Source organism: Puma concolor, chromosome D1 (assembly GCF_028749965.1).
Source record: "Puma concolor isolate L17-30 chromosome D1, mPumCon1.1.hap2, whole genome shotgun sequence".
NCBI lineage: Eukaryota > Metazoa > Chordata > Mammalia > Carnivora > Felidae > Puma > Puma concolor.
This window is the reverse complement of record NC_141676.1, coordinates 14,718,238-14,790,326: the sequence shown is the minus strand read 5'-3', so window position 1 is coordinate 14,790,326 and position 72,089 is coordinate 14,718,238. Positions and strand designations below refer to the sequence as shown.

The following is a 72,089-nucleotide window of genomic DNA, read 5'->3' as shown; positions in this document are numbered from 1 at the left end:
AATTGACATGATATTCCTACTTTAACTCCTGGGATATAATAAATATCCTATAATCACCTATAATATCACCTTTAGAGGTGATGAACCGTGTGACTGGTAAGAGGTTGTATCCAGACTTTCTGAGTCTGAAGTTTCAAGTTTTTAAAACCTGTGCTCCTTGCCAGCCTATTAACAGCGGCAAAAGTTCTATTCTTAATCATTAAGTTAGTAAAAGAAACACCGATGCTTCCTGGTTGTCTCTCCAGCTGAAGGCAGGTGACAACATTGGTGATTTTCTCTGTGAGGGTAACTATGGTCTTGACTGGAACTTGTTTTCTGAGGAACAAGAGGGTACCCTGACTTTAATTTTTTCCTAGAAGGGAGGAAACACCTTGGAAGCCTTTTGATGGTCTTCTCCATTTGCTAAATATCCTCAAGGTCGGCCATTGGTCTCTTCATGCACGTGCAACATTTTCTGTTTGGATTCTCAAGCACTGTTAGCATATTATGCTCATCAGATGCTTTATCTACAATGTTTTACTTTCAGTAATATTATTTAGCTCTCCCCCACCAATATTTTAAACTCTATGGTAAATTTATGAAATAACGTGTATAGTGATTTGACCGTAGCTTTTACACTACATGTGTTTTACATAAATATATTTCTTGTTTTCCAAATGAAAAAGTTTTATTACTGTTTTAATACTGTCTTGAGAGCTCCTTCTTTGTTTCTAACTAATTCTTTGTCAAGCTGCATCTTAGTCCTTGTGCAAATATGCTTTCCATAAGCTCTTCCTTCAATCTATCCAAATAAGCAAGTTATACTTGAATTCACCTCTGAATCCAACTGGAGAGGTTTCAGGCAATAGTCACCAGGCCTAGTAGGCACTTGAGAGTCCAGAATGCCCGCCCTGTCCAGTTTTCTGAGGTTCCTACCCCACGTGTCTCATCCAAATGGGCACATGTTGTAAGAAGTCTGGCCTCAGAGCTCTTGGTTTCTGACTCTGAAACAGCTCTATAATCTCACTTTTAATGACAAGTATGATTTATTTTTCCATAATTGAGCTTAATTTGGTCGTTGGCTCTTTGAAATGCATGACAAGCAAGGTCTGGTGCTTTATATGTGAGCTAGATGCTCATGCAATATATTGCTTCCAAAGACCAGGTATGAATCCATTTCTAATGAAGTTCCATCTATATCTGACGATAACTTGGTGCTAGTCATGCAGTGTTATGGTATATTACACAAATATCTAGAGGCGGAATTGCTGGAGAGTAGCTTATAATTCGCTTGAGTAGATATCGTCAACATGTATTTCAAAGATTTTGTACAAATTAACCCTAATTTTCAGCAATGTCCCATTCTTCATATTAGTAATCTGCGTTTTCTCTTTCTCTTTGCTCTTAATTGATCTTGATGGCATTTTCTGAATTTTATTCATTCTTTTAGAGAACTAACCTTCAGCAGTTTTTTGCTATTCTCCATATGAGTTAGTCAGAATTTTAGCAATGTCACTGATTTCTTCCCTTAGTGTATTATATCATGATTTCTATTTAGTTTGGATTTAATTTGTTGTTAGTTTCCTGGATCTCAATTCCTGAGATATTTATAATGCTTAGTGGTTACCACACAGTTTTTCTTAAAGTTTTTATTCAAGTTCCAGTTAGCTAACATACGGTGTAATGTAAGTTTCTGATATACAGCCGAGTGGTTCAACATTTCCATAAAATAGCCAGTGCTCAACACAAGTGCACTCCTTGATCCGCCCCCCCCGCCCCCCACCCCATCCACGTCTCCTCTGGTAACCATCAGTTTGTTCTCTATAGTTAAGAGTCTATTTCTTATTTTGCCTCTATCTCTCTCTAGAATATTACACTAAGTGAAAGAAGTCAGAGAAAGACAAGTACCGTATCATTTCACTCATATGTGGAATTTAAGAAACGAAACAAGAAGCGCACATAGTTGTTTTCAATAAGAGAGGTGATATCAGTACACATTCTCCAGGTTTTTTGTTTTATTTTATGTTATTTTTTGTTTTTTAAAATTTACATCCAAACATATTCTATAGGTTTTTAAAGGGATAATAAAAGGTACGGTGATCATAATAAGGCCAATAAGTTCAACACTTTAGATTGAAGGAAAACATTCTTGAAATGATATAAACTACCCAGGGTCTTTAAAAAAATAAAGATACATATGCTCAATAGTTCATTTGCATCTCAAAGTAGTTGAATTTATTGTATTATCTTCATACACCCATCCAGAAAACTTTGGTGGTGAATTCTACTTAACATTAAAGAAAAATAATTCTTATTCTCCACAAACTCTTTTCATAAAAGTATTTTTCACAAAAGTAAAACAGAATTGAATATATCTAAACTAATTCCATCTGTCCAGCATTTCTCTGATACTGCTGAATTATGATAGCTTTTCTTTTTTTTTTTTTTTTAATTTTTTTTTCAACGTTTATTTATTTTTTTGGGACAGAGAGAGACAGAGCATGAACGGGGGAGGAGCAGAGAGAGAGGGAGACACAGAATCGGAAACAGGCTCCAGGCTCTGAGCCATCAGCCCAGAGCCTGACGTGGGGCTCGAACTCATGGACCGCGAGATCGTGACCCGGCTGAAGTCGGACGCTTAACCGACTGCGCCACCCAGGCGCCCCAATGATAGCTTTTCTATGCATTCCTTACAATTTTTTTTAAATTTTTTAAAATGTTTATTAATTTTTGAGAGAAAGAGAGAGAGAGAGAGAGACAGAGCTTGAGTGGGGGAGGGGCAGAGAGAGAGGGAGACACAGAATCCGAAGCAGGCTCCAGGCTCTGAGGTGTCAGCACAGAGCCGGATGTGGGGCTCAAACCCACGAACGGTGAGATCACGACCTGAGCAAAAGTCAGACGCTTAACCAACTGAGCCACCCAGGTGCTCCGTTTCTCAGAATTTTCGATATATACAATTGTTTCATGATGAAAACTGTCAGTTCCACCGCTCTTATGCAACATGAGAGACTTTCTTTTTAATGTGAGCTTAGCCTGGTTGTGACATATAAGATCGATATATAACATCAGTTGCACGGTTTGTACTGGAAACTACCAAACAGAAATTGGATTTTTAAAATTCCTTCTCCAACAGCCTCAAATATACAATGTACCTAAGGAAGAATGTGACAAGAGAGGGGCAAGACACATACCGAAAACTAAAAACTATGTTGAGAATATACGAAGAACTTAATAAATAGAAAGAAATATTGTGTTCATGGGCCAGACAACTCAATACCATTTAGATGTGAATTATCTCCAAATAGATCTTTAGATTCCAGCAACCCCATATAAAATGTGAACGGGAATGTATTCATTCTTTTTCCAAGGTGGTCTAAAATGTATATAGAAATGTAACGAAGATGAACTCACACAACTGCAAAAAGAACAAATCTGGAGCACTTACACTATCTCATTTCGAGGTGTATTATAGAGCTGCTGTGTTCAAAACGGCATGTTGTTTTCACGAAGATAGACCATCCTGTCAACGGGCTGGACCAGAGAGTCTGAAATAGACATGCACATACTGGTCAGCTAATTCTCATTGGAGGTCTGTAGGCAATTTCGTGGAGAAAACATAGTCTTCACCACAAATGGAAGTGAAGTGTTGGACATTCATATGTGCCAACAGCAACACTCTCACAAAAAACATGTATCACAGCTCGTAAAAATTTATTTCCAAATGAATCATAGACCAAGACGTAGAATGTGAATGCATAAAATACTTAGAGTAAAACATGAGGCAAGGTCTTTGTGATCTTTGCTTAGAAAAATAATTTTAAAAAATTTTATGCTTATTTTTGAGAGACAGAGAGGGGCAGAGTAGGAGCAGGGGAGGGGCAGAGAGAGGGGGAGACACAGAATCTGAAGCAGCTCCAGGCTCCGAGCTGTCGGCGCAGAGCCCCACATGGGGCTTGAATTCATAAACCGTGAGATCATGATCTGAGCCTAAGTCGGACACTTAACCAACTGAGCCACCCAGGCGCCCCAGAAAAAAAAAATTTTAAATATAGCATCAATAGAGACACCAGAGCAGTTGAGTCGATGGAGCATCAGACTCTTGATTTTGGCTCAGGTCATGATCTAACGGTTTGTGGGTTTGAACCCCATGTCTGTCAGTGCACAGCCTGCTTGGGATTCTCTCTCCCTCCTTCTCTCTCTGCCCCTTCCTCGCTTGCACACACTGCCTCAAAATAAATATAAATAAACTTTAATAAATAAATAAAGAAACAAAAAAATAAAGTGTCAACAGTGTGGTCCGCATTAAATAAAGATAAAATGCACCTCATCATGATTAAAACTTTTTCAGCATGGGTGAATTTATGACCGGGGGGCGAATTCAAGATTTGAGGATGTTAATGGAACACCTGTATATGTCTCCAACCGGAGTCCTTGTGCGTGTCTCTTAGGGGAGGGTATTAGAGATGTGACCAGCTATCTTCTCTGGGGACTGATACAGGCCAGCTTGAGTAAAGCTTGGTCAACATGGGGCTTAATGTTGGAGTGGGCGATCCGTAAGTCATCTGGCTTTGATAACCTCTGTGCTTGAGCACTACATAGGGGATAAAAAACTTCTCCCTTCTTCCCTTTTCCGTTCTCTGGCTGGTCTAACAATTAAATGGACACGAGACAAATTAACAGGAGAAAAACAAATTTTAATTTCATATGTATGGGAACCCCAAAGAAATGAGGTCCCTGATAGGTTTATATGCTATCCTAAGCTATGGAGAAGGGGGTAGGGATTTAATGGGCCACCGAGGGGAATTTGAACCAGGAGGCCCTGCAGAGTCCCCCTGTTTACCAAGCCCACCCCACACTCTTTGTAGTTATCTCCTTCATAGACCTTGTAGTTATCTCCTTCATAGACTCCTTGTAGTTAGCTCTCTTCATAGACCAGACCAGACCCTCTGTCTAAATTCTCCAGGGCAGTAAGTGGGGAAGAAAAAACTCCTCTTCAATCCTTTGGGCCTGATTCTTTTCAGCTCGAAACAATCCACATGTCAAAGGGGTACGCTCTGGGACACCTGTCCTGAAACCCTTCAGTTACAATCTTCATATCTCTCAGGATACTAAACTTTCAAGCCTGGAAGCAAGTGTTACATTTACACATATCCATTTTCTTGCTTCTGTTGCTGACTGGCTATTTGAACTAGGCATTTAACTGCTAGAATCGTCTGTGTTCTTATTTGCATAATAGAAGTAATAATACTTATGTCAAAATATGCATTAGTGGAAACATTAGATAATTTAATGAATTTAAGGTAAGTTGAACCAACCAAGGCTTTTTCGTTTTTTGTTTTTTGGTTTTTTTTTTATGTTTATTTAATTTTGAGAGAGAGAGAGAGAGGGTGAGAGTGAGCTGGGGAGGGGCAGAGAGAGAGGAAGACAGAGGATCCAAAGCAGCTCTGTGCTGACAGCAGAAAGTCTGATGCGGGGCTCAAACTCATGAACTGTGAGATCATGACCTGAGCTGAAGTCAGAGGCTTAACTGACTGAGCCACCCAGGCGCCTGATTTTTCCTGACATTTTCAATATAAGAGAAAACTTTAGGTGTAGATTTGTATATGGTAGAGAGGTAGAGACTAATTAAACTCAATATGGGCTGATGAAATGGAGTCTAAGCAACTACTGAATACTCAGTGACAGAAGAGAGAACTCTGGTGAAGAATGAATGCTTTGCTGTATTTGAATGCTTCCCTCCTCTGAATTTTTTTCTTTCTTTTTTCCTTTCCTTTCCTTTCCTTTCCTTTCCTTTCCTTTCCTTTCCTTTCCTTTCCTTTCCTTTCCTTTCCTTTCCTCCTTTCCTTTCTTCCCTTCCCTTCCCTTCCCTTCCCTTCCCTTCCCTTCCCTTCCCTCCCCTCCCCTCCCCTCCCTTTTTCTTTCTTTCTTTCTTTCTTTCTTTCTTTCTTTCTTTCTTTCTTTCTTCTTCTCCTACCTTCCAAGTTCATGGGGAAAGAAATATTTCTTGTTTTATCTTTCCTTCTTTTTGCCTCCCATCATCCAACCGTCTATTCCAACAATGTTAGTCCTGAACAAGAAATAGTTTTGCAGGGTGCCTGGATGGCTAAGTCAGCTAAGCATCTGAATCTTGACTTCGGCTCAGGTCATGATCTCACAGTTCATGAATTTGAGCCCTGCACTGGGCTCTATGCTGACCATTGGGAGCCTGCTTGGGATTCTCTCTCTCCCTCTCTCTGTCCCTCTCCTGCTCACTCATGCATGTGGTCTCTGTCTGTCAAAATAAATAAACTTAAAAGAAAAAGAAATAGTTTTTCACCAGTTCTGATATTGCTGGTCATTGATTTTATTGATCTGTCTATTCTATTCGCATAAGATCTTGATAATGGCTCGCATTTGGACTACAAATGCTTGCGTGTGATTCTCTTGGCTCTATTTCGTCTCACATTTTTCCTGGAAGCTAACCAAATACTGCTACAGGCTACCCTGGTTTCCCTCTGATTATTCAGAAAGCTGGATGAATACAGAACAGTTTCTTGAACTGCTCTATGGCCTTTTTGGGTCTCCAGAGAAATGGTGCCTGAGGCAAGTTAATGCAAAGATGGAAAAACACCCAGGAGAATCAGGGACATTACTCTGGACAGTGGTTTAGCAATACTTGGCCAGAATCTGTTTAGAAATGCCTTTGGGAATGTAATTATTTACAGCTTTCAAGGAATTATGAACTTCTGTGCTGTCACTTAGGTTTACATTCTATTTTTCCCAATGAAATTTTCTTCAGGAATAGGTATAAAATAGATGATTTTCAGGACCTAAACACTCTTGTTAGCTTTTGCAAGAATTAAAAAATACTTAAAAAGAATTTTTTTTTTAGTGAGCTAGCATTGAGATCTGAAATCATCCTTCAAAATTCCTAGCCTGCTTTCCTGGGACAAAGCAATACATTTCTTCATCATGGATAGTTTCAGTAAATGTTTGAAGTCTGTTGTAAACCTGTCGAAGGTTTAAGTCATATTGAGATTTCCAAAATATTTGCAAAGAATTAATCTGGATGTATTGAAATTACTGACTTATCATTCTCTTCATTTTATTCCAGATTTTGATACTAGGGATGATTTGGCAGATGGAGTATCTGGGGGTGGAATTCTTCCTAATGTAGCCTAAAACCAACCTGACAGCCACTCAGATCTGATGGTTAGGGAGTTACCCATGTCATGTGGGTTTGCTAGGGTCCCGTCAACCATGTGCTTAACTATTTATATGCTCGTATTCCATATAATTTCATTTTAAAGACTGTAACTTCTTTCACAGTGTGTGATAATTTGGTTACGATAAAAATGGTTTAGCATACGTTAGTTTTAGTTATGCACTAAAGCATAAGTTATTTATAAGCAAAGTTCTAGTTAAGGAAAATTAAAACATTTTCAAGTTGGCAGTGAATTTCCTTGTGCCCCATTCTTGGGCTTGTCTACAATCCTCTATATTGCGGTTAAGATACAGCCTTTTTTATGCTTGAACATCTACAATAATGAAGAATTTCCTGTATTTCAAAACACTTGCCATCCTAGAATAGACTAGTTTCATCCGAGTCAACGAAGGTAAGGTCATGCTACATTCTGTTACACTAAGAGAAAATATGAACTCAAGCCAGGAACTGTGCGATCATGACCTGAGCCGAAGTCAGACACTTAATAGACTGAGTCACCCAGATGCCCCTAACTATACTTTTATAGGGTAAAAAAATCAGGCTAAGGATTGGGGTTAAACATTCCCTAAGAGGACCAATCTTCCATTAAACTAACCTAAATGTTTTCCCTAGCAGATTGTTGAAATTCAGGTTTACCTCATCAGTTATTAAATCCGTGTTATGATTTTTTTTTTAAATTTTCCCACTGGCCTTGGTTGCATATGTGTGCCTGACACTTTCTGTGGTTCTAAACTAATCACTCAGAGAAGGAAGTTTGTAAAAGAAAGATGAATGTTTTGAACCACGTGTGTCATGGGCTATTTCGTATTGCCTCATTTATTCCTCATTAAAATTCTGAATTATGTCATGATATCTTAATTGTAAAATGAGTAAGATGAAGTTTAAAGAGATGAAGTGATTCTCTCAAGGATCTCCCTGGTCAGCTTATTGAAGGTGCCTCAATGTTTTTACCTCTTTCTCTGTAGTTACTGTTCTAACCGTTTGTACAATGGTTGGCTGAAGTTCTTTATTCATCAACTGTAACTTTAGTTTTTACATAAGAGGGGTCCTTAATATCTCTGTGATCAAAATGTTTTTATGACAATAACTCTCCTCTCCTGACGTTTCCCTTTTACATATTCTCACTGCAGCGACCATGTCTAATGTTGCATCAGATTACAGGATGAGATACATATTAAGAACTATTGTGGATTAAATGCCAATGATGATTTAGAAACAAAGAAGAATCCTAATTTAAGCAACTTACATGTTGTTAAAACTGAATGGAAATTGTTTCAAAATGATTAAAAATGAGAGAATTGCAAAAACATGTATATTAAATAGTCCATATATCTTTATTTACATAAATACTCAGAAAGACAGACTGGCTGTCTGTTAACCCATCTTGCATATTCTTTTCTACCCAGATAAGGATTCAAAATGGTCTTTTCACTGCTGCTCTTTATGACGTCCATCGCGTCCCTCTCAGTTGTCCCCATGAAATTAGCCCCAGATTGAGGGAGAGTCAGGATTTCTGTCTGCCCACATCTCCAGTGTATTACTTTCACATCCTGAGAAATGCTTAGATTCTCTTGATCTGAGTCTTTTCTATATAAATTCAGAGATTTGGATTGGTCAGGTGAATTCTGCCTTTAAACTGTTTGCAGTCTTGTTGTATAATATTTTTAAATCAAATCATTTCAGGTAAATAAATGTATCTGAAAAATTCACATTGTTTCCACTTCAGTATCAAAGAATCAACATCAATTGCCATGAGTAGATATAGGTCAATGAACTCTACCTTCCTAAAACTTGTCAATGCTCTTTAGGAAAGAAAGGTGAACTGCTGAATACTTTGTAACTGATAATTATTTTCAAAAAAAGTAGGAAAAAACTAAAAATTACTCTTTTGTGAAGTTAGAGTTTTGAATAACAATTTAAAACAGAATTGCTGCCCTACAGTAAGGACCATTTCCTAAATGTCTCTTTCTTAAAAAGAATATATACCTATATCATCTGTATCTAAATCTATATCTGTAGAGATATACTGCACATATATGTGTATATATGTATGTGTATATATAATAGTCTCCAAAACTATAAAATGCATAGATACAGATTTTGAGAATCCCTAGAGTTGATGGTTTCTATATAACTTTGCTACAAAAGCATTCTCTTGTTTTGTTTTGTTTTAAATAGACACTTGATGGCTCAGATATGACTGTTATATCAGGTCTGGAGAAATGTAGAAGGTGCACTAGCTGTCCAAACCCACTGGGGACAGAGAATTCCTCATCAATGAGGAAGATAACTCCTGGAAGTCCATTCTCTCTCAGTTCTTGACTAATTTTGTGCTGATTAAATAATGTCTTAAAATTATGTATCAGATACAAAAGATTCAAATATGAGAGCCATGATGTGTGCACCATTCAAATGTACTTGGGCAACTTATTTTATTTATTTATTTATTTCCTGAGAGAGAGAGAGAGAGAGAGAGAGAGAACAAGGGAGAGAGGCAGAGGGAGAAAGAGAGAATCTTAGCAGGCTCCACACTCAGCACAGAGCCCGATGCAAGGCTCGATCCCACAACCCTAGGGTCATGACATGAGCCCAAAGGACACTCAACTGAGCCACCCAGGCACCCCCATAATTGGGCAATTTAATGATTTTATCCAATCTTTAATGTTTGTTATCACAAACAGTATTTGTATCTTTAAAATTGTCTTTAACACATGAAATGTACATAGAAAAAGGAATGAAATTGCTAAATATTTTCCACAATTTTCAGCCATTAGTTGACATTCTTGTTTTCTTGTATACTTTTTCACTGTTCTTTGCTTTCTAAAATAACAGCATTCCATTGGTTTAGTATGACCCATTGGCAATGTTTGGTCACATAGCAAAAAAAGAGTGTGCTTTAAACAAATTAAGTTTAGCAATTTGGTCTGGTATATTGGCATTTCCTGAGGATTCAGTGCCAGATAAGTCAGGGAATTTGACCAAAAAATGATAAAAATAGGAAAGTGGACCTCAGTTATAAGCACACATTTAAAATACATGCAACAAAGCATTTTTTGACTTAAGCTCATTTTTAAAACTCTTCTTTGCTACATAATAATGTAATTAACAAGGATAAATAGTTTTTAATTTTTAAAATATTTAAATATTTAAAAATCATTACCAGTAAGATTGAGAAAAATACATCATTATTCCCATTATCCCCATTATAGAATTATTCTGCAATACTTTTATAGACTAAAAGACTTAATGAAAATGATAAGACAGCTTAATTTAACAAATTGAGAATAATTAATATTAATATTATATTCATGTCAAGCTACTTAGTAAATTTTATATCATTGTGTTCATACTGTGTCCAACAAATTTATGTTTTCTTTCCTTCAGATACCTAATTCATTTCAGTGTCACATACAGCAAACTCAAGTATATGGAGAGCCAGAGAAACACCTCAGAATTCGTTCTTCTAGGACTTTCGTATGACCAGAACGTGCAAATATTTTGCTTTGTGCTCTTCTTATTCTGTTATGTTGCCCTGTTGGCAGGAAACCTGCTGATCCTCGTCTCCATTCGATGCAGCCCTCTTTTCCACCAACCCATGTACTATTTCCTCAGCCACTTATCCTGTATGGACATCTGCTATACCTCTAGTGTTACACCCAAATTCATTGCTGACCTACGAGGGGGGACAAAAACGATCTCCTATGGTAATTGCATGTTCCAGGTCTTTGCTATGCACTTCTTTGGGAGTACTGAGGTCTTTGTCCTCATAGTCATGGCCTTTGATCGCTACGTGGCTATCTGTAAACCTCTCCACTACCTGCTTATAATGAACAGGACAAGATGCAATCTTCTAGTCTTGGCTGCTTGGGCTGGTGGGGCTCTCCATTCTCTTCCTCAATTATCGATGACCATCCAATTGCCATTTTGTGGACCTAATGAGATTGATCACTATTTTTGTGACATCTTGCCTTTGTTGAAAGTTGCCTGTACTGATACCTACATCACTGGTGTCCTTGTGGTTGCCAATTCAGGTCTGGTCGCTTTAGTGACCTTCGTTGTCTTATTTGTTTCTTATGTCATTATATTGTTTAGTCTAAGACATCGTTCGGCCGAGGGAAGACACAAAGCCCTTTCCACCTGTGGGTCTCATATCACTGTGGTCATCTTATTTTTTGGGCCTTCAATCTTTGCCTACCTTCGACCTCCGACCACGTTCCCCCAGGACAAAATATTCGCTCTGTTTTACACCATCATCGCTCCTATGTTCAATCCCTTAATCTACACCCTGAGAAATACAGAGATGAAAAGCGCGATGAGAAAAGTTTGGTGTCAAACATTATTTTCGAAGGAAGCACACAATTAATCTGAGGAAACATACAGCTAAGCATCTTTATAAACGAAAAGGGCCTGATGTGACAAGAAAAGCTAAGAAATATTTCTGGGTGGAGCCTGGGTGGCTGATTCGGTTAATCATCTGACTCTTGGTTTTGGCTCAGGTCATGACCCACAGTTCATGAGTTTGAGCCCCGCATCAGGCTCAGCATTGACAGCGTGGAGCCTGTTTGGGATTCTTGCCCCTCCCCCCCCACCCTGCTCTCTCTCTCTCTCTCTCTCTCTCTCTCTCTCTCTCAAATAAAATTTTATATATTGTTTTTTATTTTTAATGCTTTATTTATTTATTTATGGAGAGAGAGAGAGAGAGACAGACAGAGGGAGAGAGAGAGAGAGAGAGAATGCACAAGTAGTGGGGAGGGACAGAGAGAGAAACTGAAATAGAATCCGAAGCAGTCTCTGAGCTGTCAGCACAAAGCCCAGTGCGGGTCTTGAGCTCACAAGCTGTGGAATCATGACCTGAGTCAAAATAAGATGCTTAACCAACGGAACCACTCACGTGCTCCAAAATAATTTTCTTTTAAATGCTGAGATGGGGCGCGTGGGTGGCTTAATCGGTTGAGCATCCGACTTTGGCTCAGCTCTTGATCTCACAGTTCGTGGGTTACAGCCTGTGTCAGGCTCTGTGCTGACAGCTCAAAACCTGGAAACTGCTTTGGATTCTGTGCCTCCTTCTCTCTCTGCCCCTCCCCTGCTCGCACTCTCTCTCTGTCTCTCAGCAATGAATAAACATTTAAAAAAATTAAAAATTTAAATAAAATTTAAAAATGCTGAGAAATATTTCATAGACTTTATATAACATCATTATCATGAATAGAATGCATAAGAAAAAGAATTAGAAAGAAATTTAATGGAATAGCTAAATGAATATGAATTCCCACTTACCGGAATTTATTAAAAACTTAATCTTATGGAGTATTAAGGAGGTGTGGATAGAATCACCTGCAGAAAAAAACTGTCTGAGCCAAAGCAAATAAGGCAATGCTATTAAGTCAGTGAATTATAAAGGCAAAAAAAAATTTAATGATAATTATAGTAAATAAACTGGGCTTATACACCAGTCCTCAAAATGATACATGTTCTGCAGTAGTGAAGTTGAAATATACAATTAAAATAATGACTTTAACTCATCATGAATGTCTTTATTTCTCTTCTGGTGGCACCCAGAAATCATCTGTGTTACAAAGTAATCAATAGTAGAACCTGTTTTAAAGTGGTTCTTGGTGATCAGTTCTTCTGATTTATATTAAAAATAACAAAAGTATCTAGTTAAGACAGAACAAGAATCAATAATTTAAGATAGTCCAAACATAACTATTTCTTATTCCACCTACTGACTAGAATATAAAACATTTGCCATAAAACTTAAGGGACTGAATAATAAAATGTAAGTGCTGACTAACCTCTACCTGCCTAAAATTGATAAGTGGAAAGTTATTTGATCCAGAACCAAAGACCTTTTCTGTTATAAAGAGAAAAAAAAAAAGCCTAGAAAAAGACAAATTAAGATATAGTCTAACACCTAAAACAAACCAAAGTACATTTTGCAAGCACATTTTTGGCTGCATATGGATGTTTATAGCTGTTTTATTCATAACTGCCAAACCTTGGAAATAAGCAAGATGCCCTTCCATAGGTGACTAGATAAATAAATTGTCATCCGTATGGAGAATTATTATTATTATTATACTGAATATTATAATTATATACTGAATAATATAATTATATATTATAAAGTGAATGAAGACAATCTGGAAAGACTACATAGTTACATGATTTGAACTGCAGGAATCCTGGAAAAGGCAAAGCAATGGAGACATCAAGAACATCAGTGTTTGCCAAGGGTTAGCAGGGGGATCACAAAGCATTGTTAGGTATGTTACTACAGTTGTGGATACATAAAATGTACTACACCAAGGGTGAAGTCTAATGGAAACTATAAATTTAGGGAGATAACGATGTGTCAATGCAGATTCCTCTGATTGTAACTAAAGTGTCACTCTGGTGGTAGGGCTTGTCTGTGTGTGGGGACAGGGGGTATATGGAACTCTTTGTACTTTCTGCTCAATTTTGCTATGAAGTTAAAACAACTTTAAAAGATAAAGTTGGGGGGCCTGGGTGGTTCAGTCCGTTAAGCCTCTGACTTCAGCTCAAGGTCATGATCTCGCGGTTCGTGGGTTCGAGCCCCACATCAGGCTCTGGGCTGACGGCTCAGAGCCTGGAGCCTGTTTCAGATTCTGTATCTCCCTCTCTCTCTGCCCCTCCCCTGCTCACACTCTGTCTCTCTCTCTTTCTCAAAAATAAATAAATATCTTAAAAAAATGTAAAAAAAAAAAAAAGATAAAGTTTATTGGGGTAGCTAGGTGGCCCAGCGGTTAAACATCTGACTCTTGATTTCAGCTCAGGTCGTGATCTCATGGTTCCTGGGTCTGAGACCCACTTCCTGCTTTGCACTGACAGCATGCGGAGCCTGCTTGAAATTCTCTTTCTCCTCTCTCTCTGCCCCTCCCCCTGCCCACATGTATGCTCTCTCTCTCTCTCTCAAAAGGAACTTAAAGCAAATTTAAAAATATAAAGTTTATTAATTAAAATATACACTATGGAACAACAGATACATCAAATCATGTTGTAACTGGAATGAACAGACATCTGAAAAAGATTTTCTACAGAAACCAGAAAGAAAAATTATGAAAGACCTTTTTTGCGTGCTTAATAGGATTTAAATGAAGGTCACTTAAGAAACACAGCAAATATCATTGTAGAGAAGATGCCAGATAACAGAATTTTATTAAAAAGAAGATGGCTATAAAATGGAAAGTGTTTTAGAATATGTAAATAAAATGCAAGAGTTACAATGAGTCTGTAGACAGTGTATAAAGAGGCATAAAGAACAGAAAACACAATGAGGAAGGTAAAATTAACCAGAACTGTCACAGCAGAGAGGAAGTGGAAAGATGGTTTCAGGATTTATTCATAAAGAAATAAAACTATTGCCAGATTAAAACTCTTCTAGGCATGTTCTAGAATGTTTAATTACTTAGTTGGACCAAATACAATTGTCACTAAAAATGAAATAATGGTTCAGATAATTAAACAACAGATTCATTTTAATGGCCTCTTTTAAATGGTGGTTATTTATTTTCATGATCATGCTTTCTTAATAACATGACTTTCTCTTTTAAAACATGATTAGTGGTCAAAATTATTATTTGCAATCAATATTGATCTAGTGTTAATGACGTTTTCTGATACAAATCTAGACACACATTCCATGTTAATGAGGCTTTAGCGTTCTATAATACTAACAACTTTCATAGAAATCACTTTGGACTTCTTACAGTGAACGTTATGTTTAATAAGTTGAAAGCATTTTCTTTTTTTTTTAAATAGAGATATAAATGATGTATAGCATTATATTTGTTTCAGATGTACAACAAAATGATATGCTTTATTGCAAAATAATCACCACAATAAGTCTAGCTAACATCCATCCCCACAGATGTTTGCACATTATTTTCTTGTGATGAGAGCTTTTAGATTCTACACTTTCTCACTCATTTTTTTACACAAAATCTTGCCAGAGGATTTGAAATTGTAGAGTTTTTAATTATTCCATATCAGAATTTAAAATACATCTCGAGATTTCAATAGTAAATTCCAAGCATATTTTGCTATCATTTGAGGCTTAAACTATTTACAAAAATTATATCCACTTCTATGTTTATGGATGTGAATATATTGACAAAAATTACATGTTATAAACAGAAAGAAAACATAAATGGAAAAAAAAGAGAAAGACCTATTTTTGACATATAAACTCAAAGGTATTAAAGACTATCCTGTGAAACGTAGTTAAAGCCTTTTGCGGCAAATTCTTCTTGAGTTGTTAACAGCATTCAAATTCATGCTTGCAACTTTAGAATATCTCAATTTTTTAAAAGTCACACGCAGAAAATATGCTATTTTATATTCATGAATGAGCTTTGTACAGCTCATCAGCATAAACTGTCAAGGATTTCAGGGCATCAATATGTGACTTAAAAGAAGTACTTATATGATACATTTGTATAGAATTTTAAATAAAATATCTTAAACATTGTAATGGCATATTCTCATGAATAAGTTTTTACATGGATTTAATTTTTTAATTTTTTAATTAAAAACATTTTAATGTTTACTTTTTTTTTTAATTTTTTTTTTCAACGTTTATTTATTTTTGGGACAGAGAGAGACAGAGCATGAACGGGCGAGGGACAGAGAGAGAGGGAGACACAGAATCGGAAGCAGGCTCCAGGCTCTGAGCCATCAGCCCAGAGCCCGACGCGGGGCTCGAACTCACGGACCGCGAGATCGTGACCTGGCTGAAGTCGGACGCTTAACCGACTGCACCACCCAGGCGCCCTTTAATGTTTACTTTTATTTCTGAGAGAGAGAGACCCAGTGCGAGCAGGGGAGGGGCAGAGAGAGAGGGAGACACAAAATCGGAAACAGGCTCCAGGCTCCAAGCCATCAGCCCAGAGCCCGACGCGGGGCTCGAACTCACGGACCGCGAGATCGTGACCTGGCTGAAGTCGGACGCTTAACCGACTGCACCACCCAGGCGCCCTTTAATGTTTACTTTTATTTCTGAGAGAGAGAGACCCAGTGCGAGCAGAGGAGGGGCAGAGAGAGAGGGAGACACAGAATCGGAAGCAGGCGTCAGGTAGATTTTATTTTTTAACCGATTTAAGTTGGCAGAAACATTACGCAAAAAGTACAGTGATTTCCCATATAGAAGTTCAGCCCCCTCACAATTTCTATCTCCTAACATTTCATATTAGTGCGGTACATTTGTTACCACTGACAAACCAATATTGATGCTGTTTTCCTAAAGTCTGTAGCTTACTTTAGGATTTGCTCTTGTGTGGTCGGGTTTTGTGGATTTTGACCTATGCATTATATCATATATCCACCACCGTCCAAAACAGTTTCCTTTCCTGAAAAATGCACTGTGCTCCACCGATTTATCCTTTTTTCTCTCATCCTGAATCTCTATCACCCACTGATTTTCTTCTTTCTTTCTTTTTTTTTTTTTTTTTTTTTTTTTTTTTTACAATTTCCACAGTTTTTCTTTTTCCAGAAAGGGAATTCATAATTCATTTCTGTGATATCAATATTTCTGTTTCAAAGCCTAAATATCCTCCTTGGGATTATCTCATGTATTGCTTTAATAATTAATATTTTAAAATTCACTATTGTCTCTTGCTTGCACTCTCCCCTTCTGCCACATAAATATGTCAATCGTCCTTAATTTCGGTCATCTATGCTACAGTCCTAATAACTAATATTATAAACAAATTACTATAATTAGTATGATTCAAGGGGAACCTAACACCCTCAAAGTTAGGTGGAATCAATATGAAAGCATGTAGATTTTACCAAGAGGATACAATTATGATAATAAACCCAACCATCAAAGCCTTCCCAGTATCAGAGAACTACCTCAGAAACATGAATTTTCTCACCAACTCCTGTTACTGTTCTAGAAGGATGTCGGTAAACACATCATAAGATTTCAGAATATAACCCCAAGGACTGAAAGGGAGATTATTAGATTGCATACTATCCTTTACAACTTGAAGCTCCTATTATTACTTGAATAATTTCTGTAATAATTATTAATATTTAATAATTTAATAATTAATAATTTAAATTTATTAAATTAATAATTTAAATTTAATAATTAATATTCAAGTAATAATTATTACTTGAATAAAATTACTTGATACTTTCTGTCAAGTCAGGAAGAACAACTAAATTGAAGGTTAACGGTCAGATACGATGAGACGGAAATGCCTGATGAAGGACACTGGATGAGGGAAAGCCTGCCAGTCTGTGGTTGTGAGTCTATAGGGTGGTACAGAAGAACAGAAGACACCAGGAGTCGACATGAAGAGGGGCAGGGAAAGCACTAGATCAAAACCACAAATTTTTAGACGAGACAGGTGGAGACAGAACGGTGAAGGCTATCTAAGTTGTAGACCTTACATACCTGTTTGTACCTTATGCTATCTATTCCTCTACGTAAAACCGACTTAACACGAACCGGTCTGTGTTCAGATTGCTTATTTTCCTGAAAGAAGTGGTGTTCATGCCCCCAGGACAGGATTATATCAGCTCAACCATGAGAAGATTATATTCTTGTGGCATCCGGGTGGCTCAGTCGGTTAAGCGTCCGACTTGGGCTCAGGTCATGATCTCACGGTTCATGGGTTTGAGCCCTGTGTGGGGCTCTGTGCTGACACCTCGGAGCCTGGAGCCTGCTTCACATTCTGTGTCTCCCTCTCTCTCTCTCTCTGCCCCTCTCATGCTTGTGCTCACTCTCTCTCAAAACTAAATAAAATGAAAAAAATATTATATTTTTTATAGGCTTCTAGGTATGCCCAAACTATGAAGAAATACTTGAAGCTTCCATTCATGTTTAGCCATCTGAGATCGACTTCTTGTGCCATAATTTCCCATGGTACTTTTCAATGCTGCATTCTTCAGCATATAAATCAGAGGGTTGAGCAAACATTTCCCATTTGTATAAAACACAGCTATCATCTTTTTTTTTTAAGTTTATTTTTGAGAGAGTGACAGAGCGCAAGTGGGGGAGGGGCAGAGAGAGAGTGAGACCCAGAATCTGAAACAGGATCCAGGCTCCGAGTTGTCGGCACAGAGCCGGTGGCAGCCGGATGCTGCTGGTCGCAGCCGTACGGTGGGGCCTGACCATGGGGCCGGACCCTGGGGCTTGAACTCATGAGCCGCAAGATCATGACCTGAGCTGAAGTCGGACCCTTAACTGACTGAGCCACCCAGGCGCTCCAATCACAGCTGTTATCTTATCCATGGGGAAGGTGGTTGCAGGGCGTGTGTATATAAATATGCAAGGACCGAAGAACAAGATGACCACAATGATGTGGGAGACACAGGTGGAGAGGGCTTTTCTCCTCCCTTCAGCACTGTGGTTTCTCAGAGAATACAAGATATTAACATAGGAGCACATCAGCATGACAAAACTCAGGGTACAAATGACCCCGCTATTGGACCCCAAGAGTAGGTTGATTACGTAAGTGTCTGTACAGGCGAGTCTCAACAATGGCTGCAAGTCACAAAAATAGTGATCGATCACATTGGGACCACAGAAGGGTAAACTCAAGGCCAGAAAAACCTGAGCTAAAGAATGTACACAGGACCCCACCCAGGCCATAGCCACCAGCACAGCACAGACCCGTCACTCATGATGGTTGTGTAGTGCAGGGGCTTACAGATGGCCACATAGCGGTCAGTGGCCATGAGGATAAGAATGAAGATCTCCAGGCAGCCAAAGAAATGGAATGGGAAGACCTGTATCACGCACTCACTGAAAGAGATAGTGGTCTTTTTTAAAGGGCATCCACAATCATTCCAGGGGCTACGGAAGTACAGAAGCAGGTGTCAGATAAGGATCGGTGGGCTAGGAAGATACACACGGGACTCCTGAGTTCCCCGGGGGGCCTTGACAGTGGTAATGATCAGAACGTTACCCAGCAACATCCCCGAATAGAGAAGCAAGAAAATGACAAACACTGTTTTCCTCCTAACAGGATCCTCTGTCAACTGGAGCAGAAAAATTTAACATTATTCAGCTGCATGATCATGAGTGTGAAGGGGAAGTGTGAAAAGATTTGTTTGCGAAAAAAATAAAGAAATTGATTTACGGTGTGCTAGGAGACGTTATGGAATATTTTAAGCAAAATAATTCATGATACCGTGTGTGATTGTGGGATATTTTCAGCAAAAATAAATATTCCTCATCAGGTACATTTTGTGGGTTTTTTTTTTTCCATGTCACTACAGTATTTTGTTTTTAATTTTTAATGACCACTTCAATGGGCATTATGAGTCCCAAATTATCTTACTAGTGTGATACCTTTCTCAGCACTCCTCAATGTTTATTTACTTTGAGAGAGAGAGAGAGAGGGACAAAAGGGGCAGAGAAAGAGGGAAACACAAACCAAAGCAGGCTCCAGGCTCTGAGCTGTCAGCACAGAGCTGGACGCGAGGCTCCAACTCACAGACTGTGACATCATGACCTGAGCTGACGTCGGATGCTTAACCCACTGAGCCACCCGGGGAACCCCTAGCACTCTTCAAATATAACCCCCTGCTAGATTTGACATGATTCTGATTGATTTTGCCAATTCAGTGATTATAAAATTAAGTTATGTGGCCCCATACTATTATTTCCTTCTTTATTTATATTTTACATACATTTAATAAATACTGGGGTCCTGTTTTGCATCATATATCGCTCAACTTATAGGATTTGACTGTTCTTGGAGGTTCATGAAGATTCATGTGACCTCACATGCCACTCCCAATCTTATAAAGAATGTCCTTTTGATGCATATGTTTATATATCACGTATTTGTTACACATATTTTTATAAATGTATTATTTGTAAATCCAACATCTTCTGCTTCTCTGCATACCTTCTCACATATAGCAGCTTTAAAGGAGGAACAGGAAATACAGCATTTAAATAATATGCTGGAAATTTCAAGCATATTTGTGACATGTAGGACTTGATCAATACAAATGAACAGAAGTGAATATTCTTTCATATTTGAAAATATCTCACATATCCCTGTTTTTGTTTTTCTTTCTCCAATTTCTGAACGGCAACCTGAGAGCCCTCAGAGCCTCTGGATATACATTTGTAAGTGAAAGGAGAGAGATAAACTTCATCGTTCATATATTCACAAATCAACTTTTTAATGTAAGCGTCTCAGATCTTGGGTGGCTGTGTATGGGTATCACCTGGCATTTGATGTAGGACCAGATCATGATTGTAGCCCCTTAAGCTGCACATTCGCGGAATAGAGCAGAGAAGCAGAAATGGGAAGAAGATGTGATTTTAAAAAGGACGTAGCATATAGTCAGTAACTGATTGATCCCTAATTCTTTTCAGTCCTGGCAAAGTCAACGATCACTTTGAAATGTTGGGGTGGTTGAGTGACTCAGCTGATTGAGCATCCGACTTCGGCTCAGGTCATGATCTCGTGGTTCATGGGTTGGAGCCCCCCGTCGGGCTCTGTGCTGACAGCTCGGAGCCTGGAGCCTGCTTTGGATTCTGTGTCTCCCTCCCTCTCTGCCCCTCCCCCGTTTGTCTCTGTCTCTGTCTCTCTCTGTCAGAAATAAACATTAAAAAAAAATAATAAATGTTATTTCTTTCAATGAAGATATCTTTTTTTAAAAAATTTGAAATGTTTTCTTGACCAAAATTTCAAGAAAAGCCTTTCTTTAAGGTCTTGCTTATCAAGATGATGTTGGAAGGGGCACTATATGCAAATACCAATATAAACTGAAATGTGGTGTATTTAAATATAACTTGGAGGACTTCCTCTTCCTATTGTGTTCCTCCCCAATCTCATCCATACTTCCAATAAATTGTCTTACGATATTTTCATGACCATCATTTCAAGAACAAAACCCTTTTCTTTTTTTCAATTAATTATGTATGTGCTTGTGACAATTTTAGAGACTCTCGCTCAAAAAATAAAAAACAAATAAGAAGGAAACTAACACGTGTGGTTATGAACCACGTATGACACTGGGGTATTTCATACTATTTCTTGAATTCCTCATTGTATTTCTGAGTTATATGATATTACCTAATTCTATAATGCAGAAAATGAGGCTTAGAGAGTTTAGCAATTAGCCCAACATTCACAAAAGTTATGGAAGAGAGCAAGTTAATTCTGTTTCCCAAGCTCTTTTTAAGATTTAGCATCTAAGAAATAAATACATTTAATAAAATTGGTAAGACTAATGTTTGAATACTATCCTTGCTTATACTTGGTAGTAGATTTCTCTTACCACCTTGGAAAGATTGGTCAGGTTTTAAATTCTACATATCAACTCCAAATAATTACAATAAAATTAAAAAAAAAAAAGATAAATCCAAGGGGACATTTCGCTTAATATCAAACTTCTTAATATAAGAAATATTTGGGGAACTCGTTTCCTTTTTTAAATTATCTATCTATCTATCTATCTATCCGTTTTGGGGGAGAGAGAGAGAGAATGGGGGAGGGAGAGAATCCCAAGCAGAGTTTGTTTTGTCAACACAGAGCCTGATGTGGGGCTCCCTGCCCCAAATTATGAGATCACGACCTGAGCTGAAATGAAGAGTTGAACGTTTACCTCACTGAGACACCCAGGTGCCCTGGTTTTCTTTTTATATTCAGATGGTTACTGCTATAGAAATGTAGCACTAATAAATCAGATCAACTCACAAATCCTTTTATTTTCTACATCTCCACATTTTCACCTCTTTCTTGTGGCTATTGTCACCACTTTTGGAAAGGGATAGGGAAAAAGGATGAAGCAAAATATTAACATATTTCTCCTAATGTGCAAACTCATCTAGATGAAAATGTGGATAATCTTGGAAAACCTGTATAGGCACAGAAAGTTTTCTGTATAGATTTCTCCCTTAATTTCTTGTCAGGGTCCATTTACTGTGGAGCCAACCAGAACCTTGATTAAATAGTCATCATTTAGGGGCACCTGGGTGGCTCAGTCGGTTGAGCAACTGACTTCAACTCAGGTCATGATCTCATGGTGTGTGAGTTTGAGCCCCGCATCAGGGTCTGTGCTGACAGCTGGGAGCCTGCAGCCTGTTTCGGATTCTCTGCTGTGTCTCCCTCTCTCTCTGCTCCTCCCCTGCTTGCACTCTGTCTCTGTCTCTGACTATCTCTCTCAAAAATAAATAAACATTAAAATATTTAAAAAAAATAGTCATCATTTGATGTACTTTGAAAAATGATATAATACTATAGGGGGCTTACTTTGATGTTGGTTTTTACGTGAGTGAAAAGGTAAATTAGGAAAAGTAAGCTAATCAATGAGAGAAGCAGATGTCTAAGACACTACAGAGATTAGGTTTTCTCCTCAAGGTTGGCATTTATCCATGTGACACTCTTTGAGCAAATGCGTGTTGTGTGCCTAATGCCAAACACAGACATCAGTGCCATGATATTCAGTCTCTTGAAAATATGGGCAGTCTAGCAGAGGAGAAAGAGAGAGAGATGCAAAAGATCAAACGGAGGTCCTAAAAGGTGGTACAAGAGTATCTGTGATAATTAAGAGAACGTGCTCTTTTGGCCGAGAGGAATGAGAAGTCCTCATGCAGGAGGTGTGTTTGAGATCAGCTTTCAAAAAGGATAGGTCTGAAATAAGAGAGCATGCTCACTGGAAGGAAACCACAAGCAAGAACCAAAGGGAAAGAACTACCAGGCTTGAATGGGCAACAGTTGAGAAGGTCAGTTTGGTTGGGGGTTAAGGAACAATGCTGGGGAAAAAAGCTGAAAATCCAGATGTGACCTAATGTGCATTTTGCATGACGTTGGGGATAATAACAATAATAAGAATAATAATATCCTCCCAGAGTCTTTGGAGGCATTGGGCATAATAAAGGAAAAGTCCTTGTGCAGTCCCTGAGCACACGTGCAGTAACGTTACTATGACCGGCTTTAGGAGGGCAGGGGGAGGCTGTTCCCTGTATTTGAGCTGAGAAGTGCCACAGTTGAGGCTGTGTGGTGGCTAAAGCAGGAGCCCAAAGATATGGGCGGGTGGGGAGAGAAATGAGGCAGCTGAGAGACCAGCGAGGTAACAGGTATGCTCTTGGCCTGACAGAATCCATTTCTGGACTTGGCCCCTCTCTTGAGTTGGAACTCAGGGATAGACGATAATGAGAGAATTGGTGAGAGGGAAGAGGAAGAAGAACCGCCGAAGAACAGAGGAGGCAAAAAGCCCTCATCCTTCTTGACCTTTGATGAGAAAATCATTTTTTGTTTTCTTATTGACTCTCCATCCCCATTTGCATATTCCATCTCAGAATCTGGAAATGGCTTGCACACTGTCAGGGCTGGGGGCATGACTCAGGGCTGAAATTAGGTTTGCATCTTCTTTGTCTGGCAGAGGCATGAGGAGAACCCTGGTTTCCTGGGGACTCCTTTTCTCCCCGGAAATGGCTGCCTAGGCATTGTGGCCTCCTGTTCATACTGATCAAGCTGATCAAGTCCCTTTTACCTCCTCACATTCTCATGCCCATTTTGAAGCCTGAAGTTGTAAATGATACTGAGTTAACCACAAGGTAAGCTTGTCTTTCAGGGACGTAACAAAGTGGGGACCCTTCCTTGCAAGAATATTGATTCTATCATGTTCTTTCTGTCTGGTCCGGCTTTCCTGTGAACTTACTTACGTGGCTCCTCAAAATGTAGTTGAGTTGGAGGCTAATCCAGGCAAAAGGCTGACTGGATGCAAAGGAGTGTTTCCAAATGGTGCTTACTTCGGCATTTCTGTTACACTGGGATTCTCACTGGGGACGGGCAAGAATCTTACAGCTTCACAAACAGAGCTATTTGCAGACCTTCCCCAGGATGGAGAGCCACTAGCTCAGACATGGCTGTGCACCTTGCTGAAACCAGATGTCTTCTTTAGCTTCCTGGCATGACTTAGAGGGCTCACATGTCCTACAATGAAGGTTTATTCTTGTGAATAAATAAATATTTATATATTATATATATAAGTATATATAATATATATTAATATAATAAAATAATAAATAATAATTATATATATAAATAAATATTATTGTGGCTTATTTGGCTGGGAAGGTTAAGTGTAAGAGGCAGAAAGCAGATGTCTGCAGGTGTTTCTGTGTTGACGTTGCCTTTGTATAAACTGATGGAGATTCGGCATATTTACAATCAAAGGAACTCAGAAAAAAAAAAGATGTCATATGAGATTCTTGATAGGTAAATGTAAATGTAATTGCTTATATTTTTGAAGTACTTTGTGAGGCAATTTACATGAATTTCTCATCTCTTTTGTAAAGGTAAGGAGACTGAGTTTGGGAAGCTGGGTATTCAGTCCAAATGGACTCACCAGCACGCAGTGGAGCTAAGATTCAAACTCAAGTCTCATCATTGGTTTGCTGGAACTCTTTGTTTTTTAAGTTTGCTTATTTATTTATTTTGGCGGGTGGGGGGAAGGGCAGAGAGGGAGAGAGAAAATCCCAAGCAGGCTCCACACTGTTAGCACAGAGCCTGACAAGGGCCCCAACTCACAAACTGTGAGATCATGACCTGAGCCAAAAATCAAAGAGTCTGATGCTTAACTGAGTGAGCCACCCAGGTGCCCCAAGGTTGCTGAAATTCTTAAGTGTGATACTACACTACCTTGAAACATTGCATAATAAAAGAAAGAACAAAGTATACCATTACAGAATGCTTAATGAATTGTCATTTCTTTAATAAATAAAGAAAATAATATCGGTTAACACCTACTATGGGTAGCTTAATAGTGATTGGTGGTTTGCTTTAGGGGTACATGCTGTGTAATGCATGAGATTCTTATTTCTTGTTGTATCCTAATGGTAACTTTAAAAGGTAGATGTAATTATTTCCACTTTACAAAGTTGAAAGCTGAGCTCTGAAGAAGTAAAGTGACTTCCTTAAGATCACCCACAGTTTGTTGCAGAGCTCAGCTTTCACCCAGATCCACCTGCCTATCTTGCTCATTTCCGCTCTTTCCACTGTGTCATGATGCCTTGAGGTAGTAGGTTAATAGGAAAGCAGCACTCAGCATTAAACTTTTTCCATGGGGGAGGGGAAGGAAAGAAAACGTAAAAAAGAAAAAGAAAAAACAAACAAAAAAAAGAGGTTAGAGTGGGAGAGAGCCAAAGCATAAGAGACTCTTAAAAACTGAGAACAAACTGAGGGTTGATGGGGGGCAGGGGAGGAAGGTGGGTGATGGGTATAGAGGAGGGCACCTTTTGGGATGAGCACTGGGTGTTGTACGGAAACCAATTTGACAATAAATTTCATATATTGAAAAAAAACTTTTTCAATAAAAAATACAAATATAATGTATAATATATTTTTGATAACAACAGGATTCTATTTATGAAAAAGAATACAAGAAATGAAAATGAAAGACCATTATTTCTCTTGAACACAGACATGAAAAATTTTAACAAAACATTAGTAAATCAGATCCTGCAATAAAAACCAATACACCACAGTCTAGGGGGTTCATCCGAGCAATAAAAGCCTTGTTTGACAATTAAAAAACAATTAATGTAATTCATCATATTAACAGACCATATTAACAGAGAACCATAATATCATATCAGGAGATGTAGAAAAAGCTTTCAACAGAATTCAACGTCTTGTTGTGATTAAAATCCTTGACAATCTAGGAACAAAATGAACTTCATTAGCCAAATAAAAAATATCTAGGGATAACCAAGAGCTAATACAATATTTAATGGTAAGAGACTAACTTATTCTCCTCTGTGATCTAGAACATGGCAAAAATGTCCTTTTTCACCACCGACTACTCAACATTGTTCTGAAAGTTCTAGCTGATTTATTAGACCAAAAAAAAAAAAAAGTCATACAAAGTAAAAAAACAAGTAAAACTGTCTTTATTTCTATGCAAAACAAGTGCCCATGTTAAAATCTCAAGGAATCTACAAGTATCTCGTGAAACTAATAAGTGAGTTAGCAAGTTCATAGGATACACTATCAACATGCATAATTGATTGCCAACAATAGAAAAATAAAATCTAAAAATTTTAAAATTATAATAAAACTTGTTTGCATATAAATTTAATGAAATATGTTCAAGATCTGTATGCAGAAAATTATAAAACAATAATAAAAGGAATCGAGAAGATCTCAGCAAATGGAGAATATACACCATTCATAACTAGAAGACGCAGTAGTGTTAAGGTGTCAATCCTAGCAATTTTTATTTTTTTAGATATCAACAAGGTGATTCTCAAACTGATATGAAAAGGCAAAGCGACTAGAATAGCCAAAATAATTAAAAAAAAAACCCACAATGTTGCAGGACTCATATTACTATTAATTTAGAATTAATTACATATTATTAGAATTAATTACATATTAATTTAGAATTGCTATAAAGTTACAGTAATCCAGATAGTGTGCTATCAGTGGATGGTCTGGTATTAGTGAAAAGCGTATACACAAAGATCAATGGAACGAAAAGAAAAAGGTGATTTGGTGGAGAAAAGATAGTGTTTTTAACAAACAGTGCTAGAACAACTGGATGTCCACATACAGAAAATGAACTTACACCCATGACACAGTTTACACAAAATAGCTCAAAATGCATCATAGATATGAAAGTATTTTAAGGGACCCAGGACACTTAGATTCTTTTTCGAAGGGGAAGAGCATCCACGGAGCAGATGATTTTTTTGAGCAAACAAGTATGTAGCTAGAAGGAATGGGAGAGTGAAGGCAAAGGTATGTAAGAAAAGAGAAGAGGGATAGGGGATCCCATGGAGAAAATTCTGAGGTCTGAAGGAGATGTAAAAACATACTAAATCAAGTTTGAGAGAGACCTCTAACCACAAGAGAAAAAGATTGGAAAAAGAAAGGTTTAGTTGGATTGTAGGAAATAGACTGATCACGAGGAGATTCCCAGAATCCCTTGGTAATTTGTATTTCAGAAGCAAAACATACTAACAGCTTGTGCCAATTTTCAAAGGCTATGACCTCTGGCTAGTTTTATACTTTTTATAAATAAGACCCCCAAAGAACCATTAATGTAGAAAATAACAAATGATTATAAACCCATTAACTCTTAGGACAAAAGATAGCATTTCTGTCCTTCCACAGGTTCATGCTCTATCTTGTTGTGTCACCTCAGTTTTACAGGAATCTTATGTATTATTGTATTGTTATGCCCCAGTTCCTTCATATGTGAAATGAGGTTGGTAATAGTATTTATTGCGTAGAGTTGTTATAAAGTGAAATAGGCTCAACCCCACCAGTGATTCATGGCTGACATAAAGCACATGTTTACTAAGTGTTTCCTACAGTTAGTGGAGCTCAGAGGGCAAAGCAGAATCAAACATCAGTTTTGAACATAGATGTAAACAGAGGAAAGGTTATTGAAAATGACATAAGACTAGAGCAAAATTATAGAATGTTCACCTCCACTGTTGGCAAATTATTTCAGTGAGTCTTTCATAACCCTCAAAGTACATGAAAGAAAGTTCTATGCCTGTAAGTTTCCTTAAGGTTTGCCTAAATGGAAATTAATTTACCTTAAATGGAAATTTACCTTAATGGCAATACATCCTTAAAAAACTTACCTCAAATGGAAGTGTGTTAAAAAATACATGCATCTTCTTCCCCGAGAGAATGATAAAAACACTATATGCGAACGGATGGGTATCATTTCTTAACATAACGGCCAGATCTAGAGTTTGATCCCCAGATGATAGCAAAGGGAAAAAGAAAGTCAAATTGCATCAACAGCAGATCTCAGTCACCAAGGACCAAGGATCTCACGCTGCAGAGGTACCTTTTTTTGCAGGGCATTTGCCATCTGGTTGTAAATCTGCTGTAGTAACTTGGATCTAAGAGGATAATGACCAGTGAATTGATTACTTGGGGACATAAAATAATTAACTCAAACTAAATAAGAAATACCTTGGGAGGAAACACATGTACTTGGAGGATATAAACAATATTTGAAATTTTATTTAGCATTGGCTTCAAGGCTGAAGCCCTGAGCAATAATGCAGTGATACAAATACTGGGTCTATATAAACTAGGATTTGACTAGTTTTGGAAAACTAAGTACTCATCTTGCCTTCAAGCTTTTTTCTTTCCTGAGGTGTGACCTCCTATCATTTGTTTGAAATGAAGGTATGATAGGTGGCGGTAGTGAAAAAAAAATGCATGAATTTTCTAACTTTTTATGTGTGCATCGAAGGAAATTAGGCAGTGAAACTCACAGTAACACTCACTGAGCTGATTAAAATTCCAAATCTGAAACTTGAAAGATAGTCATGCAAATAGTTAAAGAATGCAATTTCAGTGAAGAGAGGACATTAAAAAAATATAAAAGGACAGACTCAAAGTCAGTGCAAAGAAAAAAAAAAAAACGGTGAGTAATTTTTTGCCATTATTCTGCATAAATCTGTAATACTTTTGAAAAAAATATTTTTAACTGTTATGTTAGGAAAACATTAATTAGCAGCTAATTTTAAAGTAGACTTTGCTGTGAATTCTATACTCTAAAACTTTTTGGTTTAAGAGAAGACTAAATTGAAAGATCTTGGTTGTCTACTGAGGGTAGCATGACACATTCTAGAAAACTGAGATCAAAGTCATGTGCGAATTCTGTCTTTTTTATTGGATGACTGCACATCAGAAGGACCAATTATTATAACTTTAGGGAGATGGTAAGTAAGACATTGACCACAAATAAAGTAATTTTATTTCTGGAAAAGACATATGATAGGATAATCGAGGCTAGTGCCTTCATTCTTCCTAAGAAACTTATTATCCAAGAGTGTATGGGGTCCCAAATGCAAGGTGTGGCAATATTAGGGCATGCAATCAAATATTTTTCTCCAACTATTTTTGTTACGTGGCCAATAGCTAAGCATGCAATATCACTACTCATGCTTGAGAGAATAAGAAATATATGGCTTCCCACAAAAGCACGTGAGCTGTACATTTGTTTCTTTCTAGAGTTGGCTTATTTATTCCAGAATCCTGAACTGATTTGGTGTGTGGTTTTTCATGAAGACTTGAGCCTATCTTATAGTTCTGTGTTTCCATTGATGCATTTTCCATTTAAATGTGAATGGCTAAAATGGGACCATGATCCATTCAGGAGAGATCCTGGTTTTGTCTGGAACACTCAGAAATGTATGCAAATTTCCGAGTTGGGCCAGCCAGGGTTCGTGTTAAATTTATGTTGTTGCTTCATTATTTCTCCCTTGAAAGGATGTAGAATGAGGTATTAAGAAACACAAGCACCGGAGTTGGAAAACTCAGGTTATAAACCCTTGTTTGCTATATACTAATGTGCTACTATGTACAAGTGCCTTAACCTCTGTAAACTAGAGTAATTCGAAGTTATTTTTCTTTGTGTACATTAATTTAAATACAATAATACTATCATATGTGCACTATTTTATTTTTTTAAAAGATGTTCTCATCTATAATCAAAGCTGAGTCTCAGAACCAGTCTGAATTATATAGAGCAGGGTATATTTTCCCAGGTTTCAAATGAAGAAAAACTTCTTAAAAGAAATTAACTGCCTTGCGAAGGTCCTATATGAAGTGTGGCTAAATTAAGGCATGTAACCAGGGATTTACCTCAAATTACAATGAATGATTTGATTATACACATAATATTTTTAAAGAGATTAAAATATGTGCCAGGCAATCATAGTACAGTAGCCGTATATCTGTGAAGAAGTTGAACTGATGTCAGGAAATTAAGCATAGCTCTAGCCTTCTGAACCGAGACAAATAGAGATTAAGTAATATTATTAGCGAAGTCCTAATAAATGCAGACGGACTGATGAAATGGCTTTGCTTGAGAACATCCTAAGCCTTTCTTTACTTATAGACTTAAAATTATGTAAAAAGCCTTTATGCTTGACCAAAGATAAGAAACATATTTCAAGTGTGTTTAATGAAGGATTCAAGCCAGTAATATATTCAGTATTATAATTTTATGCAAATTAAAATAGCCTCTTTAACTTATTGGCTAATCTCAGTATAATCTGATTTGGGGAATCATCCTGAAGTTATTTCTCTATCATTTTTTCTTAAACTCATTCAAGTTCTTAAAATTCCACTATGGAAATTAATGTCTTTGTTTTAAAATTCCGCCTGCCTTACAGCGGGATTATTCATTGTGTGGGTGACCATGTTAATTTGTTCAGTAATAGAAAAGGTTGAAGAAGAAACTTAAATAGGAGTTGATAGAGAAGCCAGGTACGGTATAAAGTTAGGGCTGAAAATACATAGGATGAAAATGCAGACCTCATGAAGATATCTGGTCAAGGTTGAGTATAAGATTATAAAAATACTTGGTGGCACACATTGCTAAACAGTCAGTGCCATGTTTTCAGGAGCATCTAAGATTTGATTGTGGATTGATCACAGGCAATCATGTTGACCAAGTTAGACATTGATCACAATTTGCTATTAGTTCGTGGAGTCTCCTTAGAGAGTCATTTTAATGGAATACTTGATTTTTTAAAATGTTTATTTATTTATTTATTTATTTATTTATTTATTTATTTATTTATTTTGGGGGGCTGGGGGGAGGGTCAGAGAGGGAAGGAGAGAATCCCAAGCTTACTCCACACTGTAAGTGTGAAGCCAGATGCAGGGCTTGATTTTATAAACCCTGAGATCATGACTTGAGCCAAAACCAAGAGTCAGTCACTTAACTGACTGAGCCACCCAGGCGGCCCTTTGAATACTTGATTTTTATTCTCTGACATATTTGAATGAGGCATATTAAAACTAGTAAATTCCTTGAATAGGATATGATTATGATTCTACCCACGAGATGCTTCAAATATGGCCTCATGAATTGTATATTTCAGGTGATTTCATGGATGCTATCTACGTTGGACCATGGATCAAAGCAATAATGTCACTGTATTTATTCTCTTGGGACTTTCCAAAAACAAGAACATTGAAACCCTTTGTTTTGTATTATTTTTATTTTGCTACATTGCTATTTGGATAGGAAACTCACTCGTAATAATTTCCATCATGGGCAGTCAGCTAATTGAGCAACCCATGTATTTTTTCCTTAATTACCTCTCACTCTCCGACCTTTGCTACACATCCACCGTGACACCCAAACTAATGACTGACTTGTTGGCAGAGAGGAAGACCATTTCCTACAGTAGCTGCATGACACAACTCTTTAGCACACATTTATTTGGAGGCATCGAGATCTTCATCCTCACGGGGATGGCCTATGACCGCTACGTGGCCATCTGCAGTCCCCTGCACTACACGGTCATCATGAGCAGACAGAGGTGTAACACAATCATCACAGCCTGCTGTACTGGGGGGTTTGTACATTCTGCCAGCCAGTTCCTTCTCACCATCTTCTTACCCTTCTGTGGCCCCAATGAGATAGATCACTACTTCTGCGACGTGTACCCTTTACTGAAACTAGCCTGTTCTAATACACATCTCATAGGTCTCCTAGTCATTGCCAATTCAGGCTTAATTGCTTTGGTGACCTTCGTCGTGCTGATGTTGTCTTACTTTTTTATACTGTGCAGTGTCAGGGCTTACTCCGCAGAGAGTCGCAGCAAGGCTCTTTCCACCTGCAGTGCTCACATCACAGTTGTGGCTTTGTTTTTTGCACCTGCACTGTTCATCTATATTAGACCAGCCACAACGTTTCCAGAAGACAAAGTGTTTGCTCTTTTCTATACCATCATTGCCCCCATGTTCAACCCTCTGATCTACACGTTGAGAAACACAGAGATGAAGAAAGCCATGAAGAAAGTGTGGTGTCGTCATATACTCTTGGAAGGAAAGTAGTTTTGCAGATGCTTTTCGGATTTTCAAGCCATGGTTCCTCGAAACCCAGGACTTGGATGAGATCCATTCTTATCAGCTCCTGGCCTTGCTGCTTGGAGAGATAAGTGGGCGAGCAGGAAGCACACCCTTCTAATGTTTTATGATCCTATGGTAACAGCTCACCAACAAACTGAGTATCATTCTTATTCAGATGTTCTTCCACTTGACATAGTCATTAAGAATTGTGTTTATGTGATATGAAATTGATGATATTTTAAAGACGAAAGATTATAGCACTATTTGGCTCTTGTGCCGGAAAAAAAAAAAAAGATAAAATGGAGCATGCGTGTTTTCACACCTTAAAATACTAAAGAGCTGAATAAAATATCACCTTCCACTTTTCAGCTTTTTACTCAACTCTAAATACAGAAAATTGCACTTATTGTTTTTGTATGGTTCACGCATTCCCACAAACTGAGCGGTATCCGGTAATCAGTAACCAGATGAAGGGTTAGAGATTACCAGTGCACCTGAAGTCCTCCTCATTTCTCTGCATAATTACTAACCTCCCAAAGGTGATTGCTATCTTTGTCTCTAAATCAACTGGTTTTACATACTCTTGTATTTTGTGGAAAAATAGTGATGCTGATCACACTCTTAGTGTCTGCTCATTACGTTTGTGAGATTCATTCGTCATGTTTTGTGTATTTTCTGAGTGTCTTCATTGATATATACTGTTTCATTGTATGAGTATGTAACAGTTAATTTATCCATTCCCTTGTTTCTAGACATTTGGGTAGTTTCCCATTAAGATCATTATGAGTAGCTTCTTTGAATATTCATGAACATTTCTTTTGGTGAATACCGGCCCTCTAATTGTTTCTTTAACAAGCTTTATATTGTAATTAAGACTTAACATTTTAAGGCAGTGGTTGTATGCTTGTGTTAATACTTTCCTAGTACATTACTGGCATAAAACTATATTAAATAAAAAAATTATCAATAGAAAACCACTAGAATGAATGCAATAAATGGTTTAGAAATATGTAAAACTTTTGGCACTTCTAGGACCCTCACAATAGGGTATGTAATATGTTAATTAATACAAACCAACCTGTCTATCATAGATACACAGCTCTTAGAAAGAAGAAAACTCTTAGAAGATCATTCATAACTCAGAACAACCCCCAGAAACAGAGCATTAGGTTATGTTATCAAGATTCACACATAAGTGGTCACAATTGGGAAATTGTAACACGTAAGATATTCACTGGAATATATGAATTTGCTTGTCATAATGAGCATGACTAGCAACATTCTTTATTTAGCTCCTGAAAGTGAAAAAAAATATTTTGGGGGGCTCCAAATAAGGGCAGTGGTTCCAGATAAGAAAGGTAGGCTCTACATAACATGCCATCATTGGATTGTCACCCATCCACATACATGTGCAGAAATGCACAGTATAGTAAATAACATCTTCCAGGGGCTACTGTCTCTGCTATAATTAGAATAAACAGGCTTGAATAGAACAACAAAAATTAGAGAGGTAATATTTAATTTTTGTTTAAAAGTATCTGATCACACAGCAAAACTACCGATAGAGGAGGAAGTAAAGTGAGAAACAGCTTTAAGCAGAATATGTCATACAATGACAGCTTTTATGGCAGTTATCAGAGACAAATAGAATATGATTATAGTTATTATATAAAAATAAAAAAATAATATGAAAAGCATGATATTGTATTAGGATTCTCAAAATTGTCCAGGGTGTTAAAATAATTTAGGAAATAAAAAAAGAATATTTTAATTGTAAACTTGATGGATAAAACAGAGTAGCTGTATCTTAAGAAAAACTCAGTAAATAAAATTTCAGATGTTAACAAATTACCAGAACACAGAATTAGAGAGGAGAGTGATAGAAAAAAAATAGATCTCTTAAGAGACATCATGAATGAAGTAAGAGAAAGCAACCTATGTTTGTCAGACTCTAGTGTTTGGGTAATAGTGAGACAAAAATATTTTTTAAAAAGGCAAGTATTAGTAATTTTTGAGAACTGATGAAAATAATCTTTAGAAAATATTCAGAGGAGGGAGAAAGAGTTGCTTTTTTAAAAAAATTTTGTAAACATTTATTCATTATTGAGAGACACAGAGAGACAGAGCATGAGCAGGGGAGGGGCAGAGAGACAGAGGGAGACACAGATTCTGTAGCAGGCTCCAGCTCTGAGCTGTCAACACAGAGCCCGATGCAGGGCTCAAACCCACAAACCATGAGATCATGACCTGAGCCAAAGTCAGACGCCTAACTGACTGAGCCACCCAGGTGCCCCAAGAGTTGCTCTTACGAAGAATCATAGAAAACACTATTACCAATTAATAATAATTTAAATCATTGAGTAGAAAACAAAATTATTGAGTAGAAAACAGAAGATAATGGAATTGCATAATGAAAGTACTAAAAGAAAAATGTCACCCTTGGCTTCTGTATTTTTGTAAGAAGAGTAAAATGAGGACTTTTCAGTTCAATGAAAGAACAGTGAAAAACAACCAAGAATTGACTACAAACCTACACTCACTAAAAGAAGTTGTGAAGGATGTTTTCATTAAAAGGGAAGAAGTCTGAGAAGAAAGAGGATCCCCGGAGGAACGGATAATGATGGAATGGTAGACTTATTTATAAACCTAGAAATTGTATTAAAATAGCCATCTTGTCTAAAACATGGGATGAAACATAGAAGAGAGGACAAGATCCTGGCCCACGATATATTATGAGATGGAAGAAAATGATCAGAAGAAAAGGGTTGTAAGTATCATGTACCATTCAGCAGGACGGGGGGGTGGTGGTGATAATGTCAGGTTCGGACACTTGTTAGCATCAATGTACAGCCATGATTTCTTACATGTAGCTAAAATAACAGGAAAGAGACAGGCCGGTGGAAGGTGGTTCAGTAGGTAGACAGGTAAAAATACACTGGAGGAATGAAAGGAGACCCATCCAATTAAAAAGTTAAAAAAAAAAAAAAAACATGGAGAGAAAAAATAGACATATTGGGAAAAGTTGAAAAAAAAAAGGAGCAAAAGTCATGGTAAGAAGGTAGTCCAAATATATAAAACAAAATGAACACAATGGACTAAATTCTCTAGTAGGAAGACAAAGATTATCATAATGGATTAAAATATAGTCCTGCGCTTTTACAAAGGATATTATATGGCATGAAATTTGGAACTACAATCATGAAAAGGAGAGAGCAGGCAAACGCATTAGCACTTGACCCTCCTGATGCCTCGGAAGCAGACATTTGCCGTGAGCCTCTTGGTTCACAAGGCCTGACTATATTGGAGCACTCCCCACTCAGCACCAGCCAGCCTACAGCCATGCAAGTTTGTTTACTAGGCTCTTCTGTGAAAGACCACTGCATACTCCAAGCCTCGCACAGCCCCCCATTTAGCTGCTTCTCTGCACTCAAGCTAAGCAGAGCCGTCCAGAAGCCTGCACGGTACTGCATTCGAGAGGCATGTCCCGCTTTGCTGGGTGACTGGCTTTTCTGGCAGCATCTGCAATCTCACTTTTTCCAACCATGTCTGAATCCCAACCTTGGCAACGGTTCTCCACTTCCAAGTTCATTCTTTGGGTACTCTTCCTCAGTCCTAGGTTACTTTTAACACTTGTATTCAAGTATCACTGACCTACAACAGACAGCACATATTTAAAATGTCCAATCTCATTAAGTTGTGACATAAGTATACACCTGGGAATCCACCACCATAATCGAGATGGTGAGCGTATCCCTCCCTCTGAAAAGTTTTTGATGTGCTTTGTGTCTTTATAGACGAGTTTGTGTCCTCTAGATCTTTGCGCAAATTTATCATACAGTATATATTCTATGTTGGCCGGCTTCTTTCTGTATAATTATTTGGAGATTAATCCATACTGTTGCATGCCTCAGCCGTTGATTCCTTTTTTATTGCTGAGTAGTATTCCACTCTGCAAATTCCACAATCTTGCGTTGTTTCCACTATTTGGCTCTTACAAATAAAGCTGCTCGGAAACATTCATGTGTAAGTTTCTATGTGAACATATGCTTTCAGTTCTGTTTGGCAAATGTTTATGTAGGGAATGGTTGGTCATCTATAGGTATACGTTTAACATTTTAAGAAACCACCTCACTGGTTTTTCAAGGTGGTTATACCCGCGTACCTCCCCACAAGAAGTTTATGAATGTTCTCATTGCTCTTTTGCCCTTCATATACTAAGTTTCTTAATTTTAGCCATTTCGAAACCTGTGAACTGATGTTTCGTTGCTACTTTAATTCGCATTTCGTAAATAACTAATGATGTTGAGCAGATTTTCATGCACTTATTTTGACATGACTAAAATGCTGTGATGCCTTTTGGTGAAATGTCTTTTCAAATCTTTTGCCCATCTTGAAGATTTTCACCTAAGTGGCTGAATTTTTAGACATAAAATAGTTTATACTATTCTTATGTAGACTTTTAATATTGCAAAATTTATAGTGATGCCAATTCTCTCATCCTTGATATTGATAATGTGTGTCTTCTTTTCTGTGCTCCTGACCAATCTGGCCAGAGGCTTATCAACTTTATTGAATTTCTTTAATAGATTTTTGTGTTCAATTTTCCCAATTGGTTTTCTTTTGTTTCTCATGGATGTTTACTTTGGTCTTTATTATGTCCTTTTTTTCATGCTGGTGTACTTTGCTCTTCTTTTTCTAATCTTAAACTGGCAGCTGAGGACATTAATTTGAAACCTTTCTTCTTTTCCAGTATAGATGTTTAGTGCAATAAATTTCCCTCCACGTCCTGTATTCACAGGATCCTACAAACTCTGATATATTTTGTTTCCTTTTCCATTCATATAAAGGGACTTCCTAATTTCCCTTTTGATTTCTTCTTGACCCATGAGGTTACTTGGAAGTGTGCTATATGATTTCCAGATATTTGGAGATTTCCTAGATTTCTTTCTATTTCTAATTTGATTCCACTGTAGTCAAAAAACATACTTCGAAAGACTAGAGTCCTTTTATTATTGAAACTTGCTTCAGGACCCAGAAAATGATGTGTCATAGTAAATGTTCTGAGTACACTTAGCAAGAATACGTATTCTGAAAGAGTTATATGAAGTACTTCATGTAGACAAAAGTCAAGACAGTTGATGGTTTTGCGCGTCCACTATTATTTTGCTGATTTTCTACTTGTTCCATTAATTATTGACAGATGAGTTCTGACATATTCAACTATATTGTGAATTTGTCTATTTTCCCTTAAGATTCTATAAGTTGTTGTTTTATGAATTTTGAAGCCCTGTTATTGGGGCCACAAACATTTAGGTAGTTATGACTCCTTGATCACTGGACCCCTTTCCCATATGACATGAACTTTTTTATCTTTAGTAATATTCTTTAATCTTAAATTATCTTTGATAAAATAAAAAAAAAACCTTTACATCTCTTTTCACTAGCATTATTTATCTTTTCTATCCTTTTACCTTTAAACTATTATTTGTAGCTTCATATGTAAAATACATTTTCTGTATCCAAAATGTAGTTAGGTTGTAGAGGTTTTTTATTTTTGTTTTGTTTTTGTATACTACCTGACAAGGTCTGCTTTTTAATTTTACTGTTTAGACTATTTCCATTTAATGTGATTATTGATAAGGTTGAGTGTTAGTCTATCATCTTGTAATACCTTTCTATTAATTCTATTTGTTCTTCTCTGTTTTCTTTGTCTTCCTTCTCTTGAATCAATTGAGTGTTCCTATGATGCCATTTTGTGTACAGTATGACAGCTTTGCAATAATATCCTTCTATTTCTTTCCTTCCAGCCTTGATGGAATATTTTTACACATTTGACTTCTACGTATGTTGTGAACACCAGACATATTGTTATCATTTTTGAAACCACCTCTGTTATCTTGAACAAACTATTTAAACTCTAGAAGATTCTTTTTTTTTTTTTTTTTTGCTTTGAGGAATAGAGGCAATAATTACCATGAAATTTTTTTTAAGAATTAAATCAGATAATGCACTTAAAATTCTTAAAACAGTGATTGACCTATAGTAATTAAAAAATGCTTATAAATGTTATGATTAGCTTACTAAGTGAATTGTTCTGATCTAGCTGGGATGCTACAAAATACTGATTTTCTGAAGTCTTAAATGAACTCATATGTATATAGACTTTTATTTTTTAATTTAACATTTATTTATTTTTGAGACAGAGAGAGACAGAGCATGAATGGGGGAGGGTCAGAGAGAGAGGGAGACACAGAATCGGAAGCAGGATCCAGGCCCTGAGCTGTCAGCATAGAGGCCGACGCGGGGCTCGAACTCATGAACCACGAGATCATGACCTGAGCCGAAGTCGGACACTTAACCGACTGAGCCACCCAGGTGCCCCTGTATATAGACCTTTTGTGCAAAAAGGGAGTCCACCCGAATTTCAGTGCACGTGATCCTGAATCTATACACCTTGCAGCCCTGCAACCACACAAAGGAAAGTGCCTGGTAATAATTAGAATAGATGTGTACATATTTTGTTGGTTCCTAACTTCATTATACTCTCCAGTACTTTTCACCAAACCTGGTGGGTCCTTTTCCAATCTACCGATAGGAGCGGGGAATTTGTTTTACGTTTTAATTAATTTGCTATTTTTTTTCTTTGCACAACCCAACCTTCCATTGTAGCAATGACAGTTAATTACTGTAGAGTGTGGCTACTGGTCCAGGAGAATAGTGGGGTGACAGTCTTTGACTTAATTGTTAACTGAATATTATGCATCTTATGTTGCTTTTGTTAATGACTTTTGTTAGCACTCTGGATCTCTCTCTCTCTGATTTTCTTTTACCTTCTCCTCTCTGGAAATAGGGACCTCCTCCAAAAGAATCCCAGTGCTCCCATAGGATTACCCAAATTTCCATCCTGCTTTTCAGAGGAAGAAATTGATCACAACTGGCAGAATTTCTTTATATACTTTGGATCCGAATAACAATAGCAGTCTCTAGAGACACAGTGCCCAGAACTTGGCTAATGCTAAAAGAGAAAATAAAGATAAAGCCTGAAAATTCCTATGAGCCTAGGGAATATGACCTAGGGCAGCTGATTAGTATTATTTGCTGAGGATTTCTTAAGAAATGCTTCTGGGAAAACAATTTTTTTAAAATTTCAAAGTCAACAAGTTCTTATGATCTCCTCTCAGTTTATGTCTCTTGCAGAGAAAATTTCCTGCAGCCATACGCTCAAAGAAGGTGAGTGACTCCTACGGCATGTATATATATATATATGCACACTGCACATATATTTTGAAACGTTCTTGTTTACTTCTGAGTATGAGCAGGTGCCAGGGAGTTCTACTAGCATTTAAAATCCTAGATCACTCACTTGTGGAGTGAATACATGCTTCTGTGTGAATCAGGATCATTTTCAGCGATATTTAAATCTTCATTCACTTAGCAAAACAGTGCTACTCTCCTCGTGGAAATTCAAGGAAAGCAGTGTTTGTAGATACTTTTAGAGAATGTACCTAGGTTTGTTTCAATCACTGCTTTCTAGTTTCATATTTTCAACCATAAACGCAAGTGAAGGGTTACCAACTGTAACTGAAGGGGGGTATGTGTGACCACGACATTTTCCTGAGTAATTTAAAACTACCTTGAAGACCATCTACAACTGATGTGCAGGTAATCACTCTTAAAATCCTTGTTTTAGGCTCACTAGATCTATTTGACATTTATTGTGTTGTTTTAAGGATATACAGTCTCACTTGGTATGTCAAAATTTAAGCAAGACTAAAGAGATTTTGCAATATTTATTTCTTACTGTGTCTTATAGAGTTTGTGCTTTTGAAGAATACATGCTAAAAATAATAAATTTTTTAGGTTGCCAGTTTCCTTCCAGCCTTCCATCTTTGAAGAAATTCCTATCTTTCAAATGAATCATCACTTTAAGTTTTCTAGATTCATCATAATCAGGTAAGGTAAGTTTGTAGTAAGACACATGTTGATCACATCAGTAGAAATGTATGTAATTAGTATATACAGACCCCAGTTGACTTACAGGAAATGTAGTTTTACAAAGCTGGTCTTAACTCCTGGGGTGAACAGGACTGTGAAACAATACTACAAAAGGCACAAATTGACTTTTTCATTTAATTTTGGTAACATGAAAAACAGTCAACGTATTGAAAACCACATGTAAAGAAATTCCCCCAGGTAACCAGTATTTCACCCAACTGATTTTATTTTCCACCAAAATATTATCCACATTGAGGTTTGTTCTGATGGTCCTTCTAAAATCTCTGTTGCAGTTTTGCTTTTGTTTATTTCAAGGGATTTGATTCATGATGTATGTGTATTTGGAGGACAATTTAATTCTTAACCCTTTCACTCAAAGAGCAGAGAACATAAGGAAAAGGTATATAATTGCAATGTAGTCTCAATTTTCTTTGGTGATTATGTTTCATAAACTCATGCATTCCTCATTTTTTCCTTGGGTGATGTGTCTAGACCACAGTTATAGATGTTGAAGTCCAAGATTAGAAAGGATCAATGTCCTGTAGAAGTGAGAACTGCTTGTGTGAATGGGGAAATCCAAAATGGTCTCATTTATTCTCGTTAAAATTCTATCATGGGTAGTAACAGAGTGCAAAACACATAAATTTGGGGGAATAAGGTGTGGCAATAGTCTAAATTCATGCTGGATGATTATTGCCTCTTCTGATCTGGAAGGGTTTTTTAGATTTAGATGTCAGCTTCTATATAAAGCTTAAACACCGAGATTGAAGACAAAGAAAAAAAAAAGTAGCCACATATCAGTTCACATGATTTCACTTGATATCGAACAGGTGACCATTGAAAGCCTTAGGTGACCAATAGCATCAGAAGTTTACTGAGGTATAAGCAACGCTTGAATACAAGTCGTTTGCTCTCTAAGTTCCTTTACCCTCTGCGTCATTCCTTAAATGTTTTATTTAGTTTTGAGAGAGCACAATGAGGGAAGGGCAGAGAGAGGGGAACAGAGAATCTGAAGCAGGCTCTGTGCTGACAGCAGCCAGCCGGATGTGGGGCTTGAACTCATGGACCGTGAAATTCACGACCTGAGCCGAAGTTGGAGCCCAACTGGCTGAGCCGATCAGGTGCTCCTCCATCAGTTCGAATCCTGTCTATATTGCTTTTGTAGGATCACTTATTGTTTTACCTGGTAATGTCTCCTTTGCTTCATTTTTGTGTTATGCTTTGAGGGTCTCAAAACATGCCATTTATTTTTCTTACTACAATTTCTCTGGACGTTGGTGCCGTTGTCATTCTGGTGCCCCCAAGGAGTGACGATATTTCCATAAACACACAGATTGGAATAGTTACAGCTGCGGTGGTCAGATTGAAAGCCTCATGGTTTCAAAGAGGAGATGTGCTACACCACGCATTCACTCGTAGAACTATCGTATATTTTACAGCGATCTGGGAGTCTGTCACCTCTCATGAGATGAAAATTGTATTTCCTCCACTGCTGTCTTCTCAGATGCATGCCCCTTTTCTGTGGGAAACTGCACTAAATGAACAAGAATTAGGGGATGAGATCGTAAATTTTTCAGTGTATTGGCTCTCTGATTTGGGACATTCACTTAGTTTTTCTTAATCTGTTCTTTCCATACTGAAAAGAACACGGTGGGATTCGATGAATACTAAGATTTAAGTCATTATCATAACAGGACTTATTATTTAGTAATAATTACTACTTTGTAATTATTATTGAGTAATAATTATGTAGTAATAATTATTTAGACCTATTATTTAGTAATTATTTTAAAAATTACCTCGGTTTCAGATTTTATGTATATTTACTTGAAGGGAGGCAATATAGGTAGGGGTGCTCGGTCGGTTAAGCGTCCAGCTATTGATTTTGGCTCAGTTAATGATCTAGCAGTTCCTGAGATCGAGCCCTGTGTCTGGCCCTGCACTGACAGCACAGATCCTGCTTGGGATTCTCTCTCTCTCACTCTCTTTCTCTCTTTCTCCGTCTGTCCCTGTTGCACACTCCCTCTCTCCAAATAAATAAATAAATAAATAAATAAATAAATAAATCTAAAAAATAATAAAGGAATGCAGTATAGTATTTTCCTGAGTTAGTTATGGTTTGCAAATGCAACTCTAACAATGTACACAAAGATATAAGAAACACATTAACTTTTATGAAGGAAGCATAACTTGTGCACAATTTTGAGGCTAAGACCTGTTATCTTCCTGTTAAAAAAAGGGAGACTACAAAGTCCTCCATTTCCATTAGTGCTTTCTTTTTTTTTAATTTATGCCCATTATTAAGTTTAATGACGATGGAGTTTACCTCAAAACATGCATGTACACTAAAACCAAAATAAGAGATCTACATATTTTTTCTAATTCTTTTTCAAAATGTCACTGATAAAATCTGCTCTATGCTGTGTTTTCAACTATTTTTGTGTCATAACATAGCCGGCAAGATCGACTTTTGGTTATGTGCTACCCATTCCATTCCCACCCTTGTATTTCAAAGAGTATTACTTGCAATCCTAACCACTCAACGCATAAGTTAGGCAAATGTGCTTTTGTTTTTATTTTTTTTTTCAACGTTTATTTATTTTTGGGACAGAGGGAGACAGAGCATGAACGGGGGAGGGGCAGAGAGAGAGGGAGACACAGAATCGGAAACAGGCTCCAGGCTCCGAGCCATGAGCCCAGAGCCTGACGCGGGGCTCGAACTCACGGACCGCGAGATCGTGACCTGGCTGAAGTCGGACGCTTAACCGACTGCGCCACCCAGGCGCCCCTTGTTTTTGTTTTTAAATGCAACTGCATTCCTTGATTGTATGTCTTCAGGCAATTCAGGAGAATGTTCCATATCATGCTGGGGAAAGAGCGTTACCTGGAATGAAAAGCCTGTTGTGAGTAATGAACACAAGGGAAATGAGGAATAAGATAAATTTTATGCATTAAATTAATGCCACTGTTATCTCAATGTTATAAATAACAGTAGTAGAACTTCTGTTTGGAAAATAGTAATTTTTAAATCATGATATTTTCAAAATTTAATCAAATGTATTTTTAACACTATCAGTATGACAGACTATTTGAAAAAATTAAAAAAATCGTAGCGGAAGCAGTTGATTCCCAAAAAAAAACCATAATAATATTGATTTATGATTTACCTTCTGTGATTTGTTGAGTTAGCTTTTTGCTTTAATTAGAAATTTATTGGGGCGCCTGGGTGGCGCAGTCGGTTAAGCGTCCGACTTCAGCCAGGTCACGATCTCGCGGTCCGTGAGTTCGAGCCCCGCGTCAGGCTCTGGGCTGATGGCTCAGAGCCTGGAGCCTGTTTCCGATTCTGTGTCTCCCTCTCTCTCTGCCCCTCGCCCGTTCATGCTCTGTCTCTCTCTGTCCCAAAAATAAATAAACGTTGAAAAAAAATAAAAAAAAAAAAAGAAATTTATTTATGATTGTGTTAATATTATCAATGTTTTCATTCAAATTTTTTCTTTCCAGATACTCAGTTATCTGTGCATAGCACACAATTTATGGGAAGTCAGAGGAACATCTCAGAATTCATTCTTTTGGGACTTTCCTATAACCAGAACATACAAATTTTTTGCTTTGTATTCTTCTTGTTTTGTTATGTTTCCATTTTGGTGGGAAATGTCTTAATTCTCGTCTCCATTCGATGCAGTGCCCTTTTTTACCAACCAATGTACTATTTTCTCGGTCACTTATCCTTTATGGACATTTGCTACACCTCCTGTGTGACACCCAAACTGATAGGTGATCTGCTGCTGGCCAGAAAAACCATCTCTTATGGTAATTGCATGTTACAGGTCTTTTCCTTGCACTTTTTGGGAATGATTGAAATCTTCATCCTTACAGTCATGGCCTTTGATCGCTACGCTGCCATCTGCAAACCTCTCCACTACCTGCTTATCATGAACAGAGCAAGGTGCAATCTCCTAGTCTTAGCTGCTTGGGCTGGTGGGGCCATCCATTCTTTTTCTCAGTTTTCTATGATATTCCAGTTGCCTTTCTGTGGCCCCAATGAAATCAATCACTACTATTGTGATATCTTCCCTTTGCTGAAAGTTGCTTGTACTGATACCTACATCACTGGTGTCCTTGTGGTTGCCAATTCAGGTCTGGTCGCTTTAGTGACCTTTGTTCTCTTGTTTGGGTCTTATGTTGTCATATTATTCACTTTAAGACATCAGTCGGCTGAAGGAAGACGCAAAGCCCTCTCCACCTGTGGGTCTCATATCACTGTGGTCATCTTATTTTTTGGGCCTTCAATCTTTGCCTACCTTCGACCTCCGACCACGTTCCCCGAGGACAAAATATTCGCTCTATTTTACACCATCATCGCTCCTATGTTCAATCCCTTAATCTACACCCTGAGAAATACAGAGATGAAAAGCGCGATGAGAAAAGTTTGGTTTCAAATGATATTTTCAGAAGAAAAACACAATTGATTTGTCCTATTCAATATGCTAAAAAGTTTATGCAGGAGTAAAAGTAGACTTGGAATCAGAGAGCTTGTTGGTGTTCAGATCACCGAAACCAAATCGTTCACTTTATAAATGTCAGAGATGATGAGCCGAAGCATTGTGAGCAAGGTGACAATTTTACCAGCAGAACTGAGATTGGCTTAGGGCATCTGCATATTAAACATATTCCAGGCTGAGTGAACGGTGGGGCTGTCATACCCAGTAGTCAGTTATGGAGCTGTGAGGCTGACAGTGAATTTTAATATTCATTTGCATATGAAATTGATACACGGGGATTCGACAACATTTTGGCCCTCTGGAGAAATGAACAAGTTTAAAAGTGGTTTTCCGAAATTAAAACAGAATGTTTTTAATTATCGAATTTTATTTCCTGTAGAATATTCATCTGAATCTTATGTGACCACACTCTGCAATAAATTATGTGATGAAAAAAATTCAGGCAGATAATTTGCTTTAGAGTTGCAAAGAAGAAGGCGTGGCTACACTGGTCCTCTGGGGAGTTACAGCAACTTTTCCCAATCCCATCTGCCTTAAAATTTCATAGGCAGGGACAAAGGGACAGGTGGTAATTTACGTTTCCATTATAGTGTTTATTACATCATATATGTTCAGAATGTGGAAAGACAGAATGAGAAAATTAATAGATCTTCTCCCTTTCCAGTAAAGCTCAATTAGTTGAATGACTTCAAGACTGTGCATTTGGGGGGGCGCCTGGGTGGCTCAGTCAGTTAAGCGTTCCACTTCAGCTCTGGTCATGATCTCATGGTTTGTGAGTTTGAGCCCTGCATCAGGCTCTGTACTGACAGCTCAGAGCCTGGAGCTGCTTCAGATTCTGTGTCTCCCTCTCTCTCTGTCCCTCCCCCACACACGCTCTGTCTCATTCACTCTCTCTCTCTCTCTCTCTGTCTCCCTCTCTCTCTCTCTCTCTCTCTCTCAAAAATAAATAAATATTTAAAAAACTAAAAAAAAAGAGAAAAGACTGCATTTTTGGGGGCAGCCGGGTGGGTGGCTCAGTCAGTTGAGCCTCAGACTCTTGATTTCGGCTCAGGTCATGCTCTCACAGTTCATGAGTCTGTGCCCGGAGTTGGGCTCTGCTTGCAATTCTCTCTCTTTCCCTCTCTCTCCTTCTCTGTCTCTCTGCCCCTCCACTGCTCATGCTCTCTCTCTCTCTCTTAAAATAAACACATAAAACTAAAAAAAGGAGACTGAATTTGGGAGAAACTGCACATATCAGCTTGTCTTGATATATAGACAGGAGAGATGAATTAAATTTCCATCCTAATGGACAAAAATGGAGCCAATTGAAAAAAAAATTTAAATAAATCTTCCATTTGCGTAGTTCTTGCATGTATCTTTTTTCCATTTAAGGTGAGAAATGAAATAATAACAATAAAACACAGTTATTTGTGATATTAAAAGATTTACTACCATGGTCCATGAATAGAACACATTATTTGTAGGTATTGAGAAAAGCAAATTTAGGAGAAAGATTTCTCAAGAGAATTAGAAAAAAAAATTGGAAGAACATATTTTTGTACTATCAATAAGATACAAATAATTAAAATCTTTCTGGAAAAAATAGACATTCATAAGAAGGTGGGTAACACTGTAGTATTATCAAGGGAATTTTTTTGAAAACATGAACTATATTTGAAAACAAAATGCAATAGAATTTCAAAAAAATAATGTCAATAGTAATACAAAATGAAAGGGAAGGATAGGGAGAGAAAATGATAAGAAATGCAAATTGTAGCAAATGTATATGTGAGAAGAATTCTATAAATTACAATTTTGACAAATTACTAATAAAAAATGAGTCTTGGGGTGCCTGGGTGGCTAGGTCAGTTGAGCGCCTGACTTCGGGTCAGGTCATGCTCTCACAGTTCATGGGTTCGAGCCCTACATCGGGCTTTGTGCTGACAGCTCAGAGACTGGAGCCTGCCTCAGATTCTATGTCTCCCTCTCTCTCTGCCTCTTCCCTGCTCACACACTCTCTCTCTGTCTCTCAAAAATAAATATATGTTAAAAAAAACTAAAAAAACAATGAGTCTTGTGCTTGTTTAGACGACATCACTTACTACCAAGTATTAGGAGAGAGTGTAACAATGTCTACAGGTTTTGAGAGAAAAAGATTGAGAGGGAGGGATAAGCCTTATTCTGTGTCCTACTGTCTTTCATTTGTGCAAAAAATAAAAAGACACCTGCATATCAATTGGGTTTCATAATTTTACTAACCACATATTCTTTTCGATCAAATATTTTACTTTATTGATAAGTTTCAGAACACCATAAGGGATAAGTCAATATAAAAACCTTAAAGGGAAATCAGAATATAAATAATTGGCATATTTTGCCTTCATCCTCACGGGCTACATTTAATAGCACTTAGGACAAGGAGTCTTCACACTTTGAAATGCATGGCAGTCTACCAAGTTTTTTATGGCATGACTCTGGTCAAATCAACAAACATCTATGCATCATCCGTTCTTCATTTATAATATAAAACTGATAAGGAAAGTCATTAATGTCACTTAAATATGAAATTACGAATTGAAATTGCATTTGAGAAATAGATTAGTGGTTAAGATACATGGAACAGTTTTAATTAAGACTTTAAACATCTACAACAGAAGTCATATAACTATTTCCATCTTTTTACTCAATGGATGTGTCTTTCTTTTTTTTAACGTTCGTTTTTGAGAGACAGAGAGAGACAAAGTATGAGTCGGGGAGAGGCAGAGAGAGAGAGGGAGACACAGAATCTGAAACAGGCTCCAGGCTCCAAGCTGTCAGCACAGAGCCAGATGTGGGGCTCGAACTCGTGGATGGTGAGATCATGACCTAAGCTGAAGTTGAACACCTAACCAACTGAGCCACCCAGGCGCCCCTCAATGGCTATGTCTTGATGCAGATTTCTTCTTCCGTTTCGTGAGGAAAGGAACCCACCAAGAAGATAACATGTTATTTAGAGAAACATAATTTATAATGAATTCTCCAAATGGCTAAAATTGAGGTTTAACTATACAAGATAGGCAGCTAGCAAATGCTTGTTTAATTAACCTTCAGAGTTGCCCAGATTCTATCCAAGCTTTACCTATTCAAAATGTGTTCTGTGGATAAACCCAGCTAGACTATGTGCTAATACATCACAACAGCCTTTATTGAAAGCATATTCTTGTCCCTCCTGTGATTTATGAGTTAATATTAGCTCATTCATCATTTTTAAGTCACAGACTACTTATGTTACATTGGCCCCTCAAATTCTACTATAACTATTAAGATTCTGTAGTGAAATCAATCCCCAAAGCGCTTTTGATTCCCATTTTCACTGACAATGTGAGCAAGAAAAAAGGTATTATTATTTAACTATATTTCTCATTGATATCAATATACAACATTTTTATTAAATGCATTGTATCACCAAAGAAACTGAAATTTTCTACTAAGGTATTTTCCATTAAGAATTTCATGCACAGAGGAAAATGTTATAACATTGATTAATAAAGTTAAATAAGAAATTCATGATAAGAAGATATAAAACTCATAGGATGTTCAAATATGTAAAAACAAAAGGCAAAAAGCCAAGATTGAAAGCCATATTAAAATATTCCAAAAAGTTGAATGTAAGTTATTATTGTTGGAAGAAGAAGTAGAGAGACTGGTTTTATTTGGTCTTTATGCCTAATTCAAGAATTAGTGATGCTATGATGCCTGAAAGAGTGGTTTGAAAAAATGTATATGTGTACACATATGATATATATTGATAGTGTTTTTATCTGGCTAGACGGATACTAAATGTACTTTTTTGAATTGCTATTTTCTAAAAAGCCAGTACAGCAAGACACATGTGGATATTTTCATCCTGGAGGATGGTGAGTCCATAGGAACAAATGTCCTTTTTTGATGAGGAAGTAAAGCTAGAAAGATTCAGGGGTAGGGGTTGCAAAACAGAGCCTGGATATGGCTGCCTGGTGGGGAAACTGGAAGCCCAGAGGGGATCTGATGGAAGTTCTGGGCTGAGAACAGGAATAACTGTGAAAACATGACCTAGACTGGAGAAATATCTTTAAACAAAATGTCAGAATGTCTTAAATCAGGTTTCAATGGTCAAAGGTAGAAATTTCAGTTATGAGAAGAATCAGTTCTGAGAATGTAACCACAGAACAGTGAGTACAGTTAAGAATATGGTTTTGTATACTTGAAAGCTGCTGAGTGTAGATCCTGAACATTCTTACCACACACACACACACACACACACACACACACACACACACACACAGTGGTCAACTATGTGAAATGAGGTAATAATGTCTTGATAATAATTCCACAATATATATGTGTATGAAATAATCACAGTGTATGCTTTATGTTTGTCAATGATTCCTCAATAAAGTTAAAAAAAACAGGTTTCCTTAGGAGGATGAGGAATAGACTGGACCAAAATGAAATACCTAGACTTGTTTTCAAGTTAATTCTTTGAGGGCAAACCCAAATTCGCACTTTGCCTTGGGTAGCTTCAGTGCTTTGGATATGGTTTTAGGGTTGTCTTGTTATGTATTTTTCCCATAGAAATAAAAGATACAAAGAAGAGAGAGAGAGAGAGAGAGAGACAGAGAGAGAGAGAGAGAGACAGAGAGAGAGAGAGAGAGGTGGGGGCCAGGGTTGGGGAAAAGAACTGTAAAAGAAATATCCCTGTAATCTCCATATGAACCAAAGAGTAGAACAATGACATCATCTCCAGAGTCAACCATATATGCCTTCCTGTCCTCACTCTCTCCCCTGCCCCCAGAATTACCTATTCTCTTGACTTTTATCTGCATCTCCTTGCCTGGCAACCTTAGGCAAAGTATTTATCTTAGCTGTTACAGAGATTTTTTCATGGGTAAAATAAGAACACAGGGTCCTCGTGAAAATTAAACAAGAGTACTTAGGACATGATACACGGCAAACCCGCAGTGTGAATTTGCATTATTGATTCTGCTCACACACCACATTGGAAGTCAGCTCAATCTTTATATACAGACAGAGAAAAAGGAGGAAAGACAGATGTGCAGGAATGATAGAAGGACTTGGGAAACAATGAAAACATGTTCAAATGCAGCTTTTGTTTTTCAAATTATTATTTTTTAATTTTCTAAACCAAAACTAATACAAAATAATACTAAGCCTTATTAGTTTACAAGTTTTCCAGAAATTTACCTATACTCTTGGAAATGAACTAAAACTCATTGTAATTCTCGTAGAGAATACAATAGGACAATTTTTGAGGACAGATGAAGACCATTAGCCACCGTGAGGGCCAGGGCTGTCCTTTACTCCTGTCCCTTTGCAGAGATTAGAGAAAGGATAGGCCCTTGAAGAAAAAAATCCCTCAAGTTTGTTTTCATGACACAGTTCCTCAGGTGCGGAGAATTCAGTCATTGGGGCCCAGGAGGAATTTCTAATGACAGATTCCTAAGTCACACGCAATGTTAATTGTGGCTTGCATGCTGTTTATAATCCAGATCATGTGTATCCTCACTGCACTTGGTCTGATAACTCAGATCTAAAGGAAATCTACATGGTGGACTTATGATTTGGGGAAGGTAAATCCAAACTCCTCAGATAGAAGTCAGTGCGGTAGAATAAAAGAAATGTAGTTTTATAATGCATAGTCTATTAAGTATTATTCATGTGAGCTTGGACATCTCTAGGAGTAATTTAGAGGATGAAAATATAGACCGTGATTTGATCCCTGTGGATATAAAAAATACGCCGTTTGATTCAGACTGTCACTGAGAACATATGACTTCTCGTCGTTTGTGTGAATGTTGCTTGAGTGATTGGCGTCAGTTGTCTCTGAAATGATACAAGGTTTTTGTTTTTTTGTTTGTTTGTTTGTTTGTTTGTTTTCTGAGAATGGCTAACGAGTTATGCTGAGTGAAATGTGAATTCAAGAAGCTGAAATGAAATAGCAGAGGAGAATGACTAGAATTTCAGGGAGGAAAGAGAAAACACTGAAAGGAAGAAATACGGACGGATCCACAGCAAAGTGGAGGAACGTGTGTGGTGAATTACTTCTCCTCCCTTCCCGTTTTTTGCCTGAATGTGTGCTATCAGCTAAATTTACTTATAGCTAACAGACTGACTGTCATTTAAAGTTAAATACAGGCATCTTCTCTGAATTTTATAGCCTAATTTGTTTTGAGCTTGGGGCAGCGATAAATTCAAAGAGCTGCCCATTGAGAGTGTAATATGACATTCGAAAGAGACAGGCAGACAGTGAAAGGGAAATGACGCTTAGGTGGATAGCAAATTTCAAATGAAAAAAATAAAAGGACTCTTAGAACTCTCGCTGGAAAGTTGATAAAGTATTGATCTAGAAGAAACGGATTCACAGGTCACCAAGGAAAATGATAAAACTCAAATTCAGAGGACAAGTACACTCCCTCCAGTAACCACTATTATGATAACTGATTTCTCCTTTCTCCTTTAACAACAACAACAAATATCCCCAAGCGTTATGTTAACTGAATACCCTCCTCAGGTCACTGAAAAATCAAATGAAAGTATCTCAAAACTTGAGTCTCTGTTTACCTTACCTCTGTTTATTTTTCTTGCCTGCCCTTATTGACTGCAATAACTGTAATGACAATAATTTCAATTATTTTAGACCATTTGAAATCATTGCCATTATTTCTTTTAATCACTTACAAACATTTACTGATTATTGGTTAAATAATGGTAGCCTGTATTTGACAAGAGACAGAACAAAGATAAAATAGTTAGAAATATTTATTGAGTCCCTACCATCTATTGGGTGACTTACCCATTTTATCCAATTAATTCTCACAACAGTGTTGGGAGGTAAACGTACTCACCAGCGATGGACTCATCCATTGGCAGTATGATGGTCTGAGGAAAAACAGTACATGCCAAAGATCATACAGATTAGATGGCTAAAATTCAAAATTAAATTTGTGCAAGCACTTCTTAACTATTTCAAGGCAGAATATAAAACAGTCTCCCCATCCTTCAGGAATTTAGGATTACAAAAAACAAGAACGTATAGGGTTTATTTTGGCATAGGGCAAAAATGGAAATATTGGGGTCAGTGAGACAATCTTCAAAGTAATTACGATATCAAATATTTATTGAGTAAACACTAAGTACTAGTAACTGTGGTAACTACGTAACATTTTGCTAAGTGCATTGCAAAGTGAGATATATATTATTTCAGATATTGACTGTATACTATTTGCGTGTATGGTCTTGGGCTAATTATTTAATTTCTCTATGAGTCAGCTTCCTTTTTAATAATAAAATCAGTTTGTTAGTGATATTTCCTTGTGAGAATTATTGTGAGGGTTTAAAACTTTATGGTAGGCACATGGGAATGCTCAAATTGGAAGGTAATATAAGAACTATTAGACTTACTGATAGCATAGTAAAATAACGGAATGGGTCCATGGGCTCGTTCATGGCAGTCAGAATATAAACCCAAGCAAGTTCACCTCATTATGTTCAAGGTTTCCCCGAACTTTAACAAGAGCAGACAGCCCAAGGTTGCAAAATCTTAACCAAAATGCAAAATCTTAACCAAAACAGATAAATTATCAAGACTGGATTTATCCTTTTTAGGATGGGGACCCTGAGTACAAATGCCTAAAGGGAGGGAAGAGCTATAGCAGAGAATAAATTACAGTCTCTTTTTTTCTAACCACTGCTCTTACAAAGGGACTATTTGTGGCTATCATCACTCCTCATGTATGAGAGCATCACAAGATTCAGTGCATTTTATTCACTTACGTGAGCATAATGTTCTTCCTCTTGATAATTGGGCTACATATGCAGGAGAGAGGAACAGAGGGAGTTTATGGTTTCGTTTGAGTATTTTCTGTATGGTATAGACTTAGAGACTTTGGCTTCATTCATCATCTCTTTGGCCATCTGCATACCAAAATTATAATAGTTGAAAGGGTTTAAGGACCATGATTTTGGAGGTTATTTGGTTTTGCACGAAATAATAAGAGAAAGGGAGTTTTAAACATTACATTTCTTCTGTTGCTTTGATTCTATACCCTTTATGTATGAACTCAGATTCTAGATTCAGAAAACTCTGGTTTCAAATTCTGTTTTGCTAAATACTAGTTGGATATTCTATGTATACTTGATCAGGAAAGCTTCAACTAATTTCTATCTCCGAAAGGTGTCATTACTCTTGTATGTGTGTCAAACTGCGCTTACTACCATATTCATTTAGATGGTGTTTTTTTCAAAGTTCTCATTCATCTATTTTTAAATTTGAAATTCAGAACTTTCTGATTTATTTAGGGAACAAATAATTTGTCTACATTTTAGACAGTTGAAAGTATTGAGGGGAATGAAGTTCAGAGTTCACACTTAAAATTGATAACTGAATCAAAAGTAGAAACTAGTGGGACACCTGGGTGGCTCAGTCGGTTGAACTACCGACTTTTGATTTCAGCTCAGGTTATAATGTCATGGTTCATGGGATCGAGCCCCATGTTGGGCTCTGTGGTGAGCATGGAACCTCCTTGGGATTCTCTCTCTCTCTCTCTCTCTCTCTTTCTGCCTTTCTCCTGTTCATGCACACTCTCCCCCTCTCTCAAAATAAATAAATAAACATTAAAAGAGAGACTAGAGATCTTCTTGCACTCTAAAATTGAGAAGCTAGAAATATAGGTGGTAATTTATACTTGGTGAACCACACAAGTTTGGGAACATTGAAATGAAAGAAAAGGAAGGGAAAGTAAGTGCTTCCTATGGACCCAAGAATAAAGAAAAATGGAAATTGAACCATATATTTAGCAATATTGTTTGGTTAGAAGGTTAGGCCTAATTTAGTTAGCTGGAAAATTGATTTTGTATCGAGTGAAAACAGATTGATTGATTTTGCCTGCATAATCCAACAACTAGTTTCTACAGAGAATTAATTTCATGTTTGAAGCAAAATTTTCTTGCGTAGTTTTGGCAGAGGGGAAGAAGAAAAACAATTCAGGTGGTTATTCATTTCTATGTACATGATTAAAATGATGGTTTTATTTATGTTCATTCAAATGAACAAGCAATTACTTTAAGAATTGTCTGAACCTATATTTTAAATGTTATTTTTAAGATTGTATATTTGTTCACATGTAAGAAGACATTACAATGGCATCATTGGAGTCATGAAAACTTACTTTTCAATGGTTCTTTCTAAGCTCTTTTTTTTTTCTTAAAGTTTATTTATTTTGAGAGGGAGAAAGCATGCATGCAAGTGGGGGAGGGACAGGGAGAGAGAGGGAGAGAGAGAATCCCAAGTGGGCTCTGCACTGTCAGCCCAGAGTCCAATGTGGGGCTTGAACTCATGAACCAGGAGATCATGAACTGACCCCAAATCCAACGCTTACCCAACTGAGCCATGCAGGCACCCCTCTGTAAGCTAACTGCAAATCTTAAAATTGTACCAAGGAAATAAATTCATTTGTTTTAAGGCCCTTTTGTAAATGAATGTTGTAATTGGTGGGTGGCAAAGTTAACTTAATCTCTTTAAAAGAGAGTGATGGGAGAATTTAAAAATTAATTGAGAAATTGTCGCTACAAGATTAGAGCAGAAGATATATCACAAAATGTAAAGAAAGATGATAAGTATTAGAGATGCATTTTGAGGTCAAAATTTATACACAAAACAATTGGATCATGTGGTTACCATTCTATTTCTTTTTTTCTTTTTTAAAGTTTATTTATTTATTTACTTATTTACTTGTTTGGAGAGCATGAGCCAGGGATGAGGGAGAGAGAGAATCCCAAGCAGACTCAGTGCTGACAGCCTGTTCATGGGCTTGATCCCACAAACTGTGAGCTCATGACCTGAGCCAAAATCAAGAATCAGACTCAGCCACCCAGGCACCCCTGTCATTTTTTCATTATTCCAGAGGCCCCAAGTAAGTTAGCAGAAAGTATGGCCAACCCCAACTAACTTGCATGCCTTTTCACATATCAAATCTTGTAGGTTTAGCATAATTGCTGAATGATAAAGAGATTGAGATTGAACCGACCCTTATTCCTTCTATGTATTTTCTATATACTTTGTTAAAAACCTTTTTTTAAAAGATTTTATTTTTTTTTTAAATAATTTCTATGCCTAAGATGGAGCTTGAACTCACAACCCCAAGAGCAAGAGTCCCATGCTTTACTGACTGAGCCAGCCAGGCACCTCCGTATTTTCTATATACTTTTAATTAAAATCACTCCTATTTATTTATTTTTTAATTTTTTTAATGTTTATTTATTTCTGAGGCAGAGAGAGACAGACAGAGCATGAGTGCGGGAGGGACAGAGAGAGAGGGAGACACAGAATCAGAAGCAGGCTCCAGGCTCTTAGCTGTCAGCACAGAGCCTGACGTGGGGCTTGAACTCAGGGAGTGTGAGATCATGACCTGAGCCGAAGTCGGTTGCTCAACCGAGTGAGCCACCCACGCGCCCCCAAATCACTCCTATTTAAAACAAAATGATTTGGTTAGTACAGGTCTCAAAGTTATTTTACCATTCTAAATAATCCACTTTCTACATGGGAGTAATATTTATTGGACTTAATTATTGACAACTTTACTGATTTGGTAACACTAGCACTAATATAATAAAATCAGCAATGAAAACTCCTACGCTTAATAAAGCAAGAGCCATTTTTTGATTGTTTGAGTTAGTTTCTCCACCATTTTGTGGCAAAGTTCAGGCAGATTTACTTATTTTGCAAGTGAGACACTTCAAGTTGAAAAAAAAAAGTTGGTAGGTATCTAAATTCACAGACTCGTATAATTAGTAATGGAGCCTGGGTCTGAACCGTTTGTTTTCCATATAAGCACTTCCCAAAAGTATTTTCTTTGAGTTATGTGGCAACAAGATTCTTTGGCAAAGGGCATCCATGAGACGAGTATGGGAAAGAAATTCGTACTATAATTCAAACCACTGTGAAGAAAATGACTTGCAAATTATGATACACTGAGTCAAGAGCAAAACCATCAAGGTGAAACTGACTTCTGCTTTTCTTTTCAGTTTTAACTTTGTTTCATTCTGTGGTTCATTTAAGTATGTGATTTTTATTGACGTGTCTATGGAAATAAATGTACTTTTGATATAAAAGACTGTCATCTTACTGTCACGAATCACTAAGACAAAGCTAAACAAGCCATCAAAAAAAGTATTCAAACCAATTCAGGGGCCTCCTGCCAAGAATTGTTTGTCTTTCACTTTGTAAAAGTATACGTATCATATGTGAATCATTAGTTTTATTTTCTATCTCATTCTGAGGCTATTTGGGGGAAGCATATATTCTACTAGTGACCACTGTCAAGCTTCACATTGACTTCTATATCATTTAACAAAAACTTTGATGACTTATACTTGCATCTTTGACAAATCTGAGTTTGTCAGGGACCCAGAGATATGTCCTTTACAAAGACTTAGCTGTATAGTCCTTTAGAATTGGAAAACATTTGGCGACTACTAAGAATTTTTACACTTCTTTTTAAAAAAATTTACTGATTAACTGCATTAATTTTTATTAATGTCAAGATTGAACCTAATGTCCCGAAAGACTGACCTATGGAAATCATCAGGAGATTAATTGGGAAAAAAATATTACATATTAGATTTTATTTTCCCAAACGCTGGGATCATATCCATTAAATACACCTTCATGATATTAGTGCCATCATCTATGTTCTCCATGCACGTTTCTGACACTGACTTGTGTGTTATGTCTTCCCAGGGGGCTGTTATGCATTCTTACTGCACTGGATCATGGGAAATAGAAACAACGTCACCGTGTTTATTCTCTTGGGACTCTCACAAAACAAGAACGTTGAAATCCTCTGCTTTATATTATTTTCATTTTGCTACGTCGCCATTTGGATGGGCAATCTGCTCATAATGATTTCCATCACATGCAGTCCACTCATTAACCAACCTATGTATTTCTTCCTTAATTGTCTCTCACTTTCTGACCTTAGCTACACATCAACAGTGACACCCAAACTTCTGATTGATTTGCTGGCAGAGAGGAAGACTATTTCCTACAGTAACTGCATGACACAGCTCTTTATCCTCCACTTTCTCGGAGGCATCGAGATCTTCATCCTCACGGGGATGGCCTATGACCGCTACGTGGCCATCTGCAGGCCCCTGCACTACACGGTCATCATGAGCAGACAGAGGTGCAACACAATCATCACAGCCTGCTGCACGGGGGCATTTCTACACTCTGCCAGCCAGTTCCTTCTCACCATCTTCTTACCCTTCTGTGGCCCCAATGAGATAGATCACTACTTCTGTGACGTGTATCCTCTCCTGAAACTGGCCTGCACTGACACGTACAGAATTGGCGTCTTGGTAATTGTCGATTCAGGTCTGATTGCCTTACTGGCTTTTGTGATTTTGATGGCGTCCTATTTTCTGATTCTGTACACCATCAGGGCTTACCCTGCAGAGAGCCGCGCCAAAGCTCTGTCCACCTGTAGTTCCCATGTCACAGTTGTGATTCTGTTCTTTGCGCCTGTCCTCTTCATTTATATTCGACCAGCCACGACACTTCCAGAAGACAAAGTGTTTGCTCTCTTCTACACCATCATTGCCCCCATGTTCAACCCTCTGATCTACACGCTGAGAAACATGGAGATGAAGGATGCCATGAAGAAAATTTGGTTTCGTCATTTGTTCTTGGAAGGGAAGTAACTTCTACGCAGAGCATTCTAGAATTTCACGTTAGAGCTCCATCCTGACCCTAGAATTAATAAGAAATGACATACAGAGAGTGTATAGTGATTGCAAAGCCAGCCTCAGGTTGGAGCTCAGAAACTTTAGCATTTTCAAGACTTCTCCTGATTGGACAATTTTATTATTTTTTAAGATGTTTTTTCTTTTTTTTAATTTATGTATTATTGGTATACAGTATCCTATTCATTTCAGGTGTACATCACAGTGATTCAACGTTTTTATACATTTTGAAATGATCCCCAGAGTAAGTCTAATTACCATCTGTCACCATACGAAATGAATACAATATTATTGATGATTGGACACTTCTCATTTATGTTTTTCAATTCATTCTTCCTCCATTCTCCTCGAATACCTGTCCCAAGTTCTCCTTAATATGATAGTTTATTGTGAACGTGTAACGAAGCCTTTTCTTCCCTCCTCTGGACTTCCACTGTCACTAAAGTGTACTCCTATTGACAGAAACTGATAAGTCTCTTGGTACATAAGAAATATAGGTAGATTTTACTCCTGGCATCTCAGAGGAGAGCATATAAAAGTAGGTTTTTGAGCCGAGGGAAATAGGTACATGAGCTGTACAGTATTCATAAACACTCTTTTGTATGGTATTTGAACTTTATGAAAGGAGCTTATATTTATATTTTCAATGAACAAGATGCTGCTGCTAAGGTAGTCTCACTCTCTTCCTTCCAAAAAAGAAACAGAGCATCCTCAGCATTCTGGATGAAGTTAATTCCAATTTAGTTTCCTTTCTAGGTCAGGTTATAATCCTTCCTAGAAAATCTGTAACACTAAGAACAGATTGTAAAATTACTCAATACATTGCTACATTGCTTCAACTGTCACGAGATAACTCACGATAACTGGTAATGAGATTTTAGTTAACTTTTATGACTTTATTTCTTGTCCTTTCTATTCATTCTTTCCCTTAATTTCAGGTTGACCTTTATTATTGGGGTTCTTTGTGTACTAATGTGAACCAAATCATCATTCCTGATATTCTGTGTCTTTAATGAACTTGTCATTTTTCTTTTTCTTTTTTTAAATTAATTTTTACTATTAGCTATGGAACTTTTAAGAGATGCCCTGTGTTCCAGATATTGGTCATCCATGCACCATTGTGTCAAACAAACAAATCTGACCTTATCATCAATACCAATCGTGCCAGCCCCTTTTTGTCTTTTGGTTTCGTAGAGGCAGGAGGAGCCCAAAATGTCCAAGTGACAACTTCACTTTCCACTTCAATAAAATAATTGGTGTGTTCCCTGATGAAAGCATAACCTCTATAGGTAAAACCTATAAACCTGCTGAGCTGAAAAATGCTGGCACAGGGAGCAAACAAATTCTATAATGATTTTAGTATAATAATAAAGGAGGTTCTTGCATACACATTCTTTTATTCCATAAAATTCTATAACTGTTTTTATCGTGACTATGGATTAAATAAAATCATATATTGGTTAACACATCCTTAAATATAGAACTCCAGCTTTTCAGCGTGCTGTTTCTGAATTGACACTGTTCAGTAAGCCACTTACTCACTGCTTCTGATCAGTTACTTAAGAGAAATGGGTTATGAATTGTTTGCTAGGGCTACCATAGCAAAATGCCACAGACTGTGTGACTTAAACAAAAACATATTTTTGGGCAGTTCTGGAGTCTGGAAGTCCAAGATCAAAGTGCTGGCAGGTGTAGTATCTCCAAAGATCTGTGTCCTTGGCTTGTAGATGACTGCCTTCTCTGTGTGTCCTCACATGGTCTTCTTTCTGTGCACAGATATTCCTGGTACTTTTTCTGGGTGTCCAAATTTTCTCTTATAAGGATACCTGTAATGTTGGATTAAGGCCCACCCTAAAGGCCTCATTATAACTTAATTGCCCCCTTAAAGGCCTTATCTCTAAATAATCACATTCTGAGTTACTTGGATTCAACATATGAATTTTCAAAACCACAGTTCAGTCTATAACAGGCTATGTAGTAGGATCAGTGAATTCCTGTGTATATGTCCACTACCATGCTTCTTTTTCAATTTTTGTAATGCTTATGTTTATTATTTTGAGAGAGAGAGAGAGCGCGCACTGGGGAGGGGCAGAGAGAGAGGGAGACACAGAATTTGAAGCAGGCTTCAGGGTCTGAGCTGTCAGCACAGAGCCCGACATGGGGCTTGAACTCGTGGACTGTGAGATCGTGACCTGAGCCAAAGTCAGACGCTTAACCGACTGAGCCACTCAGGTGCCCCTACCTTGCTTCTTTTACTCTGAAATAAAGTACTTGATCAGAATCAATCCTAAGTGAAATAACGTGGTGGTGAATAAGACATTCCATAAGTCGATGCATTGTGCTGCTTGTACAAGCACTATAAGCAAGAAAGACGAATCCATATCCAGAATAAGTGTCTATTTATGTGAACACAAATTCTGTTTCTTCCATGTTGGAAGGCTTTCAGTGTAATCCACTTGCTACCACAAGACTGAGTAACTCAGTAGTCTCCCTGAAGAGTGTACATGTTGAGCACTCAATGTTGGTGTGACAGACAGTAACTTCTAAAGATGGCCACAGCAGTATTTCCTAATTAGTCCATATGGAGAGACCATAAGAGGAGTTTTACGGCCAGCAGCTCGTCTGATGTCTGGGCTCAGAACCAGTGTCAATTGCCAGACATGTAAGTCAAGATGGCCCCAGACGACTTCAGCTGCTAGCTAGTGAGCACCCCTCGCCTTTGAGTTTTGTCATCTGAGACCCAAGACATCATGGAGCATAGCCAAGCCATCCTCACTATGTCTAAATTCCTGATCCATAGAGTCCAAGTGCATAATAAATTGGTTGTTTTACACCACTAAATTTGGGGTTGCCTTACATAGTCATAACTACAAAGTAGTCACAGAAGCCAGATGAACCTTCATGAGGTAAATTTCATATTGTTCATCCCTAGCAATAGCATTCATAGGGATGCTTTCTAGGCCACAATGGCCACTTTAGACCTAGACCAAAGATTTGAACTTGTAGCTGGGAAAAGAGGATGGCTGAGATCCATGAAACATATAATCTTGTCTACCATCATTAAGAAGTTCCTCTGCAGTAGACACCGATGTGTATGACTCACATTTTGTCTATTCATATATCCGCATCTTCTACTCATGCTTTCTAAATCTCTAAACACCAGTAAAACCGTTAACGACTGCCAGGAATTGGAACAGATCTATGCCTCTAGTTATCTCTTGGTCTGTACAAAGTAGACAGCAAGATGAACAGGCTAAGCTTTTGCCAACTAAGAAGGTCTTCCTTAACCCCTATCATTTTGGGGACATTCATATTCGGGGATTTAATGCTACAACATTCTATTCCAGTTGGTGCCAAGTTTCCATGTAGAACTAAACATAAACAGAGAGAATCATGTATTTCCTTTGCAGCCAGCTCCCCATAAAGCTACATGTGCTGACTGAGACAAAAGAGATGAAATCACAGGAATCTCCTCAACGTTTCTTGAGCCTATCAGACCTTAAGGAAATAAACATCATGGTGCCAGGAAGTAACTGAGGTGAGGTTGTTATATAATCCCCAGGCCATGGGAATCTCTGCTACTCTGGAAAGGAGTAAGAAGCAGATTCTGCTTGTACAGAGGTGTCAGGGCATTTGGGTGCTCAAAATTCTCAGATTCAACCCCAAACGCCACTATCTTAGCTTGCAGTTTCATTTTCCTTTTTTAGGGTTCTGTTGTTGACTTAAGAGACCATAAAGGCTGTACTTTTCTGTTCCCTTGACAGCCCGCCCTGCTGTGCTTGTGGTCAAATCCTTCATTTTCCTCAGGGTCTGTGTTTTGTCTTCTGGAGACCAGAGCTACGACAGAAAACCTCTCATCCTGATAAGTTGTGTAGGCGAAGTAATAGCTACTCTATATTTTATATAAGGTTTCTGATACCAACAACAGAAGGCGGGCCATTTCACAATCCTTATAATTTTGTGCTTCTCACACCACACACCTTTCAAGCTCCACAGACATTGTGAATCCCAATACATCAATGATGTTTGTGGAAAATCAGTAATTTTTTTTTTTTTTTGCGTGGAACATAAGAAAAATGCTCTCTTCAAACATAAGGTCAAAATTGTTAATAGCAGAAGCATTATAAGAGTTGAGTTTTCTCTCAAATTACTAATTTGTATGTTCTTCCACTTAATAACTATTTTTTTCTACAGATAGGAATAACCAGCTTGTATGGTGTTCAGTCTTATTCAGACTATGGCTGCTCCAATACAACCAAATTCCTCACTTTTTTTCTAAATTAGTCAGCATACTCTTCTTCTCCAATCCTGACCACAACCTATGCATCATTTTCAGGCACATTCAGTCTGCCCCAATTCTTTACTCATATTTTGCACCCAGAAAGTCCCCAGTTATGCTTTGCATAATCTACAATTGACTCTTGAATAATGTGGGGATTAGGGATGTGTACAACTTTTGGCCCCACATCCCCTCAAACTTAACTACTAATAGCCTACTGTTGCCTGGAAGCCTTACCAATAACACGAACAGTCAATTAGCACATAATTTTATATGTTATACATGTTACATATGTCATATACTGTATTATTATAATAAAGTCAGCTAGTTATTAGGGAAATCCTAAGGAAGAGAAAATACACTTATAGTATTGTAATGTATTTATTGAAAAAAATCCGCATATAAATGAACTCACATAGTTCAAGCCCATGTTGTGCAGGTGTCGATGGTACTATGACCTATAGCTCAAACTTCACTTCGTTATGCACCATTTTCTAGCTATTTTGACCATGCTTTCCATTGTATATACCTTTTTAATTGATTTCCTGGATTACAAAAACCATCTTTTTTATTTTAGAGGAACATTTTCTAAGTTTTATTTAACACAAATCCTCATTGTGGTATTTGTAGGAGAAAGTACTATAAATTTACGTCTGCTCTCAGAGTCAAATATGTGGAAAATGGTTGCCAAAGCGGAGGCTAGAGGAAGAAGTAGGGCCATTGGGATGTTCAGTAGGACACAAGAACCTTGCCACCCACTGTTCCATCAATTTATTCTGCACTAAGGCAGACTTCAAATCCTGGCCTTAGGCTTCTTCTGCATTTTCTAGTTCAACCTCTGTAAAGACGTTACATTATTTCCTACTGTTTCCTCAGAATGTATTTCAAAAAAAGCATGTAATTTATTGTCTATCAATATTGAATAGAGGTGAATTCTTGGTTTGTGCTCAAATTCCTCAGGGTATAAAAAGTTCTTAACCATGGCGTAACTATTTTTTTAAGGACTGAAAAGGAATTAAGCCATTTTCAGCTGTCCACTGGCCAACTTTTCTTTTGGGAAATGTCTTACCCCATAAAAAAATGAGAGGGAGGTCTGGGCTGTAATCTCCCAGGTAATCTAGTTTAAATAACACTTGGAAATTAAACAGCATTATATATACAGGTCCAATGCTGAAACCAATGAAGAGGCACCTTTTGAGTAGAAAACACACAAGAGCATTTTTAACATAAATGCCAATGATGATTTTATTTCCTTTTTAGTTTCAAAAATCAGGAGAAAATGATTCTCTTTATAAGGGAAATAGGAAAGTCCCAGAACCAGGACTTACATGGGCTGCTCGTGTGATGAAATTCATTAATCTTCAGCAGCAAAAATTAAGCATTTATTCTGATCCTGTTGAAAGCACCAAATGCCGCCTTTTTCTCAGAGATAAAGAAATTTGTCCAATGAGATAATCGCCTGGTAAGTAAAATTCCAACCACTTTATAATAAAAAAAAAAATGACTTTCAAATTTTACAAAGCTTATATATACAGCATAAATTTTTATCTATAAGTATGCTGATTTTATAGGCTCATTTCCCTCTTCAAGTTTTGTAAATATTTTCTATAGCAACTTTCTGTTACATTAGTACTGAATTCAGTGAATGATTGTGACTATATCCCTGAGAAAACTTTGGAGCTGTTGTCAAAAAGTTAGCTCAACCTTGATTTCTTGAGTGAGGCAACTTGGTTACAGAAAGAAATAACAAAAAAGGTAATATGCCCCTGGAATAATTCTAAGAATAATTTGAGCTTGACAGCCAAATTATCAGTATCCAAAATCATTTATTTTAAAAATCAAAATATTCTTAAAATTAGTCTTCAGAAGCTATCAATATTTTATCCAAAATTTAAAGAGGCTTGGTTTCCTTTTGGCAAAAGAGAGATAATGAAAGAATCACTGGGCCTCTTAGGGTCAATGATTAATACAAGTGGAAGATTTAGAACTACCTGTAGAGTATGGTAAGCACTAAATAATATTAGATATTGTCATTATTTCTCTTTTACGTCTGCGAAGGGCTCTACTAATAATAGCAATCTATTTGATATAAATTGTAATAGCTTACATTTTTATCTATTAACATTTTAGTGTACTTTTGTTTATTTTTCCCCATTATATATTGGGTACCTACTCCATACATAATGATTTGAGGGAAAAAAATGTGAAAGAGAAAAAAATTAATGCCTGTTGCATACTTTGTACTTGATTATTCAACCTACACAATTACGGAACATTGATGTTAGGAATGTCCATGTTAAAGAAGGAAAAACTGCCAGACAAGTTAATTACCTTACTCCAGACCATATGGCCAGATCTCTAGCCTGGTTTTGTGTAAATCCAAAATGAATCCACTGAGTGTAATATTAAATTATCAAGGGTAAGAAGAATACAAGGCACTGTCATTGCCTGATGAACTGCCTTGAATCAATGTAATGAAAATTAATTTCCTGGATGTTCAAATTAAAATTTTAATAATGAGATAACTGGAAGTATTTCAGGGAGGCTTAATGAGATAAAGATTTCCACAGGTTTAAAGACCCAGCAGTTGTATACATTTTTCAGTGCTCATCAAAATAATCCCCTTTGCCCATTTCGCCCATCTCCCCACCCATCTCTCCTCTGGCCACCACCAGTTTGTTCACTGTGTTTAAAATTCTGAGGCTTCTGGGGCGCCTGGGTGGCGCAGTCGGTTAAGAGTCCGACTTCAACCTGGTCACGATCTCGCGGTCTGTGAGTTCGAGCCCCGCATCAGGCTCTGGGCTGATGGCTCAGAGCCTGGAGCCTGTTTCCGATTCTGTGTCTCCCTCTCTCTCTGCCCCTCCCCCGTTCATGCTCTGTCTCTCTCTGTCCCAAAAATAAATAAAAAAAAAATAAATAAATAAATAAAAAATAATAAAATAAAATTCTGAGGCTTCTGTTTTTTTGTTTTTTTGTTTTTTTGTTTTTTTGTCTCTTTTTTCTTTGTTCATTTGGTTTCTTAAATTCCACAGATGAGTGAAATCATATGGTATTTGTTTTTCTGTGACTGACTTATTTCACTTAACATTATATATTCTATGTCCTTCTATGTTGTTGCAAATGGCAAGATTACATTCCTTTTTATGGCTGAGTAATATTCCATTGCACACTGTGTGTGTGTGTGTGTGTGTGTGTGTGTGTGTGAAATCACATCTTTATCCATTCATTTACTGTTGGGCCCTTGAGTTACTTCCATAATTTGGCTATTATAAATAATGCAGTAATAAGTATAGGGGTGAAATATTTGCAAAAGAGTGGTTTTTAAGCGTGGGTATGACATAGAAAACCATAATTTTAGAGATTAATTTAGCATGGTATATTGAATAAACTAAAAAGGGACAAAGAGTTATTAAAATAGAGGTGGAATATCTCTGTCACACTAGGTGACTAGCCTGGGTGCTGTTATAGGACCCTTTGCTATCAGAAAGGAGAGAGGACTAAGGACAGGGGGAACCTGAAATATATCCTCCAACAAGTGCCTTAAAGTATCTATTAGTTGCAAAAAAGGACAGGAAAAACAGTCTGTTACCCCCCACATCCTTTAAAAAAAGGATATGTTCTATTTTTTTTTTCAAAATCAAGGAATCAATTAGTGACAGAAATTTGAGTTCTTAAAAAAAATTGGTATAGTTCTTACATTTTAAGATAAGAGAAAAAGAGTCTAAGTAAGGGTTGGATTTTATGGCCTACAAATTAGTAAAGCAAAGCAAGTTTAAATTTAAAAAAAAATGTATCTCAGCCCCTACACTAGCTCTTTGACTGTATGTAAAACTGGGATTAAAATATCCTTGCTCCTATTTGAGATAAGTCTGTTGAGGCTAATGCTTCCTACAAAAGCAGGTAGGTTGTACCTTCCAGGATTTTGATAGATTTTTTTGCAGAATTGAAGATGAGGTGACTGAATGAATTTGGAAGGGCCAGCTTTCATTTTTTTATTTGTATTTCATATATTTATTGTGTGCATATTTGTAAAAGTGGAGAATATTTATGTAATGTTTCCATATTTAAAGCTAAGTTTAAATGGCCGAGTTCCAGGTTCTTCCTGAAATTTATTTTGCTTTTCTACACGTCACCACCATGAGGGCCAGGACCTTTCACATCTACTCCTAAAGTCCATTACACTACATGGTAGGAACTCAAAAAATATTTGTCAAAGAAAGAAATAAACTATTCTTCTCTCTTTTTGTACACACCATCTTGAAACCCTTACTACGTGCAATTGATTTGAAACTTTGAAAAGCTCCATGTAGTATAGAGAAGGGAAGTGTCTTTTCTTTGACTTTTTTATTTTATGTGATTATTTTATGAAAGTTTTATTTCAATTAACAGATGAGAGAAAGGAGGAACTGGGAGGAAGTGAAGAAACCCAGCTATGGTCATAGCTTGTGCTATGTGTTTGTGCCAAATGAGTCCTTCCGGCTCCTGATACGAGGTTCTCTCTCTAAGCCACATAAGCCTGAAATCGGGATGTTGTAAATCTAAAATTCAGCGACTTTAATATTAACAAGGGAGGCATTGTAAATAATATGAAGGTGTTGGAAATGTAAGTTCTTTTTTTTTTTTAATTTTTTTAATGTTTATTTATTTTTGAAGGAGAGAGACAGACAGAGTGTGAGAGGGGGAGGGGTAGAGAGAGAGGGAGACCCAGGATCTGAAGCAGGTTCCAGGCCCTGAGCTGTCAGCACAGAGCCCGACGCGGGGCTCGAACTCATGAACCCGTGAGATCGTGACCTGAGCCGAAGTCGGATGCTTAACCGACTGAGCCCCCCAGGCGCCCCGGAAATGTAAGTTCTAATTTAAACAACACGCTTATGAATTCTTTGGGTATCTGATGATGCGTTGGAGAATTGTCTCAAAGAAATGTTCGACTGGGGTAAACAAGGGAACCAGGGAGTCATTGAATTTTTTGCCCAGTTTGCCAGTTTGAGATTTAGTTAACGTGAAAGAGCAACAGAGACAGACAGTGTTTCAAACTATCTTGCTTGTTAATTAATGAAATTTTTCTACCCATTTTTTTTCTTATGAAAATCATGTTTTTCTTCAAGGCTGTATGAAGAAAAGTATTAAAAATGAGCTTAGATTCTTGGAAGGGACTAATGGTACGCTTTAACTACAGAGGCACGTTGGCAAATTCATTGAAAATAAACAAAAGAAAACAAGAAAACAAAAAAGGGGCATCTTGGTGGCTCCATCAGTTAAGCGTCCAACTTCAGCTTGGGTTGTAATCTCACAGATCATGGGTTCGAGCCCCACATTGGGCTCTGTGTTGACAGCTCAGAGCATTGAGCCTGCTTGGGATTCTGTGTCTCCCTCTCTCTCTCTGCCCCTCCCCCACTCACGCTCTGTAAATAAACATTTAAAAGAATTAAAAAAAAGAAAATAAGCATATTCACTATTTAAATTAAAGCTATTTTAAAAATATCTTCTATATATTTTTTCTGATTACAGGAATACTGAGAATATATGTAATAGCCTGAAAAATGGTCCTTGGGATGCACTTTTTATGGAATCGTCATTATTTCTACAAGAAATAATTCATTCACCTTAAAAAATATAAGAAAAATGGTGAAATCATGATTTATTCATGCAATCTTTCATTTATTAAAAAAAATAATGATTGAAGTCCAGTATGTGTCTAGCAAGTGCCATTCATGCCTGTTTGAATTGCTCTAGCATAGTGTGTGTCTTTCAATATTAAGTATTTCATTCTTTTCTTTTCATCTATTTCCGTCAAAAGACATGTCACAGCCACTTGCTCCTCAGCTGGTATCATATTTTCTTTATTGCTGGCTATACTGTTGATAAATATTAAATGGTTCCAACCCAGAGTCAGGACTTAGAGTGAGACAAATGAATTACTCATCTTGTGTGCAAACAGCTCAATAATGAAGATAGTAAGATTTTTATGCAGTATTTAAAAAATGCAAATTCCACCATAAAAAAAAACCCCAGAATTTTATTTATTTATTTTTCCAAGTTTGTTTTAAGGAATTCCAGCTGGCTAACATACACATAATATTAGTTTCAGGTATAGAATTTAGTGATTCAACCCCCCACCCCCTTCCAAAAGAAAAAAAAACCCTGGAATTTTAAATAAAGACAGGATTCTATCTTACAATTGTGTAATTCACCTCACTTGCTTGGATTCCAGCCTGGATATTTCAAACCATCAAGCAGATGAGTTACTCCAGGAAAAGAAATGCATCCCCTCTAAGCTCACCTTTTCCATCTTCTACATAAGATGTCTGTGCATCTTTGTTTATGACATGAGCGAGTATGACCATTAGTATTATTCCTTTTCACTCTACAAAGTAACCTGATCTGTTAAATTATATGTTAAGCCTATTCATAAAAGCTTAGAAGTACTTTAAAATGTACTACAGGAAGCTGATGAGATAAATGAATTTATTTTTACAACACTCATTCGAATCCACACCATGCTCAGTCAATATTTCCCATGAGGACTTGTCATTTTTCTTTTTTTCAGGAAAACCTGTTGAGACTTAACTGCATTAGACCGTGGAAAATATGAACAACGTCACTGAATTTGTTCTGTTGGGACTTTCCCAGAACAAGAAAATTAAAAACTTGTGCTTTCTACTATTCTTATTTTGTTACATAGCTATTTGGATGGGAAACTTGCTCATAATGATTTCTATCACATGCAGCCCGCTAATTGACCAACCCATGTATTTCTTCCTTAATAACCTTGCACTCTCAGATCTGTGTTATACCTCAACAGTGACACCCAAGCTAGTCACCGACTTGCTGGCAGAAAGTAACATGATTTCTTATACCAGCTGTATGGCACAGCTTTTTGCCATGCATTTCTTTGGGGGGATTGAAATCTTTATCCTCACAGCGATGGCCTATGACCGCTACGTGGCCATCTGCAAGCCCCTGCACTATACCATCATCATGAACAGGCAGAGGTGTTATACCATAGTCACTGCTAGCTGTACCGGGGCATTTCTGCATTCTTTTTTCCAGTGTCTCCTTACCATCAATTTACCTTTCTGTGGCCCCAATGAAATAGATCACTACTTCTGTGATGTGTATCCTTTGCTGAAACTGGCCTGCACAGACACCTACCGAGTTGGGATCCTAGTGGTTGCCAACTCAGGCATGATGGGCTTGGTGACCTTTGTGGTCTTGGTGCTGTCTTACTTGTTGATATTATACACCATCAGGGCTTACCCTGCAGAAAGCCGCACCAAAGCACTTTCCACCTGTAGTTCCCACATCACAGTTGTTGTTCTGTTCTTTGTGCCTGTTCTCTTCATTTACATTAGACCAACCACAACTTTCCCGGAAGACAAAGTGTTTGCTCTCTTCTACACCATCATTGCCCCCATGTTTAACCCTCTCATTTACACATTCAGAAATGTGGAGATGAAGACTGCCTTGAGAAAAGTGTGGTGCCAGAAACTATGTTTTATTGGAAGGCAAATCATCTGAAAGGCATTTTCCCTCCTCATTACATATCTTACTTACGTGACATTCATTGTCTTGAAAAACCATGAACTCCGCTCTAAGAAAAATAAGCATAGACATTGGTGTCAGTGATATTCTCTCTAAGTTCATTAAACCATGAATTTTGCTCTAGGAAATATAAGCATAGACATTGGGGTGACTGCATTAATATAATAATTTACCTTGAAATACTTTCTTTTTTCTTTATTGTTTCTTATTTTTATTTTTCCCTTGTAATCTGAGTCCTCATTTCTTTGCTGAAGTTCCGTTACACTTTTCGTTGATATATTTTTCCTTTGGATTCTGTCCATAAGTTGCTAACTGAAAGTCCCTTTTTCTAATCTCCCTATACTTTGGATTCATGAATGAAATCTTCAGATGTACATAAACCGCAATCCTATTAATCATCCCAGACATAAACGGTCCTCCCTGTGTTCTCATCAAAAAGGAGCATCAGAAACTTAGAATCATGTTTTCCACTTAGCTCTTTAGTTTCCATATTCATTGCAACAATTTAAAAAGCAAATACTATTTAAATAGGGTCTAAGGAATAAAAACATTATTTATGTAAGGAATAATGGTTGTATAAAAACCTGAAGAGTTTTTCTAAAATGACTTAATTATATCATGTAAAAATCACAGCATTTTAATAATTACAAATATTTGCTATAAAAATCCTCTTTATATTGTAATAAAAAAGTGGTATTGGTAATAAATAAGGTAGCTATATAACTCATTCTCCAAACTGAGCCTCATTTGAGTGTAAAATGGGGGTCTACTGATACTTGTGCTGACACAGCAGACATAAAATGAGATTGCACCAGGAGAGTAGGATGTTTGGCTACTTTTAAATGTCTGAGAAGTATGGATGCCTTAGACAGAAAGGCTAGTGGCAGTTACACTGTAGAATCTCCACTTAATATTACTTGGGGCCAATGTGACTGTAAAAACCAATATAAATTCTGGCATTGAAACTACTTGTTTCAACATGCTTAATTTATTTAATTTAAGAATATGCTTAAATTTATTTTTTCCATTGCCATCAGAACAAAAACCATAAATTTCCAATTTCTATAGAGCATCTATAGCTCTGGATATCCATTGATGTCTGCAGAATTGAAAAGTTCTTCAAATAATTGAAGTAAATAACTGTTTTTGTCTTAATTATTTAATGAAGTCAGACACATTGGACATCATGAAAGTGGAACAAACATTATATTGCACAGTTTAGGGGGGAAATGAACAGAGACTGAATATATATATAAACAAATACATAAATAGAGCAGCAAAAAAAAAAAAGTCACAGCACAGTGTACAATGAAAAATTTTAGGGAGTTCAAATGGAAAGATATGATTGGTTGTTGACCCACTTGAATTTAAATAAGTAAATTTAAAATAAAAAATAAACTCTAATTCTCTGAAAAAAAATGACTGGAGAGCTGTCTTCAGAAAGGGCATGTTTGTAAAGGTATTAAAATTTTGGGGCGCCTGGGTGGCTCAGTCGGTTGAGTGGCCGACTTCGGCTCAGGTCATGATCTCGTGGTCCGTGAGTTCGAGCCCCGCGTCGGGCTCTGTGCTGACAGCTCGGAGCCTGGAGCCTGTTTCAGATTCTGTGTCTCCTTCTCTCTCTGACCCTCCCCCATTCATGCTCTGTCTCTCTCTGTCCCCAAAATAAATAAACTTAAAAAATAAAAAAATAAAAATTAAAAAAAAATTTTAAGAGAATTGTTACTAGAGCAATTGATAAACTAACTGGGTCTTTAGTGAAATTCTTATGCAGCCTACATCATGACACATATCAGTTTATACGAGTTCATTAAAGGTAACTCTTGGAGTAGTAAGACAACTATTAACGAATGCTTTATTTTTAACACTTGATTTTGGTTTACACTCTTAAATTTATTGTCTAATGAAAATTACTTTTGATTATATGTAACTAGTATTACAAAGTAAAATAATAACAGAGATGACAATTATGATTCAAGTGGTGTCTTATAACACTCAAAATAAAAAAGAAAATATGACGTTAGCAACAGCGGGTAATTAAGCATGTGAATGAATAATATCTTCCTACATGAGAGACCCTGGAAAGACAACTAGTCTTTCCTCCTCTTTTTCTTCTTCTGTAAAATGGAGATAATAGTAACTGCCTCATAAGGTAATTATAAAAATGGAAGGATATGAGTATTGTTCTTAGAAAAGAAACTGCTCAAAATAATTTTTATTGTTGTTATTATCCCCTAGCATCTGTAAATTAATTTCTGTGGAACATTCAAATTAAAACAATTTAACATAAATATTTAATTTTATACTTTGAAATTTTTATTTTAGAATTTTAAGCATAATGATTTTTGTGACTTATGCCCATACATGTGTAAGTAACATTATAATAAAGCATGATTTCAGTCAACACAAGTTATTTTTGAGGATCTTTTTCTTAAAAAGCTCTAAAACTGAGGCTCCTTGGTGGCTCGGTCAGTGAAGCATCAGACTAGATTTTGGCTCAGGTCTGTAACTCACAGTTCATGAGTTTGAGCCCCACATCAGGCTCCACGCTGGCAGCGTGGAGCCTGATGGGGATTCTCTCTCTCTCTCTCTGCCCTCCTCAGTTCTCTCTCTCTGTCTCTCTCTCTCAGTAAATAAATAAACTTTTTTTTTTAAAAAAAGCTCTAAAACTTTAATTTTGAATTAATTATCTAATTATTGGCTTTATTTTACAGATAAGTAAACTGAAATTTAGAGGTTAAAAGTTTTCTAAGCATCAAACTGGAACCTAAAGAGGCAATTACATAGTTTGGTAAAGAAAAGACTTTTGGGGTGCCTGGGTGGCTCAGTCAGTTAAGAGTCCGACTTTGGCTCTGGTCATGATCTCACGGTTCATGAGCTCCAGCCCTGCATCAAGCTCTATGCTGACAGCTCAGAGCCTGGAACCTGTTTCAGATTCTGTGTCTCCTTCTCTCTCTTTCTCTCTCTCTGAGCCTATTTCAGATTCTGTG

The 72,089-nt window shown here is 37.2% G+C and overlaps 5 protein-coding genes and 1 pseudogene across 5 annotated transcripts; 5 read left to right on the top strand and 1 right to left on the bottom strand.

Moving 5' to 3' along the window:
- Window positions 1-10,610: 10,610 nt before the first annotated feature.
- On the top strand, window positions 10,611-11,546 carry LOC112865245 (olfactory receptor 4P4-like). The gene has a single exon (XM_025928284.1). It carries the CDS (start codon window positions 10,611-10,613, stop codon window positions 11,544-11,546), a length of 936 nt encoding a protein of 311 aa, XP_025784069.1.
- A 6,489-nt stretch (window positions 11,547-18,035) lies between these two features.
- LOC147576486 (olfactory receptor 4C16-like) lies at window positions 18,036-19,207 on the bottom strand (annotated as a pseudogene).
- Window positions 19,208-31,080: 11,873 nt separating this feature from the next.
- LOC112865252 (olfactory receptor 4P4) lies at window positions 31,081-32,010 on the top strand. Its single transcript, XM_025928290.1, has one exon. It carries the CDS (start codon window positions 31,081-31,083, stop codon window positions 32,008-32,010), a length of 930 nt encoding a protein of 309 aa, XP_025784075.1.
- An 11,543-nt stretch (window positions 32,011-43,553) lies between these two features.
- On the top strand, window positions 43,554-44,489 carry LOC112865246 (olfactory receptor 4P4-like). Its single transcript, XM_025928285.1, has one exon. It carries the CDS (start codon window positions 43,554-43,556, stop codon window positions 44,487-44,489), a length of 936 nt encoding a protein of 311 aa, XP_025784070.1.
- An 11,820-nt stretch (window positions 44,490-56,309) lies between these two features.
- On the top strand, window positions 56,310-57,239 carry LOC112865253 (olfactory receptor 4P4-like). The gene has a single exon (XM_025928291.1). The coding sequence runs from the start codon at window positions 56,310-56,312 to the stop codon at window positions 57,237-57,239; it is 930 nt and encodes a 309-aa protein (XP_025784076.1).
- A 10,906-nt stretch (window positions 57,240-68,145) lies between these two features.
- Window positions 68,146-69,133, top strand: LOC112865256 (olfactory receptor 4P4-like). Its single transcript, XM_025928294.2, has one exon. The coding sequence runs from the start codon at window positions 68,149-68,151 to the stop codon at window positions 69,076-69,078; it is 930 nt and encodes a 309-aa protein (XP_025784079.1). The 5' UTR covers window positions 68,146-68,148; the 3' UTR covers window positions 69,079-69,133.
- The last annotated feature ends 2,956 nt before the right edge of the window (window positions 69,134-72,089 follow it).

Coding starts and splice junctions, on each gene's coding strand:
- LOC112865253 (XM_025928291.1), top strand. CDS start 56,310: ATGGGAAATAGAAACAACGTCACCGTGTTTATTCTCTTGGGACTCTCA.
- LOC112865252 (XM_025928290.1), top strand. CDS start 31,081: ATGGATCAAAGCAATAATGTCACTGTATTTATTCTCTTGGGACTTTCC.
- LOC112865256 (XM_025928294.2), top strand. CDS start 68,149: ATGAACAACGTCACTGAATTTGTTCTGTTGGGACTTTCCCAGAACAAG.
- LOC112865245 (XM_025928284.1), top strand. CDS start 10,611: ATGGAGAGCCAGAGAAACACCTCAGAATTCGTTCTTCTAGGACTTTCG.
- LOC112865246 (XM_025928285.1), top strand. CDS start 43,554: ATGGGAAGTCAGAGGAACATCTCAGAATTCATTCTTTTGGGACTTTCC.